The following is a 60,948-nucleotide window of genomic DNA, read 5'->3' on the forward strand; positions in this document are numbered from 1 at the left end:
CTCTGTCCCATGGGACATTTGAAAGTCATGTGGGATTCAGGCCAAAGCTTTGTTCTGTGGAACTTTCAGGGATTCTAGCCCCCACCCCTGCTCACCAAATATTCACAGTGCCCCCATCATCATGACAACCAAAAATGTCTCACAGAAATGTAAATGCCCCTAGGGATACTGCTGCCCTTCTGGAAAACCTCTGGTTGGTCCAATCAGAAATGATTTGTTGGGGGAATTCCCTGGTGGTCCAGTGGTTAGGACTTGTTGCTCTCACTGCCAGGGGCCCAAGTTTGATCCCTGGTCAGGGAACTAAGATGCCACATGCCGCACAATGAGGCCAAACAAACAGAACAGAACAAAATAAAACAAAAACAGGAGGCAGAAAGACGGTAGGCTGGTCCTGCGCCCACTGAGACAGAATGAGTCCTCTCTCCCTGACTTTTTCCGGGACACTCAGATTTGTCCAACTCTTCCTACCATACAGAATCCCTTTCCTGCTACTATCTCAATGGACCTTGCCTCCTGTGGGTTACTTGGCTTTTTAAAAACTAACTTGTAGGAGTTTCCCTGGTGGCACAGTGGTTGAGAGTCAGCCTGCCAGTGCAGGGGACACGGGTTCGTGCCCCGGTCCGGGAAGATCCCACATGCCGTGGAATGGCTGGGCCCGTGAGCCATGACCGCTGAGCCTGCGTGTCCAGAGCCTGTGATCCACAGCGGGAGAGGCCACAACAGTGAGAGGCCCGCGTACTGCAAAAACAAAAAAAACCAAAACTCATTTGTAATATATTATAGATACTATTCCTCTTTTTATTTACATTGTTGACATGTTTTCCAATTGTCACTTTACTTTTAACTTCATATGAGGTATTTTTTGCTTCATATAAGTGTTTAACTTTTATGTAATCAAATCTGGAAATCCATTTCCTTGTGTACATCAGGACTGTGAGGCTGGATGAACTGGAGGTTTTCATGAGCTGACAGGAAGGAGGCCTGCTGGGATGAGGAAACCATGCTACAGAAAGGCCAGCTCACCAGCCTGTGACACAGGCAAATGTCCAGAGGCCTAGACCAAACCTCCCCTCCACTCCTCTCCCCAGGAGGTGCAGCCATTTTCAGGGCCTGGGATGCGGAGTTCTTCCTGAATCCTACCAGTAATACTTCGGGAGCGATGAATGACTGACAGTTCTGTCTGGGGAAGGCTGAGGGGTCCCTGAAGGTCATCTCCTGGCTTTGGGAGTGGGCGTGCAGGGCAACAGTGGAGCCAAGTGGAGGCCACCGAGGGCTGGGAGGCAGAGGAGGTGGGGTGAGTTTCAGTGCTGCAGCTAACTGGCTGTGTGGCCTTGGAGCAGCCCCTGCCCCTCTCTGGGCTCAGCTTCCTCTTCTGTCCAAGAAGGGGGTTGACCACCATGGTCTCAAGGTTTCCTTTCACTGCAGATATTCCACCACTGCTTCTCCATGTACCCCTCCCTTGAAAGAGCCTCACTGTGGGAGCTGCCTCGTCCTGCCCCTGCTCACACTCCTCATCTTGGGCAGGAGGGGGCCTTTGTGTGAGGATGTCTAGGAGTATCCATAGCCCTAGAAATTTGCTCCTGGCCCAAGATGTGACTTCCCTGGTGCCCTGGCTTCAGCCCTGGAGGTACAGAATGGAGGCAGGTCCTACAGGGCTCCCACTGGGCATCCCTTCCCCCCCACATATCAAACCTATTAACACGAATGCACACTGAATATAATTTACTCTATGAGGTACGTGGCAATTGGCTTATAGGCACCAGTTCCGTTCTGTAGATATCTGATTAAACATTTGTTCATTTGGTTGTTGCAGTTTTCTTTTAAAAAGCAACACTTTTGTTTTCATGCCCCTTATATTTTTGTAGCCACAGAAAAGCTGACAAGCTGAACCCTGTGCCTGTTGCCAGGCTGGAGACCCCTAGCCCTGTGCTTGCTCCCAGCCCCCAGCCCCCCAGCCTCCCAGCCTGGCCCAGGCCCCCTCCATCACTCCTCAGTCTTCTGCAGTTCTCCCTGCTTCCAGTCTCTGTCTCTCCAACTCGCCCTACTCAACACAGCCAAAGTGATCTTAATTTCTTTTCTTTCTGAAAAATATTTATTTATTTGGCTGCACCGGGTCTTAGTTGTGGCACGCGGGCTCTTTTAGTTGCAGTACGTGGGATCTAGTTCCCTGACCAGGGGTCAAACCCGGGGCCCCCTGCATTGCCAGTGTAAGTCTTAACCACTGGGCCACCAGGGAAGTCCCTCTTTTTCTTTTTTTAATTACAAATACAATTTTCAATTTAATAATTTTTGTTTAGTTTATTTTTCAGAAAGGTGATTCATTCACATGGCTCAAAATTCAATCCGAACAAAATATACACAGTGAAGTTTTCCCTCCCACCCCTGTGCCCAGCCACCAGTCCTATCCCCAGAGGAAACTACTGTCTATCACTGTTGTATATCTTCTGAAAAATTCTGTGAATACTCAGGAGTGTATGCATACATATTCTTTATTTTTGCTGCCCCCCCCCCTTTTTTTTACACAAATGACAGCAGGATACTTTTCTAAGTGCACCTCCAACTGGACCTTTGTGTGGCTTCCTAGTGTTCCGCATCGCAAAGCCCAAACTCTCTAGGCTAGGACTAAAGGCACTCCGCAACCAGCCCCTCTTCTGACCGCTCCCCAGCGTCCTTGCTCACCTCCAGGCCTGTGCACACCTCTGCCTCCGCTCGGAGCACCCTTATACTGCTCCTGGCTCCTCCTGCTCTTCTTCAGGCCTCAGCTTCCCTGGCTCTGCACGCTGCTCTGGCAGTGTCCCTCCTACCTATGTGCGCATTCAGCGCCCGCCACGGGCCACTGCCGCTCTCTGCTTCCTTGTGTCTCCCCCGCCAGGCTGTGCGATGTTCGGGGACAAGAGCCTGTACCTTACGCATCTGGAATCCCCAGATCCGGACCCGGTGCCTGGCACAGAGAGGGAGCTCCCTCCGCAAATGTCGCCCAGTGGGTTCGGAACGGGCTGACAGGCGGGGATCGCTTTGCTACAACGGCACCTCGTGGTAGGACTCGGAAGTGCAGCAGGAAGGGGACACTGGGGCTAGGGGCGGGGTCTCCATGACTCCAGATGTCCCCTGGGGTCCGAGTCGGAGACGGTCTCCCGCCCATCCACTCTAGACCCCACCTTGCCCAACGGCGCCCAACCTAGGTAGAGCCCAGTGGGCGGGTGACACGCCCGCCTTTCCATCACCGGGACTGCCCTCGGCTAAGGAGATTTGCCTACCCCATGATCATTGGCTTTGGGCACTTAGAGAGACAGAGAGAGAGAGACAGAGAAAGAGAGAGAGAGAGAGAGAGAGAGAGAGAGAGAGAGAGAGAGAGAGAGAGAGGGAGGGAGGGAGGGAGGGAGGGAGGGAGGGAGGGAGGGAGGAGTGTGTGTGTGTGTGTGTGTGTGTGTGTGTGTGTGTGTGTGATGCACTTGTGCGTTTCAGGACATAGTTAGCATGTACCCTGAGCCGATACTTAACACCACTCCTATAAGACCAAATTTTATCAGTAACAATCATGAAATGAATAACAATAAATAAACGGCAGGCAGCCAAAATTTTCTTTTACTGAATTTTGTATATAAACTTATGCCATTTCAAAAACAAATAAAATTAAAAATACAATAATCATTATAGTACAAAAAGGGGAAAAATGGATACATACTTTTAAATTACATTATTTTTAAAAGGGGGGAATATATATCTACATATTGGTCTATCTCAGTAATGAATACAATTACATTAGAATTAAATCAGAATAAAAGACTAACTAGTTAAAAAGAAGAAACTTAATTTATAAACAAACTGTTCAAATTCAGTAAAATATTTCCTGTGTAATCTAAAATGTACACTTTCCTAACAAAACTATTATGGCCTCACAACTCACACTCTAATTCACTGTTTTAAATGTTAAATACAAATAAAACTAAGCAATTCAAGTCCTGTTTCTACAATTTCACCATCACAGAGCTAGGGCTAGGCGACACAAACTGCACCTGAAAACACTCAGTTGATTCCAAACACCAGAACTGGATAAGGGGCCAGCTGCATGGAGCTGCAAGTTATTGGGATTAACTTCCATGGAGAACACAGGGTTAATTAAAGGATAAGTAATAAAAAATGTGCTGACTTGAAGCCTACATATTTATTATTAAAGCCAACAGGTTAAGACACAAAAGGACACATGTTATATGATTCCACTTATATGAGAAACCTAGAATAGGTAATTCATAGAAACGGAAAGTAGAAAAAGGTTACCAGGGGCTGGGGAAGGGGGATTGGAAGTTATTGTGTAATGGGTACAAGGTTTCTGACTGGGATGATGAAAGAGTTCTGGAAATAGTGGTGATGGTTATACAACATTGTGAATGCGCTCAACGCCATTGAACTGTATGCTTAAAAGTGGTTAAAATAGTCACAATAAAAAATAGAAAAAATGATTATTTTTATGTTATGTATATTTTACCACAATAAAAATCATCTGAAAACAACCCAACAGGTTAGAATTAACAAAATAATTTGGGGAGGGGGAGAGGAATATCTTATCACTGACGTGGTTAAAGGCCAGTGCAAGGCGGTGGGGTGGGGGGGGAAGCAGACTGAAGGCGTGTTTTACTACGGTTCTCAAGTTCTCTACAGACAAGGTACTTGCCTGACCCCAGGCTGGATCCCTTGGGACAACTTTGTTGTATTTATCTTCGTGGGTCCAAGGTGTGTTTGTCCCTCTTTTGTGTCTGAGTCTGTGAAGTGTTTGTCTTTGGGTTTCTAATGTGTGTGTGTGTGTGTGTCTCTCTCTTTATGTCTTTTTGTGTGTATATTTGCGTGTCTGTCTACAGTGACATGATCAGGCACCCATCACAGTGCCTATGATGAGGATCCAACCACTGTTATCTGCTGTGTTTGTGGGTTCTCGTCTTTGTGTCTCCATGGTTCTGATGGTGGTGGGGTTTTGGTGTCTCTGTGTACAAGTTTCTATGTGTGTGTATGGTGTGTGGGGTAGGTACATGGTGACTGTCTCCATCTCTACTCCTCCTCTCTGGCCTGTGTGTGGGGTGCCACAGTGGATGGGCTCATAGGGAGGGCTGCTGCTGCCCCCAAATTTCTGGCTTAGGGTTCCCCCAGAGCTGCACTGGTGGGAGAGGGCACCCCATAGCCTGGCTTTCCCAAAAGCCACACCAAAAAGTCTCTGACATTTTGCCTGAGACGGTCTTCCTAGTGACTCCCAGTCCTTCCAAAGTCCAAGCTAGCCCTGCACTTGCTCATCCACGGACCCCCAAATTGGGCAGTAAGGAGTGGACAGCAAACAACCCTGGCAGTGGGCAAACCCTCTTGAGGTCACCTCGGTCCACCCCTTTCACAGAGCTAGGGGCATGAGTCCTTAGGGCAAGTGGCCCAGGAGCCACATGGGACTCCAATCCTGGGTCTGGAGACCAGATGCATGCCCCTCCCCTGGGCCCATCAGTCACCCCTCTGGGCCTGAGTTCCACTACCTTCAAAGTAGGCACAGTAACTCCAGCTGGAATCTCTCCCTCCTTCCAAACACAGCCCTAAGCAGGCTTCATTGCAAGCCCCTTTCAAGGCTAACAGGATGAGCCTTGTGAAAGGTCTTCAGAGCAGTTGATGAATAGGTAGGGGGTGGATGGGGGCCAGAGGCAGTGAGCCAGGCAGGCTGGGAATCCTGTAGCTTCAGAGTCAGGAGGGAGCGGACCTGACTCACAAAGCGTGGGGGACACACTTCCCTTTCCAACTCTGAGGTTCCCAAGCGGGGGGTAGCGGGAAGCCTCTGCTTCCTGAACAAAGGTTAGTCCCCCTTGCCGCTGATGCTCTTTTGGGAGCCTTGGCTTTGGCCAGCAGGGAAGAAAGGCTCCTTCTCTCTGGGTCGTGGCAGGCCTGGCACAGGGCTGCCTGGGAAACAGAGTCCAGTGTCTGGCTCCAATGGGCATTCAGAAGCTCAGGGCCTGGCAGGCTCTGCCAGCTACCAGAAAAAAGGGGCATTGTCCCTTCCTCACCGGAGCCAACGGGTCTTTCCTCCCCTGCTCTTGGGGGCCCAGTGGACTCCCTGCTCCCAGGGTATGCTGGAACCCAGGGGTGCCCACCGTCAGGCACCAAGACCCAGTTCTGAGGGAAGAGGGCTTGGAGTATGGGCTGGGACTCCTTCTGGTTCTCATTCAAGTGCTCGAGTGTGGGGAGAAAGAGTTCTGGATTCAGAACCACCCTCTGAGCTACAAGATGGCCTGACTTGGGGCTGAGGGTGTGTGGGCACCAAGCAGCCGGGACACAGGGCCTCTCAGATGCTTCTGGGGTCCCAGTTTCCATCTGTGTGGTCTGGCACAGCTCTGAAATTCTCCCTACAGACTCCCAAGCTAGCAAGAAGCTACCGAAATCCTTCACGAATCCAGAGCTTTGAGAAGGGCAGCTCTACCTGCACTCCTGAGTTTAGGAAACCTGCGCGCAGATCAGGGAGATGCGGAAGCATCAACCGGACAGCTTGTGTGGATCCCGTGCCCACGGTGGAGACAGCTTTACTGGAAGCTCTGCCTTCGGGGAGTAAGAAAAGCTGATGAAGAATGACACTTCCATCCTTTCATCCACTAAAAAACAGGTGGCGGGACTTCCCTGGCGGTCCACTGGTTAAGACTCCACGCTTCCAATGCAGGGGGTGCAGGTTTGATCCCTGGTCGAGGAACTAAGATCCCACAAGCCGCGCAGCGCAGCAAAACCAACCAACCAACCAACCAACCAACAAAAGTAGGTGTGTGGACTGGACCCTGGAACAAAGGACATTAGTGGAAAAACTGGTGAAATCCAAATAAGTCTGGAGTTTATATCATCGTATTGTAGAAACGTTAACTTCCTAGTTTTGAAAAATGTACCATGGTTGTATAACACGTTAATGTTTGGGGAATCTGGATGAAGGGTATACGGAACTCTGTACTACCTGCAATTTTTCTGTAAGTCTAAAGTTATTCCAAAATAAAAAAGGTTACTTTAAAAAAGGCCAGATGGATACTATAGAAGGAGCCCTTATTGTGCACCACTTTCGCCCCAACATACAACGGTTGTTACTAAGAATGCTGGAAGCCTTAGTCTGAACGCTACTTTTGGATACAACTTATTTAGAATTAATGATCATTCCGCATTCAAACAGGGCCTAAGAAATATAGTTGCCATTTATAGAGCATATCCTATGTGTCGGGGCCTGATACCCATCACCTCATATAATGCACACGCCACCCTACAAGCGTAATTTCTGTACAATCACTGTTTAGAGATGGAGAAACTGTGGTTCAGTGGGTTATAAAGCCCGTTGAGATCACAGAGCCAGAGCTGCAGAGCCCAGGCATGCTGACTCCCGTATCCCATGGTCCCAGGTCCCCAGGGTGAGATTCCTATCTGATAACGCAGTTGGCTAAGGACATGGCTCTTGTGATGTGATTGGCCTGCGGGGGGGGGGGGACGGCTCAGAAGAGGAGCTGTTTCTAAGCCTCCTGGAGCTTCCCCTGGTTTGCAAACCAGCAACCTCTCAGGGGATCCATCTCTCATCAGAGGCTGAAGGCCTTTCTGAAGCCCACTCTCATCCGTCACGAGTTCCTGCTGCTGTCCTGGAAGGCAGAATTTTAGCTCCCCCCCTCGCTCCTGGTGGGGACTCTTCTTGTACTTTCCGGGCCCCTTGGCCAGTGTGTGTGTGTGTAGGGGGGCGGGTTCCCTCTGCTTTCATTAAGTCTCAGCACAGCTGCCCAGGCTGTGGGTGACTGGGACCCAGCAGGCCCCCGTGATGGGGCGGCAAGTGAGAGCTGGCTTCCTGGGGCCTCCCCGGGTGTTGAGCAGCGTGGTCACTTCCGAAGGCCCCTTTGTTCGCCCCTTTATCCAGAAGAGTGGCTGCGATTGTATGGGTACAAATAGCCTGCGGGCCCTGACTTCCCACCCCTGCCTGTGGCTCAGCAGGGAGAGGGTTTCCCAGGCTCCCCTGCGTAAGCCGGAGACTCAGACCTTCTACTTCTGGGTCCCAGACCTGTTCATTCATCTAGCCTGCACTGGCTCCCCTGCCCCCGGGGCCCGGCTATTCACACTGGCCACCATCTCCCTGTCCCTCCTGTGCTCACATCGGGACACACACCGCAAGCAGTTCCCGCGCTAAACGCTGGGGGAGACTCCAGGAAGATGCAGCTTGCTCCGTTCACCTGCCGCAAAGTGTTTTTGGAAGGTTTGCTGACTTGCAGGCAGCTGAGGATGCACTGGGTGTGGGCCTCCCCAAGAAGCAGCTGGAAAGTGGGGTAGGGTGGGGAAGCGGGCCGGAGGCCTGTCTGTGGGGACTTGCACCCACCATGAGCACATGCATGGCTGCCCTGTGCCAGAGGAAGAACAGAGTAAAGAAAGGAAGAGGGGGCTTCCCTGGTGGCGCAGTGGTTGAGAGTCCGCCTGCTGATGCAGGGGACGCGGGTTCGTGCCCTGGTCCGGGAAGATCTCACATGCCGCGGAGCGGCTGTGCCCGTGAGCCATGGCCGCTGAGCCTGCGCGTCCGGAGCCTGTGCTCCGCAGCGGGAGAGGCCACAACAGAGAGAGGCCCGCGTACCGCAAAAAAAAAAAAAAAAAGAAAGGAAGAGGAAGGCAGGACATCTTAATCTCCTCCTTTAAGCACTGGTATGCCGAGCCCTGGCCTCACATAATGGTGCTCAGTGCCTCCAGTAGTACCCCTTCCTATAGACAACTAAGCCTGAGAGAAGGAAGTGACTTTCTCAAGGACTCACAGCTCAAAAGTGAAATTTAAGGCCATGGGTCTCTGATCCTTAAGGCCATGCTTTTTACTACAATTCAGGAGAGAGAGCAGGAATGCCAACCAGGGGTCAAACTACACGGCCATGGCCAAAGAGCCTGCTCTGGGGCTGGCTGCTTTGGCCCCATCTGTCCAGAGTACCCAGCCTCAGCGATCCCCTGGGAGTGGCCACCTTTACCTAGTGGGAAGGTTCTGGTCCTTCCAGGAAAGAGCCAGAAAAGCCTTTTACCCTGGTTTGATCTCTTGCCTCTCTGTCTGCCCCTCGCCTCCAAAGAAGAGAAGGGGTACTGCCCCCGGGCGCATGAGCACACCCTGGGCGTGCTCGCGGGGGAAATAATGGCTCGTCTATAGGCCAATGGCTCTCACCTGACCTGTTTTCCTCTAGGTCAGGGGAGGCAGTGACTCAAGGTCTAGGTGGTCTGTCCCTGGAATCCAGAAGGGCAGCCCCAGGGACCAGACTCTGGACATCAGCCCTCTAGGAAGAGCCTACCATGCCCCACCTCCCACAATCCAGAAGTCCTTCAGGCATCCCGGTAGCTAACTCATTCCTGGTCTCCTCTGCACAGATGGGAGCAGCCCAGCTGAAACTTCCTTCTCATTCCTCCTCCTCTTCTTCTCCTCCCTCCCTCCCTCCCTCCTCCCCCTCCCCCCTCCTTCCTCTGCCCTCCCTTCTCCTCTCCCATCTTTCTTTCCTTCTTCCTGCTTCTCATCTCTTTCTTCCTCTCCCTTTCCTTTTCCTCTTCCTCATCCCCTCTCTCCTACACTTTTCTTCTCCTCCTTCTCTCCCTCCTCCACTCTCTCCTACTTCCAAACGTCTCCAGGGGCCCAGGATTTGAAGCTCATAAATGATATAGTCAGCACAGCCTTCTTCTCATTAACCCAGAGTGCCCACAAACCATATAGCTCACACCAGAAGGAGGCCTTGGGTTTCTTCTCCTCCAAGCCCCTCATTTCACAGATGGCCCAGAGACGGGATGCAATTTGCCCAAGGTCACAAAGCCCAGGGCACTAACGTACTATGTGGCCACTTGTCCATGGGAATAAAAAGAATCATAGCACCTTTTATTGAGCACCTACTAAATTTTAGGTCTTGTGCTAGGCTTTTGTACCTATTGCATGATAGCAACCCTTTAGAATAGGTATCACTATTTCCTTTTATTTTGCACCAGGGAGCTGAAACACTGAAAAGTCCAATTACTTGTCCAAGGTCACACAGCGAGGAAGTGGAAGAGCAGAGATTCAAGCCACGTCTGCTCAGACTCTGACCGTGAGGTCTGCTAGGATCACCTGCTCCAGCTCTCTCCTGCTTAGGACCCATTGGTCACTGACTCTCTCAGAGATTGCTTGAGACCAAGCAGAGGCCTCTGTGTTATGCTAGACTGTCCTCTGCCAGCCCAGTCCTGCAGCCCCATCACACACCTTGCTCCTGCCGGAGGTGCTGCCATCAGTTCCACCCAGCTACTCTGTCCTGCTTGCTCAGAACTTGCAAATGAGGGCAGAGGAGCATCCTGGGAGAATGGGGGTAGGGGGCTCAGAGCATCTCCCCTTCCATCTATCTGCCCACCCAGGAGCCCTCCCTCTGAGATGTCACATGAATTCGGCATTGCAGAAGCCCAGGGCAGAAGAGGGAGTGCAGCCACAGCTGTAGGAAAGAGGCGAGGAGGGAGGCAGGCAGCCAGAGACATCCCCAACCTCTGGCTGCCCCTTGGAGCAGAAGGGGGCCTGTCAGACGTGGGAGGACAAGGACCTAACCCCTGCAGAGGGAAGGCACTAAGCTCAGGCCTCTTGCCAGCCCTAGAGGGCCTGACCCCAGCTGAGCCAGTTTGGGGCAAAGCAGCAGGTTTGCAGGGGAAGCGGGAGTTGCTTGGTCCAGCAACCAGGTTCTTGCCCTTCACATGGTGTCCCCTGCATTCATAGGTCACAGGACGCCTGGGGGTGGGGAATTAAGGGATCCAGGCAGCAGGGAGCCCCTGTTGCTGGCCTGCTGAGCATCCCAGACTAAATGGGTACAAACCTCAGGGCCTGAGAGGAGGAAGAAAACTGGTTCATTTGACAGATGAGGAAACTGAGGTCCAGATAAGGGAAGGGACTTTTGTGGGTTCAAACATTAGACTATAGCCAGTCAGGGCTCTTGACTGTTGGTGGAAAGGATTCAGGGAGGGCCACCAGGGGATCCCTTCCTTGTCCCATACAGGGTCTCCAGCCCAAGAGAGCTCAGAGTCTAGAGGATGCTATCGGGAGACTGGGGGCAACTTCTTCCTGGGACAAGGGCTTGGGTCCAGAATGCTCATGGGGGTTCCCTGCAGCACCAGAGCTAACCTACATGGTATCTCCATTTGAATTAGAAAAGAAGACCCATTTCCCTAACACACCCAGACTTTCTGCACCCCAGAGCTGGGTGACCCTGGTAAACTGGCCCCTCTCCACCCCCTGTCTTCTCTTCTAACCATCACCTCTCTCCACTGCATTTCCTCTCTCTCCTTCTACCCTCCCATTCTCTGAGCTCAGCTGTGCCCCTATCCCCATCGCCCCCAGAAGTCCAAACTCCCCAGCAGGGCTCACACAGGCCTTTTAGGAGCCGGCCTCTCCATCCTTCCACGCGTCCCCTGCTGTAGCTGCACTGAGCTGCTGCAGGGCCCTGAGCAGACCTGCCTCGGCATCTGCTGTTTCTTCTGGCCAGAACTTGGTTCTTCCTTCTTTGCCTGGACTGCTCCTGGGCATGCACCAAGGCTTAGAGGCCCCAGTGGCTGAGTTAGCTGCCCCTCCATCGGCTTCCCCTTACACGGGCCTTGCCTCACTGCACCCTCACATGATGTGCTGTCTCTCCCCCAGGGGACACAAGGCTTCGGGAGTGGGGGCGAGGCCCATGTGTCCCCTCCCAGCTGCATCCCCGGGTCTAGGCCCATAATACAAATTGCTACTATCTAATGAGTGTAATGAGCGTATCCTGTGTGCAAGATATAGTGGAAAATGCATTACACACAACACTTCAGCGACTCTTCACCATGACCCTTTGGGTTCTATTACTGATAATTAATAATAAATGCTATTATTAAGCCCATTCCACAGGTGAAGAAACCGAGACCCAGGGAGGTTAGGCACTTTCCTGCCAAGTCTTCTATCACACGCTCCACCTCTGAGAAAATGTGAGGTAAATGAACTGGGTCTGCGTGGAGAGGCAGGGGGGATCTGGGATGCTTCTCTCACCAGAGTGTGGCACCAGGTCCCCGATTCCATCAGGGACTAAGTCCCAGTCCAACGGGCTCCAGGACCTGCTCAAACTAGCGCTGGGTCCTAGCCTCAGCCTTGCCAAGAGATGTGTGAGTCTCATTCCCTGAGCTTCTGGGCTGCTCCTGTGAAATGGACATTGTGGTCCTGCCCTGGCTCCCCAGCATGCTGGTTTGAGGGGCTCTGACAAGATCCTGGATGTGAACGTGCTTTGAAAATGGGAAAGCTTCACACAAACAGAAAGCAGTGTTTGGTATTAAGAAAAGCTACTGGCCTCTCTTTGGCTCCTGCCGCACCCTTGTCCAGGGTCTGGAGCTCCCCAGACTGCTGGGGACAGGGGTGCTTGGGCTGTCTGGGGGTCATCAGTTCCTTCTCCTTGCTGGATCCGGATGCTCCTCTATGACTTTGTGGGAGTGGGTTGGCAGCCTACCAGGAGATGTAGGACAACGGGTTCTAGGCCCTGGGAGGCCCCTTGCAGCTGTGTGCCCTAGAGCAGGGAGCATCAGTTTCCCCAGGTGTAAGATAAACTGTTTTAGGGTTTGTCATGAAGACCAAGTGGGGAAGTGGGTTTAAAATCCAGCCTGCACTCAATCCCCAAGCTGTATGCCCTGCAGGCGCTGCCCAGAGGGGGTGCCTTTTCCTAATTTTCACACAAGACTTGTCTGGGCTGGCAGCTGAGCTGGGGTGCAGGCCCTATCAGGAGAGAGGCAGCCTGGCGTCTGAAACCCTCCAGGACTCCCTGGGGTTAGAGCACTTTTCCAGGCATGGATATTCAGCAGGTCTCTGAGGCAGGCATGAATCTGCGTCCCCAGTTGCCCATGAGGAACCTGGGTAGGTGATGTGTGTGGAGGTGCTGCTGGTAGGCCCCGGGCCCTGGTGGGGAACCTGACAGTTAAAGGGACAGACACTCTCCCTCTCCTGGGTGGTGGTGGGGTCTGAGGATGGAGGAGGCAGGGGCCAGGGTAGAGTCACCATGAAACCAGTTTGGATATTTTGAATTCAAACCCATATTGTGAGTCTGTGCCCCAACCTTCCCCCAGAAATCCCTGGGATTATCATTCAATCCGATTTAGCGGCCTGCCCTCTGGGGGCCTAAATGTTAGAACAGTGAGGCTGATGGACACACACACACACACACACACTCAGACACACACACCCAGAGGCACTTAATCAGTCTGGCAGGAGGGACAGTTTATAGAAGTGATTTCATTTATTTTACTCTCAATATCAAGGAGGCTTTGCAGGGAATAAACCTTTCCTCTAGGTAGGCTGGTAAACTCTGACTTGTTTGCAAGCTTATTTTAAACCTATGGTATCATAGGAATAAGGCTAGTTTGGGACCTTGTTCCAGCTCACACTTATTCTTGACTCATCTGAGTTATTAATTTTGATGGCACTGGTACCATCATGCACACGATCATCTTGATTTGGGTTTCTTGCATTCCTGTGACTGGTCCTGCGCTGGTGGAGCCCCTTTGTTTCTGGGGCTGTTTTCTGGGATTCAGGAGCTGCCAGTCACAGCTCAGGAGGAGGCTTGGATCTGCAGGTCCAGAACTCAGGGTCAGGCAGCACTGCCCTCCTTAGAAGTGGGATGGTGCCGTGGCTTCAAGGTGACCAGGGCAGGGAAGATGTCCACATCCCTTGCCACGAGAGCCTCCGGGGCCACAGGGCAGGGGTGGGGAGTAGGGGTGGAGGCTTGGTCTCTTGATCTTTTAGCCCCCTGAGGCTCAGTAAATTAATCCGCTAAAGAGGTTGGGTTGTTTTTTATCTCACTCTCAACACCCACCCCCACCCCCGAGTCTCCTTTATACACCCTGGGGGCTGAGAGAACAGACAGGACTAAAACCCACAGAAGGGTCAGAGGGGAAGGCCTGGCAATTAACCTCACATCCTGAGCAGGGTGGGGTCAGGGGTCATTGAGGTGGGGGGAGGGGCTGACCACCAGCTGCCATGCCCAAGAGGAGGCCTCCAGGGGCCCCCACAGGCGGGATTCCAGCCAGGCCCGAGCTGGAGAGAGAAGGACAGGAGGTTCCAGCTCTCAACCACCCCCTGCACCCTCCACCAGGCCTCCAGGAAGCGTCTTTCTCACTTCGCTCCCACACCACACAGGGCCCATCCTGCTGCCCGCCAGGCCTCTTCCTGGGCTGGGACCCTGCACCCAACCCCATCTTGGAGAGGCAGCTGATTCTCCCCCACCGCCCCTCCCCCCTCTACTTTCGGAGGAGAATAACCTGTGATAATTTTTTCTTCTTCTTTCTGGCAACTAATGGACTCCTTAAATAGCAAAAATTGCGGCCTGTAATTAAGATCTTGCTTTTTAAATGATTAATCATTGTAACCCCTTTGAGCAGCATCCTACTTTCCACTCTTCTCACATTGAAATGCAGATCATTGGCAAGGGAGGGAGGTGCTCCCAAGCCACTGAGGAGCAATTAAACCTTCCCAGCTGTCACTCGTCCCGTCTGCCTCCCGGCCTGTCCAGACGCCTTGGAGAGCACGTGGGGCCCTGCTCTGAGTGCCGCACTTGCCAGTGGCCTGGCTGGGGCCTCCGGGAGGGTCTGCCTCCAAGCCTGACCCTGGGTGGCAGCGCAAGTGCTCTTGGAAACTCCCGGGAAAGCAGATAACGTTTGCTGAGCACTTTTTAAAAATATATATTTATTTATTTATTTATTTGGCTGTGCCGGGTCTTAGTTGTGGCATGCGGGATCTTCATCGCCACGTGCGAGATTTTTTTTTTTTTTTAGTTGTGGCATGCATAATCCTTAGTTGCGGCATATGGGGTCTTTAGTTGCGGCATGAGAACTCTTAGTTGTGGCACATGGGGTCTATTTCCCTGACCAGGGATCGAACCTAGGCCCCCTGCATTGGGAGCACGGAGTCTTAGCCACAGGACCACAAAGGAAGTCCCTGCTGAGCACTTCTAATGTGTCCAGCTCTTTAGTAACAAGATCTCATTCAATGTTCACAATAGCCACCTAAGAGAGATGTGAAGGTGGCCCAGAAAACGCTTTGCATTTCTACAAATCACCACCATTTATCAGCCCAAGAAGTGTTTTCCAAGCCTTTCCTCCCTTTGATACATACATGGACTGACCACATGATTTGGCGATGGTACCTCATTAGCGCTAGGAGACTTGGAAGCCCCACGTCCATACCTGTCATCTTACTCAAGAGATTGCTGGGGCCCAGAGGTTAAGGGAAGTGGCCAAGATCACATATCACACATACAGCACTTAGGAGGATGCCAGGCCCACGGTAGATGCTCATGGATTTGTTCAATGAGTAAACATGGGCAGATGTACTTCTTTCTGTAGGGCTCTGCTGCTGTGTTTTCCAGAACCGACCTGTGTATGTGTGTGTGGTGTTGGTGGTTGGTGGGGGCGTCCCCTCCTTTGTAATGGTTTCAGAGGAAGAGGCAGGGGAGAAAAACAGCAGATACAAGCGTGAGCAGGGCTGCCATGTGTGGTCACGCACTATCCCTGCATGAGAGCACCGGCTGGGAAGGCTGACAGGCCAGTGCCCTGCTGGCCAAGCCACGATGGGTGCGTCTAACTACACAGTGATCCATCCTCACTAAGATCCTATCAGCCACATACTGTGGGTAGGGGGTGACACCCACCCCATGAAGGACAAGATATAGCAAAATGACAAAGGCATGTAAGCTTTGGCCCAGCGGTCTCCCTTCTGGGAATTTGTCCTATAGATACGCTCACACTTGTGAGAAATGACTTATGAGCAAGGTTATTTGCTGCAGTGACATCTGTAAAAGCAAAAGGTTGAAACAAGGCAAATGAGCCTCAAGAGAGGACTGATTAATGTCATCCTATGAAGCTGTGTAAAATGAGGGAAAAATCAGAATACAAGTTTGTATGGGCTTGTTTATGTATAAAGAAACTCTGGAAGGATACAAAAAAATGAATAACAGTTATTACCTTTTTAGGGAGTCATGAGAACAGGGCAGATGGGAGACAGGACATGAAGGAGACTTCTCACAGCAAATGTTTTTAGTTTTATACTAGGTGAAAATATCAGCTTTTGCAAAAAATTAAATACGAATGATCTGAAATGCTCTTGGTGGTGTGGTACAGGCTCATACAAATGTCACCACCCCTGTGGGTTCTCTTAGGTGCCCGCTTTTGTGGGAGGTGTAGGTCAGGTGAAACCACCTGTGGCCTGTCTGCAGGGGCAGCCGGGGGTGGAGGTGGTACAGACCTGCAGCTCCCTTTCCTTCCTCAGGGATACCCCCAGCTTCCTTGGCCTCTTACTCAGCTGGTCTCATGTTGGGACTCACCCCATAATCCAGGTATGGGCCCACCTTTGTCTTGCACTTAGGAACATCAGAGTGGTTCAAGGCTTCTGCTCCAGCCGTACGTGACCATGGCACAGGCACACGTACAACCACATACACACAGCCAAACAACATGTGCTTGCATGCGCACAGGCACACCTGGGCACATAGGCCTTGCTTGGGCCAATATGCAGGTCATAGATGCCCCCTCAGCCACAGTCAGGACCAAGGCACTGAGGAGTGGTGAGTGGGAACTTAGAGGGAGGACTGGAAGAACCGAGAGAACTCGGCTCATCCATCCCAGGCTATCACCTCCCACGGCCTAGACCCAAGTGGGGAATGAGGCTCCATATCCCTTGGGACTGTGAGAAGTAGTGAGCCTTTGAGCTCAGGGGTCAGACCACACGGATACAAAGCCCAGCCCTGCTGCTTGCTCCTGGTGTGCCAAGTGCTTTTCTAGGATGTGTCATCAACATTGGCAGGTCTGCAAACTGAGGCACAGAGAAGTTGACTGGCTTGCTAAGGTCCCACAGCTGGCAAGTGGCAGAGCCAGGATCACACCCGTCAGGGTGGCCCAGCAGCTATGCTCGTCCCCACAGTGCCGAGGGGGCCACCTCTCAGCTTTGAGGGGCTTTTTGGGGTGTTTGTGCATGAAAAACACAAGAGGTGCTCAGTAAGCAGGAGAGTCATTATTATGGCCGTTTCTGCTCTGTACTCCTATAAGAGGCAGCTCACAGGCTTTCACTCAGGACATGACACATGGTGGCCAAAGGGTCAGTTGTCTAGTCCTGCTGGGCAAGTGTCAGGACAGGTGTCCCAGGAAGCATGGGGGTCCTCAGGAAATGCCTTTGCTGCCCAAGACCCCCAGGGATGAGGTCTCCTTGGGCGAGGGCACTTCACGGACCACCACCATCTGGGAAGGGACAGCCTGGCTCACTATGCCCAGAATCATTGCTCTGTCCCAGGTCTTCACACCCCACCATGGCTATGTCACCTCCTCTCAAGGAAGTTCTGAGTGGCACAACCCCTTCAGTCACTCTGAAAGTGCAAGACCAGGAATATGAGCCCTGGGCTGTCCTACTGTGTCAGGTAGGATTGTTTCTGCTGCAAGTAACTGACAGCCTGATGGACAGGACAGGGGCTTAAACAAATGAAGGCCTATTCATCTCACACAGTAAGAGGGTGGTGATCCGCGGGTTGGCCCGGTGGCTCAGTGACATCAGGGTTCAGCATCTCTGGTCACCCTGGCACTTGAACCTTAGGCTCTCCTAATCCTGTCCCCTCAACAGTGCCTCACACTAGCCCATCAGGAGAAAGGATCAGTGAACACTAATCCCACCCAGTAGATGTTAGAGGCACTGGGCCACCTTGGCATCGACAGAGGCCTGGGAAGGGGGCCTGGCTGATACAGGGGGACTGTGTAGTTCCCAGATTGCCCCCCTCCCTGGCCTGGCCTGGGGAGAAAGGAAGGGAGGTGAGTTGTTCCTTTGTCTTCCCACCCCTACCCCACCCCGCATTCCAGGACACTTCCCAGAGCTGGGTCAGGCCAGCCCAGCCTGTTCCCATCCTCCCTGGGCATGATGAATGCCAGGGCCGCTTATAGAGTCACAATCGCCAAATTAGGTTGCCAAAGCATCCCAGGCCTGGCCTGGAAACACCTCCCCAGCTGAAAGGACGCATGTCTGGACCGAGCAGACGTCTTTATTCAGCCGTAATTGACGTTTCACAGACGTCTGTAACTCGTCTGGAGAGACACAAAGCGCCCCCATGCTCAGCCCAGGCAGCCTTTTTATGTCGCCCCCTTTCATCTGGCAGTCAAAAGTGTATGAGCCGCCTGGGCCGTCCTAACCTGGTCCTGGGGCCAGGACAAAGGCAGGCACTGCACACAGAGGCCGCCTGGTGGGCCTTTACCTCCTGGAGTGCGTTATGCTAATCCAGCGCCAGTCCGGACCCCTCCTGCATATCGATGGGCAGCTGTCAGCCTGGCTGGGACAGCCACTGGGGATCCAGAGAGGCCCCACTCACCCAGAGGAGGGGTGGCCCTGGCCAGTCAGGTCTGAGAGAGTGGGTCTGCTTGGACCCAGACTCAGGCAGCTGAGGCAAAGGGGGAAGGGACGTTGGTGCTCAGCAGGGGTTCTTAGCCTGGCATCCCTGCCCCCCAGGGGGAGGGGCATGTGAACCTCTCAAATGGTAGGCAAATCTATGCACAGGTCCTTTTCTCTAGGGAGAGGGTCCATAGCTTTCATCAGATGCTGCAAAAGGTGAGTCTTACTGCTGGGCTCATCCAATCTCCCGTTTTACAGATGGAAAAGCTGAGGCCCAGAGCTGGCATGCTTTGCCCAATGTCACATGATAAGTTGGTGGTAGCACTTGGGCCCCTACTCTTGCCCAGAGAACTCTCTGCTGTCACAGGCAACACATTCCTGAGCTTACAGAGGCAGGCAGGTAACTGAGGAGTTATCCAGGTTCAAGGAGAAGGGGCCAGCAGGACAGAGGAGTGTGCAATGGTCTGCCAGGGACACTGCTGCTCAGCCATAGCCCAGCGTTGCCAGGTCCTCAAGAGGAAACTTAGATTTTGGGGCTTCCCTGGCTGCACAGTGGTTAAGAATCCACCTGCCAATGCAGGGGACAAGGGTTCGAGCCCTGGTCCAGGAAGATCCCACATGCTGCGGAGCAACTAAGCCCGTGTGCCACAACTACTGAGCCTGCACTCTAGAGCCTGCGAGTCACAACTACTGAAGCCCGCATGCACTAGGGTCCACTCGCCGCAATTACCGAGGCTGGATGCTACAACTACTGAAGCCCGCGCGCCTAGAGCCCGTGCTCTGCAACAAGAGAAGCCACGGTAGGGCTTCCCTGGTGGCGCAGTGGTTGGGAGTCCGCCTGCAGATGCAGGGGATGCGGGTTTGCGCCCCGGTCCGGGAGGATCCCACATGCCGCGGAGCGGCTGGGCCTGTGAGCCATGGCTGCTGAGCCTGCGCATCTGGAGCCCATGCTCCGCAACGGGAGGGGCCACAACAGTGAGAGGCCCGTGTACCGCAAAAAAAAAAAAAAAAGAGAAGCCACCGCGATGAGAAGCCCACGCACCACAACGAAAACTAGGTCCCACTCACCGCAACTAGAGAAAGCCTGCACACAGCAGCAAAGGCCCAAAGCAGACAAAAAAAAAAAAAAAAGAAAAGAAACTTAGATTAAAAAAAAAATGTGCTACCATTTTATGTAGCTACCAAAAAATGTGTTACCAAAATAGATAGCTAGTGGGAAGCAGCCGCATAGCACAGGGAGATCAGCTTGGTGCTTTGTGACCACCTAGAAGGGTGGGATAGGGATGGTGGAAGGGAGACGCAAGAAGGAGGAGAGATGGGGATGTATGTATATGTATAGCTGATTCACTTTGTTATACAGCAGAAACTAACACACCATTGTAAAGCAATTATACTCCAATAAAGATGTTAAAAAATGTGAAATTTGCCAATTAAAAAATGTACATTCATATTTTAGAGCCACTGGGGGGCAGGGTGGTGATGGGATACATGGCCCTCAGGCTGCTGCATTTGAGACCTTTGCTTCTGACCTCACTGAGATCCCCCATCCTCAGTTCCCAAGACTGCAGGCAAGGGAGGCTTGAATGTGCCACCAGTGCAGATTCTCCCTGTGCACAGGTCCCCCCGGCCCAGAAGTCAAAAGCAGTCTGTAATGCGGGCTGGTGTCCAGAAACCCACTCTACTTGTCCTTGGTGCCCTGGTGCATGTCTGCAGCCCTCTGACTGGGTGGCTTCTGCTTTCAGTTGTCAGCCCCAGCTGAGACGTCCCATCTCCAATGACTGCAATTCCTCGCCTTTCCTGAGCCCCGCTGTTTTCCCCACTGGAGGCAGAAGTGACAGGTTAATGGCAGTCTGTGCTGGTCTCTGCGGGGTGCCCTGACCTTCCCTTTGGGCTTGGCATGATCCCACAACACAGATCATCCTCCAGAGGGGGCAATGGGGAGGGGGAGGACCGAGAGGGAGAGAGACAGAGAGAGAGAGACAGCCACAGAGAGAGAAGAGCAGGGAGGCGAGGGAGCAGAGAAGGAAAGAGAAAAAGGAGAAGAAGAGAGAGAAAGAGAGGGAGAATCAGGCAGATACACAGAGAGAAACAGCAAGGAAATCAGAGAGAGATACAAGAGAGATAGGGGATGTTGGTGGAGACAGAGGAGAGAGATGGGGAGAGACACAGGGGACAAGCCTGACACAGGTGGAGAGAGTCAGAGAGAGACCTACAGACAGACATGGAAAGAGACCGCGGAAGAGAGGAGGAGAGAAGGGCAGGAGAGGAGAGAAGGTAGGGGACACCCTCCCCCCCAGGTGCCCCCAGGTCCCCTTCCCCAGGCTTCCCTTGTCAGGACTGTCTCCGCAGTTCCCAGAGGCTCTGAGGGGCAAGAATCAGAGCCCTCCGAGATGATTCCCTCTTTGCTCTGAACCCTGGGGCCGTGCGCACCTGCATTTGAAGCTCAGGGGAAGCCGGCACTACCTCTACGCTGGTAAGTGACAGACTCCAGTCCAGGGCCGACATGTTCTGAGGGCTCTGAAAGGCAGAAGGGCAGCTCTCGCTGGACTCCAGGGAGGTGCTGCAGATGGGGAGCCCCACCCACCTGTCAAAGGAGTTGACATTTATTTGGGAAGGATGAGACCAAAAATTTCAAATTCTTAAAAAATTCCTTTTGAAAATGTTATTAAGCTTTTAAGATGATAAAGAGAAAACACTTGCCGTGACAACATAGGAGGAGATCAAGCGAAGAGTAAAAATTCTCCTCCCCTGCAACATCTCCAAGCACATTCTAGGGGACAGGATTCAAATCCGGAGCCCTCTAAGCCAGATTCACAAGTGGTCCCCTTAGCCTTCCCTCCCCTTGGCCCATGGGACTGGGGCTACTGGGGTTGGCAATCGTGCCAGCTCTGCCTGCAGGACCTCTTGATGGCATCTCTTAGGAACATACAGAAGGGTCAGGTCTTTAGTGAGGCAGCTTTTCACAAGTACCCATGTATGTAAGTGCACAAGCATGTGCAAGCACACACGTGCACGCACGAGCACACACGTGCATGTGCACACACAACCCATCTTCCGGGTGTGGCTCCTGGTGTGTCCGAGGGGTCAGCTAGGTGACCTTTCATTACAATCCTTGGTAATAGTCAACCAGAAAGGTTAGAACACATATCGGGTACTGGTGTACTGCTCATAACCGTGGTCTTTGGGACACTTGACCTGTGTGCCTTGGTGCTCAGTGACTCAAGTGGGGAAATTCCAGGCACAAGAGGACAAACAGTGCTGGGCCGACAGGGGAGAGGTTTGAGGGGAAAGATGAGCAGATGGGCCAGACCCATCCCTTTGTGTCTTTAATGACAGATATCTTCTTCTATCAAGCATTTACAGTGATGTTTATCTCATGTGCATTTAATTATGTGTATAGACACTCAAAATATTTTTAATTAAAAATACTGAATACATTTGAAAATGTACTCTTTCTTGTATCCTACATATTAGTACATCCACTTATACATGTATATTACTGTTCAGAGTTGTATATACAAAACCATGTATACTGACTTGCTGGACAAATTTTAAAGGCTCACTAGGGGTAATACATTTTTTCAAATAATTAATTAATTTATTTATTTATGGCTGCTTCGGGTCTTAGTTGCAGCATGTGGGCTTCTCTCTAGCTGTGGTGTGTGAACTCAGTGGCTGCGGTGCACGGGCTCTCTAGTTGTGGCGCACGGGCTTAGTTGCAGAGCGTGGGCTTAGTTGTCCCGGCTTAGTTGCCCCGAAGCATGTAGGATCTTAGTTCCTTGACCAGGGATAGGACCCATGTCCCCTGCATTGGAAGGTGAACTCTTTTTTTTTTTTTGGCTGCACTGGGTCTTCGTTGCTACATGTGGGCTTTCTCTAGTTGCGGCGAGGCGGGGATACTCTTCGTTACTGTGCATGGGCTTCTCATTGCAGTGGCCTCTCTTGTAGAGCACGGGCTCTAGGCGCACAGACTTCAGTAGTTGAGGCACACGGCCTTAGTTGCTCCGCAGCATGTGGGATGGAATCTTCCCAGACCAGGGCTCAAACCCGTGTTCCCTGTATTGGCAGGCAGATTCTAAACCACTGCGCCACCAGGGAAGTCCCGGAAGGTGGATTCTTAACCATGGGACCACCAGTGAAGTCCCCCACTAGGGGTAATTTTGACTATACTGGATGTTGACTTTAAGTAATGACTCTAACCCCACAAAAGATAAGACTCCACTGTGCCTATTCCCTCCTCTCTGCCAAGCCCCCCATTATGCCCTGGGGGAGACAGAAATAAAGGTCCCACCTTGTGGGATATTGTATCCTATTGGGGGTAGACGTATAGGCACATGATGAGAATATACTGTGAGGTGTGTTATAGGGGAGGTGTGTCCATGGGGAAATGGCATCCAGGAAGGCTTTGTAGAGCAGAGGACACTGGAGGAAATTCTCAGAGGAGGAGTAGGAGAGGTTATGGGCACTAATAGTTTCAGCCTTGCTCCTGATGTCTGGGAGACAGCCTGGGTTCAAAGCCTGGCCCTGACACATACTAGCTGTGGGACCTCGGGCTAGTTACCTCATCTCGCTGGACCTAACGGCAGATGCTGTTGGTCACCCACCAGCCGGCATTTCTTTGTCCTTGCACGACTCTAACTTTGACCCTGGCTCAGGGAAGGGGAACCGAGCTCCAGCCCCAGTCCCAGCCTCCGGGGGAGGGTTCCAGAAGATTTAAGACCTTGTCCCCTTGTCAGTGATTGGTTTAGGCATTGAAACATATTGCACCATTGGCACAACTGCCTAACAAACCACCTTGACACTTCAAACAACAACAATCATTTCCTTTTTTATTTATTTTTGGCTATGTTGGGTCTTTGTTGCTGTGTGGGCTTTCTCTAGTTGCGGCGAGTGGGGGCTACTCTTTGTTGCAGTGCATGGGCTTCTCATTGCAGTGGCTTCTCTTGCTGCAGAGCACGGGATCTAGGTGAGTGGGCTCAGTAGTTGTGGTTTGCAGGCCCTAGAGCGCAGGCTCAGTAGTTGTGGCGCATGGGCTTAGTTGCTCCGCAGCATGTGGGATCTTCCCAGACTAGGGCTCGAACCCGTGTCCCCTGCATTGGCAAGCGGATTCTTAACTTCCGTGCCACCAGGGAAGTCCCAACAATCATTTCTTTTGCTCAATACATCTGTGATTGGGGCAGGAATTAGTGCGATGGCTCATCTAGGTTTCACATGGTATCAACTGGGCAGTCTGAGTGGAGCTAGAGGATCAATCACACGGCTGGAAGTTGGGGCTGGCTGTGGGCCGGTCACTCAGCCTAGCCTGCGGGCCAAGGGCCTCCATTCCTCCTTGCTTGGACTTCTTCAGACATGGACGCTGGGTTCCCAGAACAAGCGTCCCAAGACGCAGGAAAGAGAAGCTGTCATTTTTTAAGGTCTGGGCCTGGAAGCTGGCACAGTGTCATTTTGTCCTGTTCTATTGGGCAAGCAGTCACCAAGCTCAGATTCAAGGGGAGGGCACAGACCTCACCTCTTGATGAGAAGAATATGGAAGAATTGGGGGTGGGGGCATGTTTTAAAATTGCTGTAGCCAGTGAAACATGGGGAGAAGTCTGTTGTGGGGTGATTTCTAAGAAAGGTTTCTTTGCTCCCCAAAAGAGACATAGGCTTAACTGAATCACAACTGAGAGGCCAACATAAGAAATGAGACTCTCCCAAGAAGAATAGGATGATCATACACTTGACCCTTTACGATTATATTCTTAGTTTCATAAAATTCAGGGAAAGGAGACCATTATAATAATATCTCCTGCAGTTGTTATATTTGGGATCATAACAAAGCATGCCTAAATTACATATAATTATGTGAATTATACTTAAAATCCTGTAGAATTTCAATATTTGATGGGAAAACTCAATACTGTCAAGATGTCAATCCTTCCTAAATTAAAGTATAAATACAATGCAATACCACTGAGATTGGAATTTAGAAACATTCTAAAGTTCATCTGGAAAAGCGAATGTGAAAAATTAACCAAGAAAATTTTGAGAGAGAAGAAGTGTTCTCACAGGACACAAAAACACATATAATGGGATGTATCATAGCATAAGTTTTAATAACAAGAAATTGGAGACAACTTGAATGTCCACCCCCAGGGGAATAGTTAAATAAATTAGAGAGTATGACTCAAGCTTGAGCATGCATCAGGATGACCTGAAGACTGTCAGGTCCTGCTCGCAGAGTTTCTGTAGGCTGGGGGAGGGAAGCCTCAAGAATTTTGCGTTTCAAACAGGCTCCCAGGTGATGGTGATGCCGCTGGTCCAGATCACACTTTGAGAACCCCTGAATTAGAGACTCTCTCTACTAGAGAATACACTGAAATTGATCTAAGGACAAGGTGTGTGTGAGCCGCAAAAGATAAAGAATAACATCAATTTTCCCTCCCAAAACACAAAAACTAAACTTAATCAAATTATGTGGGTGTATAATTTCACTTAAAAAGATGACTGAAGGGAAAAAAGACAGGTAAGGAAAAGGTAGATGGTTGCTCTTCTTGCCCTGGACGTTGCTGCGTCTGCATGCGATGCTGCAGCCACCTTTATACTGGCCTGACGTTGGAGCCAATAGCAAGGAGGGAGGAGCCATGAGAATCACAGGAAAGCATGCCCGCAGCCTGGTGTATCCCTGGAACTCTTGTTATGTGAATTAATAAGTCTTCATATGGCTTAAGGCCATTTTTTGTTGGGGTCTTCTTTTACTCACAGCCCAAACTGCGTAACTGATATAGTAATGATTGAATAAGATCATATAAGTGAGTGCTTACTTGGGCACTTGACACATAGCCCTCTTCCATCCAGCCACCTTTTACTGCACTTATTCTGGAAAAGCTTTCTGGGCTGGGCCATAATAGGAAATATTGTGAGGAAGCTGGCAGATTCCCTGACCTCCAGGAGCTCAGAGTGGATAAGGGGAGCCAAGGGAAGCAAAAGAAGGAATTTAATGGTTCATGCAATTGGGAAATCCAGGAATGGGCTGGCTTCAGGTGTGGCAGAGTCCTGTTACTCAAATGATGTCAATTGGTCTCTTTTTCAATGTGGCTCAGGTCTCCCCTTTGTGAGCTACTTGCATTCTGTCCTGCTGTGGAGCACTTCCTCTATGCAGTGGGAGGAGAGCATGGATTTTGTCAACCATAAGGCTTACATCCTACCATCTGAGCAAGCCTAGAGGAAAGAGAAGCCTCCTCTTTTCCCTGCCTCCATATATAAAATCCCAGGGAAGGAGTCTGACTGGCTTAGCCTGTGCCATGTGCCCCTATCTGGCCAAAAATTGTGGTCGGGGGATGGTATACCATGCTTGGCCTAACATGTGTATTGTGTGGGTGTTTACATATATCATTTATGTCATATATGTGTATATATTGTATATATATATATATTTTAATCTATTGTGTCTTTTTTAAGATTTTATTTTTGGCTGCTTTGGGTCTTTTATTTAATTAATTAATTAATTTATTTATTTATTTATTTTTGACTGTGTTGGGTCTTTGTTGCTGTGCGTGGGCTTTCTCTAGCTGCTGAGAGCAGGGGCTACTCTTTGTTGTGTTGCACTGGCTTCTCATTGCGGTGGCTTCTCTTGTTGTGGAGCATGGGCTCTAGGCGCACGGGCTTCAGTAGTTGTGGCTCGTGGGCTCTAGAGCACAGGCTCAGCAGTTGTGGCGCACGGGCTTCATTGCTCTGCGGCATGTGGGATCTTCCCGGACCAGGGCTCGAACCCGTGTCCCCTGCATTGGCAGGTGGATTCTTATCCACTGCGCCACCATGGAAGTCCCTAATCTATTGTTGTATAACAATATTACCACAAATGCAGCAGTGTGAGACAACATATATTATCTCACAGCTTTTGTGGGTCAGGAATCCTGGCATGGCTTAGCTGGGTCTTCTGCAAGCCTGCAATCAAGGTGCAGGCCAGGACTGAGGCCTCATCTGGAGGCTCAGCTGGGGAAGGGTCCACTTCCAAATTCATGCAGCACTTGGCCAAATTCAGTTCCTTGCACATACAGGACTGAGGGCTCATTTTCTTGCTGGCTGTCACCTGTCCTCAGTTTCTAGAGGCCATTTTCAGGTGGGCTGCAACATGGCCACCTGCTTTATCAAAACCAACAAGAGAGTGAGAGAATTAGTAAGATGGGTGCTACAATCTTTTTTTTTTTTTTTTGGCCACGCCATGTGGCACGTGGGCTCTTAGTTACCTGACCAAGGATTGGACTGGTGCCCCCTGCAGTGGAAGCTCAGAGTCTTAACCACTGGACCGCCAGGGAAGTTCCCGGGTACTACAGTCTTACGTGATGTAATCACATCATCATATACATGTAATCACATACATCCCATCACCTTTGCTGTATCCTGTTGTTTAGACATAAGTCACAGGTCCTGCCCAATCTCAAGGAGATGGGATTCTGCATGGGCATGAATACCAAGAAGTGGGTGTCATGGGGGCCACCTCAAGAGTTTGTCTCCATAGAGTATATATACATACAGGTATATGTTTACTGAATAGTTTATTACATATATAGTTGTTCTCTGCTTGCTATTCTCCACCTCATTCTCCCAGTGTAGCCAAAATTCATTCATTCACTTATTCATTCACTTAACAAGTACTGATCAATCCCCTGCAATGTGCCAGGCTCAGCCCTAGGAAGATGGATTCCTGTTCTCATAGGACTTATATCTACTGGGGGAACTGAGAGTTAACTAATCACACAACGAAATATATCATCACAGACTCTGTAAATGCTATGAAGAAAAGTTCAGGGTACAGTAAAGGCATATAACTAGGGGTCCTGTCCTGGTCTAGGGCTCAGGAAAAGTTCCTCTGAGAAATATTTCCTGAAATTTAAGGATGAGTAGAAAATGCAGTGCACAGGGAGTCAGTGCAATGGGGCAGGGTGTGTAGAACACTCTAGGCAAAGGGCATGGCCTATGCAAAAGCCCTGAGGCAGAACTGTATGACTAATTCCTAGAACTCAGTGAATTCCCTGAGGCTGGCATCCCGAACAGCAAGGGGGACTGGAGAATACTGTTCCTGATCCTGTCACTCCTGGTGCTTAAAACTCTTCAATGACTTGTTCTCAGAACCCTTAGTATAATATCTAAACTTGCCCTTGGGTAGACTCCTGTCTTCCCCTCTGGCTGCATGCCTGACCACTCCTGAGCCAGATGTTCTGTCACCTCCCAGAAGCTGGTTTCTCCACCCCCAGCCCTTTGCTTGAATAATTCCTATTTGTCCTTCAGGACACAGATTAGACATCATGGCCTCTGGAAAGCTGGGTTAAATATTCTCCTGTTTGTCTCTGCAAACCCATGGGTTCCATGCAGGTTTTGTCAGGAGGGAGGCGAGTGAGGATGGGTCATCGTTCCATGGTCTCCTCTCCTCCCTCCCTCACAGGGTCACTTGGAGCTGGCTATGGCCATTGACAGATATCACTGATCTGCTTGAGACAGCCCTCTCCACATAACCCTCCCCCATCCAGGATCCTCAAACCCTCCCTTCCTTTGTCTCTTCCAGTGACCTAAGAGTGGTAACAGCCTAGCTGTGACTAAAAGTGTGTGATTAAAAGCTGGACCTCTGGGGCCATAGTTTGAATGCCAGCTTTGCTACATACTTAGGCTGTGTGACTTTGGGCAAGTTACTCAACCTCTCTGTGCTTCAGTTTCTTCATGAGTTAAAATGAGGATAATAACTGTACTCCCTTCATAGAATTGTTATGAAGATTAAATGAATTGGGACTTCTCTGGTGGTCCAGTGGTAAAGAATCCGCCTTCCAATGCAGGGGATGCAGGTTTGATCCCTGGTCAGGGAACTAAGATCCCAAATGTCGCAGGGCAATTAGGCCCATGAGCCACAACTACTGAGCTCGAGCACCTCAACGAGAGAGCCTGCATGCTGCAAACTATAGAGCCCACATGCTCTGGAGCCTGCGCGCCACAACAAAAGATCCCGTATGCTGCAACTAAGACCTAACACAGCCAAAAATAAAAATAAAATAAATAAATCTTTAAAAAAAAAAGATTAAATGAATTAATATATGTAAAGTACCTAGAACTGTGCCTGGCACAGAGTAGGTGCTTTGTGTTGTTGTTATTGGTCTTTAGTCCTCTCCTGGCCTGACCAGTTACTGTATCATTGCTTTTAGACTTGCCTCCTGAATAGGGCTGTGGAACCTGAAGTCGGAGTGCCCGGGGCTTCCCTGCACCCCTGTCTTCCAGCACCTGGCCTAGTAGAGGTCAAATGGCAACTGCCCAGTGAATTGGATTTGATCTAAGAAGATTTCTGGCCATCATCTCATTCAGGGATAAACATAGACTCTGGCCTTTCCTCCCAGTTGGGGAGAGAGGGGTGCCAAGCTGTACCTGCAGACCCTCCCTTGGATCTCTCTCCCTGCCCCAACCCCCAGTGCCACCCTGCACCCCAGCCTCTTGACAGCTCCGGGTAGGGCAGATCCTAACAGCCCTGAATGGAACAGTGAGGAGGCACCTGGTGGGTAGGGGGTGGGGGGTAGGGGTGGGCAACAGCCCTGTGAGCATCTGTGGGGGGAGGGGGCTCCTCACTTTCAGAGGGACACCAACAAGCCAGGTGGGTCCAGTGGGGAGTGGCCAGAGTGGACATGGCCCCATCATCTGAGATGCAGAGGTGTTAGGTTGCCACACCTAAGGGAGATGGGAGGGGTCCTCACATGCTGAAGGGGGGCCTGAGGAAGGGAGGGTAGCCCAGAGGGCAGGGGAATGCAGCCAGTGCAGCCCCGGACAGGGAAATTACTTGTATCTGGACTGTTGACAGTCACTATTCTTAATGTCCACCATGGCTCCCAAGCAATGCATCCAGTGTCTGACCATCTTTGTGGCCGTAGCTCTGTGCTGACTGTAGAGGGTGACCGCAGCTCACACCAGTGTGCTCGTGCTAAGGGCCCCATGACCATGCCCTTCTGAAACAGGAGGGAAGGAGGCAGGGCACAACATTTGAAGGAATGACATAGCCCAAGGACATGACATAAACTGATGAAAACCAAGTGGGTCCAAGATGGCGGACAAGTCGGCTTCCAGTAGACCTTGAGCCTCAGTATACACTCACTGAAACACATCAGCAAGCTAAATGACACACCCACAGGCGCCATGACATTTCCAAGACTGACCATAAGTATCAAAAAGTGGGCGGTGGCCCAATTCTTGGAAATCCACCCCCTTTGTGAAATAGTTGGAATCCTCCTCCCACTCATTAGCCTATGAAATTACCCACCCCTATAAAAACTGACAACCCCAAACCCTGGTGCCTTTCTCACTTTCTGAGATGGCCCACACTCTGTCTGTGGAGTGTGTTTCTCTCTAAATAAATCCACTTCTTACTTATCACTTTGTCTCTCACTGAATTTCTTCTGCGATGAGACATCAAGAATCTAAGCTTCATTAAGTCCTGAAACCAGGTGTGTGATCACAGTTGAAAGACTGTGGGTTTTGGCCGGGTTCGAGTCCCAGCTGCGGGGGTTCAAGTCCCAATCTGAGGTGCACGGTTTCACTTCCTGGGTCATCTTAGTTCTCTGCATCCTCCATGCCTCAAACAGAACCCGGCTGACTGTCAGTTCTTGTTTGCTGCTTGAAGGAAGGAATGAACGCCTGTGGTGGGCCCGGGGCAGAAGGGAAAAAGGGATCAGATAGACCTGGGTTCAAATTTCTGCTCTTGGGGCTTCCCTGGTGGTGCAGTGGTTAAGAATCTGCCTGCCAATGCAGGGGACATGGGTTCAAGCCCTGATCTGGGCAGATCCCACATGCCACGGAGCAACTAAGCCCATGCACCACAACTACTGAGCCTGCACTCTAGAGCCCACGCACCACAACTACTGAGCCCAGGTGCCACAACTACTGAAGCCTGCGCGCCTAGAGCCCGTGCTCCACAACAAGAGAAGCCACTGCAATGAGAAACCCATGCACCATGACGAAGAGTAGTCCCCGCTTGCCGCCACTAGAGAAAGCCCGCACGCACAAACGAAGACCCAACACAGCCAGAAATAAATTAAAAAATAAATTAATTAAAAAAATTTCTGCTCTTCACCTACTGGCTGTGTGACCTTGGGCAAATCATTTAGCTTATCTGAGCCTCAGTTTCTTTGTGAAATGGGAAGCCCAGGGCCTACGTCCCTGGATTGCTCTCAGGCTCAATGAGCTGCTGTGTACAAAGTAGTGACACAGTGGCTGGCGCCTGCATAAAGGCTCAGTAAACTGATAAGAACTTTTTCTGAGTCTCTACACATCCCAACGTGTCCGCTTGCTGTGACTCAACTTACCCTTTCAGGATTCCATCTCTCCGGCACCTCCCAGATTCTATCCAGCTCCCAAACCACTCAAGTCTCAGCCTGGCCCTCAAAGGATCAGGCATAAAGACAGAAAGCTGCCCATCTTCACCCTGAAGGAAACTGGAGGCCAATTCTTCTGTCCTCTATGGGGTCCTTGCCTCCTTCCCCATCCTTCATCTTGACTGGCCAAAAAGGACATCCCAGAGCACAACCCAAGCTGGAAGTTTCTGGAATTCATGGGAAAAAGCCCCACACTAGTTAGGGGAGAGTTCCCAAGGCCTGGGTGCCCCACACTCCCAGCCTGTCTGCTCCCTCGAAAAGGGTCCCGGTACCTCCTATTTTCCCAGCCAGGAGGCCTGCCAGTTCCCACATTACCACATGAATGGGCCACAAGGCGCCCTGTCCACTCGAGCAAACAATTTGGCTAGCAAATTGACATAATTAGGAGAGACAGAGAGGGAAGAAAGCCGCCCGGCTCCCACAGCAGCCCGCGGGCAGCTCCTGCCGAGCTCCTCCTGGGCTTTGTGGGCCTGGTGCTCAGGGCTGATTAGAAACCTTGTGGCCTTTTCAAGAGCCCTAAGTGATTGGCCCCCTTAATCTGATTACAACTTGCAGAGCCCCTCCAGCCGCCTCTGAAGGGCCGTTCTCAAGCATCCTGCTCGATGGTGCACACACGAGTACACACACACACACACACACACACACACACACACACTTAGCACCCACTCAGGCCTGCTGGTGGAGGCGCTGCCTCTTTCCTCATCATGGCTCACCTCTTTAGTCAGGGACCTCTGAGGACCTCTGAGCTGTCCTAGTCGCCGCCTTCAGGCCCCATTCCCCTCAAGACAGGCCCTAAACCTGACACACAAGGGGACTGACACTGCCCCTAACACACTGGGTCACCTATCTTTTAATTTTTTTAATTTCTTAATACAATTTTAAAAGTTACTTTCCATTTACAGTTATTACAAAACATTGGCTATACTCCCCACGTCGTACAATACATCCTTGAGTCTATCTTACACCCAACAGTTTGTACTTCCCTCTCGCCCACCCCCAATTGCCCTCCCCCCACCCCAACTGGTAACCACTAGCTTGTTCTTTATATCTTGGGTCACCTATCTTTAGAGTGTCCCACTCGGATACACTGCCCAGGCCAGGGGCACACGCGTACACTCACACCCCATGGGCATGCCTCCCCACCACCCATCCCTCCTCAGAGCGGCCACTCTGACCATCCAGGACAAGGTACCCGACCCCACCAAGGGCAGCCCTCTCTCCACAGCAGCTGTATTTCCGGGGCTTCTCGGGCTGCAGCTCCCAGGGGATTAGGCCCAGCAGGCAGCCTGGACACAGCTCAGGCACAGGCTGCTTGGGCCACCCCCCCTGGGAACTCAGCTCGCAGGGCTACCGTCAATGGCCTCAGCTCTCCACATCCACTTTCTAGCTCTTAATCCCCGGAGCTGAGCCACAATGGCCCCTTTTCCCATACTTGCTCCTGGTCCACACAGGCCCCAGCCTGGCCTCCCACCCCAATCGGAGCCCTCCTGGACGGCAGCACAGGATGAGGGTGGGGCGGGGGACAAACCTGGCGCAAGGCGGAAGGGGACAGAAGAGGAGGCTCTGGCCTTGTTAACTAACCACCCCTTCCCCAAGAGATGCAAGACAGGCATGTACGTATGGGTGGGTGACATGCGTAGGGCCCTCAGGGATGAGCCCCAGGCTGCTGCACCCCATCTTTCAGGCCATTCAACCTGGAGGCTCTGAGAAAGGGTTCTCCACTTAAGAACCCCACTCTTTTCTCACACCGTCCTGAAGACCCTCATCTCCTGGCTGGGCCAGGAACCAGAGAGTGGGAAACATGGGGTCCAGGTTGGGACATTGAAATCAGAGGGACCTGGGCTCCAGTGTCACTTTAGCACCACCCTTAATAACACTGTGACCATGGACGGGTTACTTATCCTCTCTGGACCTCAGTATCCCCACCTGTGAGATGCTGGGAGCTGCTGGGAGGTTAAATAACAGGGCCTGTAAGGTCAGCACAGTGCCCAGCACATAGTCAGCACTCAACACATGGCTGCTGTCATCATTTGTGAGTCAAAACAGGAGGGGACTTGGGGTACAGCCACCAAACAACAGATGTGGGGATAGTCTCTGGGTGTGCCCCTGCAGCCCTGCAGGAATCTGGGCTCTGCAGGGTCCTGCGAAAACCGTCGTCACAGCTGTGCCCTCCAGGATAAGCCTCCCAGTATAAGCCTCCCAGTTGCCAACATTTTAAAGACCTCATCCCCAATCACGTGACCCAGAGCTAGTTTGGGCAACAGGGGTCGGTCCAGACTCAGGTCTCTCCCTGCTGAGGCCTGGGCTTGGGCTCCCAGGGCAACCTCTATATTACCCTGAGGCAACTGCCGGACCCTTGTGTTCGGTGCCCTCCCTGCACAGCCACCAGAACCCAGGTCGTGTCATCAGGGGAAGGGGCCCCCCCAGAGCCCCCAAAGCCTGGTCCTTGTCTGGGCCTACTACTGGGCGAGACTGCCAGCGGGACCTCAGGGCCGTCAGGCTTCGGGGATCTCCTCCACCCGTACCTCTCCGGCGCCGCCGCCCCTCCCAGGCCCTCCGTGGGCGTGCCGGGCTGGGCTGGCTGGGCTGGGCCAGCTCTGCAGGGGGAGGGAGGCTGGGGTGAGGATCAGCTGAAATCAAAGCCGCCGCTCCCCTCCCCGCCACGCCGCACCCCTGCCGAGCCGCCGCGCACCTCCTTCTTTGTCACAATGTTTTTCAATCCGGTGAAGCAAACTGTCCAATTAGAGCCGGGGCCTCCGGCTTCCATCTTTGCCGACGTTTAATTAACACGCTCCTCTTGGCAGCTGCTGACAAGTTCCAGAAACAGGTTGTAAAGGGTTTTTGTCTTTACCCAGCATGGAAAATGAGGGGTGTTACATCTCGGGAACATGAATAGGTTGCATTTCAGCTCCTCCTCCCCGCCGCCTCCTCCCGCTCCTCTGGCAAGCGGAATGAAGGCCTGAGTGCGTATGTACGTGTGAATTGCGAGGCGGACGGGGAGGGCGATTTGGAGGCAGGAGAGACCTTCTCCTCCCTCTCCCCTCACCCCTTCTTCCTGGAGTCTTTGCTCCACAAAGGATCTGGATTCTGCTTCTTATTCTCCAGCTGGCACACTTTTGCCTCACCTCCTTTTTAGCCATACCAAACCTTGCCATGCTGATTCCCATCCCTGGGTCTCTGCCCAGGCTGTCCCTTTGCCATCCTTCTGGTAAACTCCTATTCAGCCTCCAAAACCCTGCACAGGTGGCCCACTCTGGTAAGCCACCTGGGCATTGAATGCCTGCCAGAGTTTTGGGTGGATTCTGGATGTCAGTTTAATCCCCCAGCTACACTGTGAGCCCCCTGAAGGCAGGAACCCTGTGTGGTGGCAGGCCTTAATAAGTGATGGAAGATCTGAATTACTGCAACATTCTCCCAATGTGGAGGGAAAGCAGGACTGGCATGGCAGGGAGGAAGGCAGGAAGGGTTGGGGGAAGGGAATTGGCCACAAAAGCCCTATCTCTCTACTCTCTCACCTGCCTGAGTGCCCTTGAAAGGGAGCCGGGTCACATGGAGGGCACAGTGGGCATGGTAGTTTCACAAAATGGGTGTTTCTGGGGTGGCTGATGTGAAGTAAGGAGGGGCCTTGGGGAAAGATCCCAGTACAAAAGCTGAGCCCTGCTGGGGGAGGGTGGGGGCGGGCTCCAGGCTGGGCAGACTCCAGCACCCTGAATTCTTCCTCTTCAGCCTGGGATGATTTTCCTTGCAGTGTGAGCGGCAGCTTGGGGTGGGAGGTCAGGACTGAGGCAGGAGGTTTCTTGGGTCTTTTTCTCCCTCAAGCTGGCCCTGTTGGAGCATTAATACCCATTCTACAAAGAACACCAAGAACGTTTTATTCACGGAGGCTACCATCTGCATGGCACAGAGAGGCCTGGAGGTTTCAGGGGGCATGGGAGATACTGGCTGAGGGGCAGGAAGGGAGTGGAAGAGCCCAGCAGTCGGTGGTTGGCAGCTACGTTGTCTCATAGGAGGGCTCAGGTCCACCTCCAGCCCCCAGCCCCACTCCTGCCTGCTTTTCTCAGGCTGTGGCCACCAAGACCCCTGGTGGCAGGCTTCCTGCAGCCAGAACCTGGCTTGGATGCCCACTTTGTCTATAGCTCCTCCTCCATTCTCAGGCAGGTCCCCTGGGATGAAGGCGGAGGGAGAGATGGAAGCACCCTGGACCGGGCCAGCAGGTGGAGTGCCGCTCGCCTTGCTCTTTTGTTCCCAGCTTGATCAGCACTGGCTCCTTGGGGGAACGCTGGAACAGTCTGTGGAGGCTGCAGGGAGAGAGCCAACAGCAGCGGGCCACTGTCATGTTCTGCAGTAGCCCCTCGGGCACCTTTTCCTTTTCTGAACGAGATGGGCCGCATTAGAAGCAACCGGTGACAGCCTCTCTTTTCTCTTTCCTTAAACCCCAGCATCCTCTCCTGCCACATCACTCAGCCTGTGTCCCAGACACAGCTCTTTCCAAACTCTGGTCTTTGAAGAGGTCAGATAACTACGATAAGAGCAATGATAGCGACCTGGAGAGACCCCAGTTCCTCCACTTGCGCTGTGTGGCTTTGAAGATCCTGAACATCTCTGAGCCTTAATTTCCTCATCTATTAAAAAGAGGGAAGTAACTGCACCTGTCTGTAGAGATCTCTGAAGGGTCAGATGCAAAAGACATGAGAAAGGGCTTGGTGCATTCCACAGAGGGAGCAAGGAAATGTTAGTTGATGGAAAAAAAGGAAGGAGAGAGAGATAAGGAAGGAAGGAAGGGTCTCGCCTGAGTTGATCTACTGAACAGAGCCAGACCTGTCATCTCCACTTTTATAAATGAGGAAAGTGAGGCTCAGTCTCTGGGGTGAAGAGTTCCTCAAAGTCACTCTTCCAGTCCAGGGTGCTTTCCACAAATTACCGTGTCTGTCCAGTAGGCACATAGTCTGACTCTGAGTGCCTCTCCCACCAACCCCAGCATGCCGCTGTGGGTGGGTGGGTAGGGGGGTGTGGGAGCTCACATCCTCATTTCTTGATGCTTTCTTTTTGCCCCTTTGCTGGTGGCATCTGATTCCCAGAGTTGGGCCCCCACTGACAAGCCAAGCCCATGCTCACCTGCTTCTCACTTGCCCTGGGAGTTTAAGGTTCTGAGGGCTTGAGGGTGGGGTCCTCAGAACGGAAGACAATACTCTTCTGGTCCTTGGGCATCTGCAGAGAGAGGAGGCAGCTCCGAGGGCCCTGCCCCAGGCCGGGCAGGTGTACCTGGTGGAACTAGAACAGCCTGGGCAAGTCAGGAGCAGCAAATAGTGTGTGGCGGGCGCCACCTTGTGATCACCGTGCAGTTTGCATGCCGCAAAGCAGGGCAGTCTTTCACACAGGTATCTGGCTTCTAGTTCACTTAGCCACTGTCCAGGGTGCTAGGGCACTGCAAGGCCAAGGCACAGTCCTTGACCCACTAGAGCAATGGGAAGGCATTCAAATGAAGTGCACAGTGACAGTAAGAGTTGTAAATGCACGCAAGAGACTGATAACCCAGCCTGGGGGGATTCCATTGTGCTGAACACACATTTTGAAAGAGGCGTAGCAGTGTGCCAAGTGAGAGGCAGCACGGCAAGCTCCCTGAAGCGCGGACAGGTCCAAAAGTGAGGTAGGGGGAGATGCAGGGGAAGCCAGAAGTGGACTGGTAGGTGCAGTAGGGGTGGGGCAGATCAGCCCAACCTTGGCCTCAAGGCTCAGATTTGATCCTAAAGACTCCCTCATCTGTTGTCCTGGGGAATATCTGTCTCACTTCTGTCCTCTGGGAAGCCACCTTATCTCCCAGGTAGACTACCCAGAGGCCAGGGGCCATGGGAATGGCTTGATGGTGGCTTACTTCCATCGACACGGAATTATATTACTTGAAACTGAGCACTGCTGAAGAGTATACAGCACGGAGAAGGTGTGAACTTAGAATAAATTATAAAGATCAAAACGGAACCAAGAGGGAATTCCCTGGTGGTCCAGTGGTTAGGACTTGGAGCTTCCACTGCTGCGGCCGCCCCAGTTCAATCCCTGGTTGGGAAACTAGGATCCCACAAGCTGTGCAATGGCCAAAAAAAAAAAAGAAAAGAAAAAAAATAAAACAAGAGAGAACTTCTACATATGGGAATTGATAATGTTTTTTAGTTTATTTCATCAGCATTAAATCTGTGTGGTTTCTAATTGTGGTGTCTGAAATAGTTTAAGTTCTGACTTCAAATATAGAGTGAAAATAATTACACTGCTAAAAAAATAAAGTTTATTCAGAATGTAATAACACAAAACACTTCTTATGATAGAGAGATAAAGAACAAGAGCAGGATACCAAATCGAGTATAATATCATCTCAGCTATGTATGAAAAATCAATGCTGATTTTAAAAAAAGGGCTGGAAGGAAATATATCGAGACTATTAATAGTGCTTGAATGAGGGTGATGGGATTTCTTTCTATTTTTCTCTATTTCCAGATTTTCTTTAATGAGCTTCTATTCATGTTATAATTTAAAAAATAATTTAAAGAGAGTGAATTGAAAAGGCTTATTAGTTATGTACATAAAATTGGATTACCCTGAAAACTTCTGGTATGATTTTAAAAATACAGAGCCAACTAATCATAAGAGATGCAAATCAAAACCACAATGAGCTATCACCTCACACCTGTCAGAATGGCTATCATCAGAAAGTCTACAAATAACAAACGTTGGTGAGGATGTGAGAAAAGGGAACCCTTGGACACTGTTGGTGGGAATGAAAATTGGTGCAGCCACTATGGAGAACAGTATGGAAGTTCCTCAAAAAACTAAAAATAGAACTGCTATATGATCCAGCAATTCCACTGCTGGATACATATCTGAAGAAAATGGAAACATTAATTTGAAAAGATATATGCACCCCAATGTGCATAGCAGCATTATTTACAATAGCCAAGATATGGAAGCAACCTAAGTGTTCAACAACAGATAAGCAGATAAAGAAGAAGACGTGGTATATAGAGAGAATGGAATATTACTCGGCCATAAAAAAGAATGAATTTCTGCCATTTGTAACAACATAGATGGACCTGGAGGGTGTTATGCTTAGTGAAATAAATCAGAGAAAGACAAATACTGTACGTTATCACTTATATGTGGAACCTAAAACATGAAATGAACGAATGAATATAACAGAACAGAAACAGACTCACAGATACAGAGAACAAACTAGTGGTTACCAGTGGGGAGAGGGAAGGGAGGAGGGGCCAGATGGGGTAGGGGATTAAGAGGTACAAACCACCATGTATAAAATAAGCTACAAGGATATAGTATACAGCACAGGGAAATATAACTATTATTTTATAATAACTTTAAATAGAGTATAATCTATTAGAATATTGAATCACTATGCTGTACATCTGAAACTAATATAATACTGTAATTCAACCATACTTCAGTAATAAAATAATACAAAGCCAAATGAAGGACCATGATGGGCAGACCCTTGTCTCAGGGGCCACAGACACAGGCTAGGTCCTTGCCCTTGTCAGGAGGGGGAAGTGCAGGAGGCAAGAAGGGCCCTCTATGTCATCCTCCATCACCTAATGCAGGTAAATACCTCTAATAATGATTCGTGGGGAGGAAGGCCATCCTGATGTCACAGAAAGCCCAGACTGTGGCATGTTTTTTGTTTTTTGTTTTTTGCTGTACGTGGGCCTCTCACTGTTGTGGCCTCTCCCGTTGCGGAGCACAGGCTCCGGACGCGCAGGCTCAGCGGCCATGGCTCACGGGCCCAGCCGCTCTGCGGCATGTGGGACCTTCCCAGACCGGGGCACGAACCGGTGTCCTCTGCATCGGCAGGCGGACTCTCAACCACTGCGCCACCAGGGAAGCCCTGTGGCATGTTTTTAAAGAAACTGAGTTCTGTGACATTCTACTACTTTCAGCTTCTAGAACAATGTTTCTCAAGTTGGATTTTTGTACTGACACTTCTCTGGATGCTGGGAGAAGTGTTAGTATAAGACCACCTGGGAGCTTGTTCCCATGCAGAGTCCCAGGCCCTACTGAAATGGAATTTCTGGGCTAGCCTCTGGGAAACTGAGTTTTTCCAGGTGGTTCTTATGGATACAGAGGCTAAGCACTGCACTGTGATTCTGAACCCAGGCTGTATATTAGATTCACCTGGGAGGTTTTAAGTACTGAAAAATTCTAATGCCCAGGCCCTTCACAAGACCAATTAACTCCAAGTCTCTGGAGGCTGAGACCTGAGCTTGGAAAGCTTTTAAAGCTCTCCAGGTGATTCCAATGTGCATGTAAGGACCCAAACCCACTGGTCTTGGGCAGTGGTTCACAGATGAGTTTTTCATCAGAGTCAGGTGGAGGGCTTGTAAACAGTGCTGGGCCCCACCTCTTGAGCTGTGAAATCAGGAGCTTTGGGTGGGACTTGAGAATTTATATTTCTCACGAGTTCCCAGGTGGTGCTTCTGCTCTGGGGAGCACAGGGGACTAGGCTTTGGGAATTACTCTAGAATGCTCTAGAATGAAGCCTTCAACCCCCAGGAGACACAGCCTCCTGGATAAAGGAGCAGGATGACACAGGCTCTGTCCCCCAACCCTCAGCTTCCTGCTTCCCAGGCCCCAGCCCAGCTGATGTGGTCCAGGGAGAGGGGAAGGCAGCCACCCTTGTGTGAGGGGACAAGTCAGTAAAACTCACCTCCCAGTAGATTGCATCCTCAAAGCAGTTCTCATCAGCGGCTTGTCCCCAGAATGGCAATTTCAAAATGACCCCTAAAGGAAGTTGGAGGTCAGGGATAACTTCTCTACCTACCCAGCCCTTTCCCTTGACGGAAAAATCCCCTCAGTCTCACCGCTATAAGTGCAGAGACAAAGGGTTTCTGGGAGCCTCAGCTGACCTCTGGCACACACTCTTAGGTCCCCCAACCACAGGCCCCACCTTCTCTGGCCCAGCCAGTCCCACTCACCTACGATGATGCCGCCCACCAGGGCCATGGCCAGCGACACAAAGAGACCAGCAGCCTGGAACTTGCCCTGTGTGCTTGCGTTCCAGCTCAGTGTGGAACTTCCAAAGCCAAAGGCAAAGGCAAGCCTGGGGTGGAAAGAGGGGGCAGGTCAGGGCCCCACGGAGAGGCCAAGTCACCGCCTGCTGCCACCCCACACATGAGTGGACACCAAGGCTCAATAACCCCTGGGCCTCAGCCTTCCTGTCTACAAAATGGGGGCACTGGAAAGACCAGATGATCTCTAAGATCCTTATGGAAGGACAGAGGTTGAGGAGAGAAGGCCCATGAAATAGTGGTCCAGACTGGGCAAGAAAGGGGATAGAGACACAGTCTTGGACCCGAAAGGAACAGTAGGAAGGAGGAATGGAGAAGGAAGGAGGGAGCTCAACCTCCCTCTACCTCCTCCATTCTTACCCTTCCTGCCCATACAGCTCAGTGTTGGCAGAGGCTGCCGTCACAGCACCCACAATGCCACCTATGATGCCGGGCATGCCATGCAGGTTGTGAATGCCACACGTGTCCTGGATGCGCAGCCGGGACTCCAGGAATGGCTGGAAAGGGGAGATAGGTGCTGCTCAGGCAGGGGGCTGTGGCACGATGTGGGGAGGCCAGGATTCTGGAGGCTCCAAATACAGAGAGACCCCGGATTCCCCAGTCCCCCACCCCCTCCCTAGGGACCGCCCCCCACTGTCAGGAACACAGAGACCCCAGCATTCTCCAGCCCCCAGCCCCTGGCCTGGGGCCCTCACCGTCAGGTACACAAAACCCAGGGTGGAGATGATGCCGCAGATGAAGCCGATGATGAGGGAGCCGTAAGGCATGAGCATCATCTCGGCGGCGGTGCCCACGGCCACCCCTCCCGCGAGCGTGGCGTTCTGGATGTGCACCTGAGCAGGGCAGGCAGAGCGGGCAGGAACTCAGTCCTCTCCCAGAGTAGCGTCCTGGAGGAGCTGACCCATAGCCCAAGTTGACCTCCTATGCGTGGGTGCCACCTGGGAGCCAGGGCTGGCTCAGAGTGCATCTCAGCAAGCTAGGAGACTGCGGAGAGCTCCAGCCTGGGCCCAGGCTTCGGACAGCCACCCCTGTGTTCTCTGCACATGTGCCACCCACACCAGCGCTCTGGGCTTTTTCCGTGTGCACAAATCAGTGTTCTTGTGTCCATGCCAATGAGTTCCATCAGCACATCTGCATGTTCCCTTTGTATCTGGCTGCCACACATCCCTGTGTGCCCAGATTTGCATGTCTGATGTTCTCTACGTGCCCATGTGCCAATGTCAAGCACCCCTGGGGTCTATTCATTCACACGCACCCATGTCAGACTCTGTGAGCCTACACCAGCACCAGCTGACTCTCTGAGCGCCTACCTGCGCCATGGACTGTGTCGCTGGCTTGTGGGGATGTTGTTTCCTCTCCACAACAAGCCCAAGAGGTAAGTACAGTTATCTTTTGACGTTTGCAGATGAGGAAATTGAGGCACAGGGGGGTTAATGGACTTGCTGAAGACCACACAGCTAGCAAGGGGCAGAAAGGTGTCTCGATCCAGGTCTTCGTGGAGCCACAGCCCCTGACCTTGACCCTATTCCATGTCCCTCCCTGCATGTGCCCACGTCAGCGTGTCTGATTCTTTTCCCCCTGCTTCCTGAGTCCCCACCTCTCTGTGCAGTGATCAGCCAGTGCATCCAGGGGCTCGAGGCTGTGTCCCGGAATAACGGGTACTCCTGGCAGTGTCTCGACACACATGTGCCCATGTCTAGAAGCTAGTGTCAGAATGGCAAATAGAGAGGTGGTTGTCTTTTTACAGAAAAATCTACCAACACCCATGGGGTTTGGCCCCTCCCGCTAATGACAGAAACACATGTCCCAGTGGCGTGATATGAAGGACACTGGGCAACACCACATTCCCACAAACCTCCCAAATGCATCGAAGGGATTCCCCCCTTTAGTATGTGGGATAGGGCAGGTGAAAGCAGTGCTAGAAAGGCTGAGGGCCAGTGTCTGGAGGATCAGAAGTTGGCAGAGGGGAGGTGCTCAGTCCAGAAGAGCTGTCAGCACCCAGGCTGTGGGGAGGAGAACGAGAGGAGCCAGTTCATCCAGAGCAGCCGGCATAATAGAACATCCAAGAATGTGGTTCTGGACTCTGCCTAAAGCCAGCTATGTCATCTGGACAAATCATTTCTCCCGGAGCTTCCGTTTCTTCATCTGCAAGATGGGTGCGATAACCCTTATGCTGCCTGCTTCACAGCGCTGTCGGCGGGGCATGGTGATCAGTGCCCACTGGGCACAGGCAGTTGTGGCCGCAGCTCCCCCCAAGGCTCCCCACTGCTCCCCCGTCCCACGCTCACCATATCCAGCTTGCCCTTCTTATGCAGGACGCTGGACAGCGCCACCGCAGTGAGCACACAGGCTGCCAAGGAGCAGTAGGTGTTGATGACAGCTCGGTGCTGGGCGTCTCCGTGATTGGACACAGCTGAGTTGAAGCTGGGCCAGTACATCCACAGGAAGAGGGTGCCTGGCCAGACCAGACAGGGCCGGTGGGCCCGGGAGAAGAGGTGTTAGATGGGCCCAACGGAGCTCAGGCAGACGTCCTGTCCTTTAGCTACAGAGATGTCAGATGACTCACACGCCCCAGCTATTTCCCACCCCTGCAGCTTTATTCATGCTGGGATCTTCTTAGAAGGCCCTCCCTGCCTTACTTACTACCTAACTCCCACTGAGCCTTCCACTCTGCTCCAGGAAGTCTACCTTGACCCCATAACTGGGCAAAATGCCTCCCACTGGCTTCCACAGCACCTTGAGGGAGAATCCTTTTCTCCACTGTAGGGAGATTATCTGGTGGCATGGCCATCTCTCTACTACACTGTGAGGCGCTCCTTGGAGGCAGGGCTGGGTTTTAAGAGACCAGAGAGGGTGGCTGATACGTATTCTCTGGAATGAATGGACGCTGGAAATAGGAATGTACACCTTGCCTAGCCTAGGGATGGAGTGAACAGTTCCTGGTTACCACTGTGTCTGCCCTGGGACATCCTAGGGAACACACAGGATGACTGACCAACTTCTTCCAGCCCCATGGGGGAAAGGGACAAGTATCTGGGATCCTGGAAGTATCTATAGGCGACCTCTCTCTGCACTTCCTCCAAAGGGAGCCGGCAGCCACCTCACAGAGCGCATGGGGATCAGCTGTGAACATGGCAGCCTGAACTGCTCATGGTGACCTTCACCCGTCACAGTGGTCCTCACCCGACATGGCAGCCCTCAGTCATCAAGGCGGCCCTCAATCATTATGGAAGCTCTCACCGATCATGGCAAAGAGGTCCGAGTGGTACACAGAACTTGGCCTGTCCTTGCTCTGATATAGGTTGGGTCGGTAGAGGATCCAGGTCACTGTGAGCCCAAAGTAGGCGCCGAATGTGTGGATGGTCATGGAGCCCCCTGCATCCTTCACCTGGGGTACAAGGGGCCTGTAAGACTCTGACACCTCCTCTCTCTCCCTCCTCAGAGCGCTCTCCCACCTCCCCCTACCCACAGACAGAAGTTCAGCTGTCTTTTGACTCCACAGGCTACAGGAGGGAGCCTAGGGCCCCTTATAGACCAATCAACTGGGAAGGGGAGAAAGTGGGGATCCCCTGTACAGCTATACTTCAATAAAAAAATTAAGAGGGGGATCCATGAACCCAGGCTGTAGGCCTGTCAGCAAAATGCCAGGGCATCCTCACCCAACAGATGAGGTTTATGGCCAGATGGGGAACCCAGGCCTGGAAAGGACTTGCTCAGTCACACAGCTGGAAGAGGTAAAGCCAAGCTAGGACCCAGGGCAGCGCCCTATCTAGTCTGTCACCCACTAGTTTCCAGCTTATCTTAATTTCTGGGACCTCGCCGCTGCCCTCTGGGGTCTCCCCTCTCCACATTTCCTCCTACACACCACTCCTGGCCCAACACCACCCCATCCGGACTGCCATTACCTGTCTCCCCTGCATTCTATCATGCTCCTTGCCCTCCAACCTCCCAGCCAACCTCCCACCGTCCGCCCCATCCCCTCTCCTCTCCCCTGTCCCCCAGAGTCAGAGCAGGCAGATTTGGTGCCCTCCCCGTCTGTCCATTCCTGGGCCTCCTGCCCTACCCGACTCAGCCCACTGCACCTCTGGACCTTAAGTCTCAAGTTCCTCCTTTACAAAGTGGGGCAGGTCCTAGTGACTTAGCAGAGCTGTCTTGAGGATGAAACTAGACAACTTGTGTAAAGCACTTGGCAAGCATGTGGCACTCCACAGGGGTGGATGATTGACCGATTTAGTCTTCCTCCCTGCCCCCAACCTCCCCTCTCTTCATCTTCCTCTTCTTCCCCACTCAGGAAATCTCCATCAGAATCACAGACTCGCTTCTTCGCTTTAGATGGGAAACCCAACCTTGTGTCCAAGGTCACAGAGCTAGCTGTTGAATAGTTGACAGAGCTGAGTTTCCTGACTCCCAGCCTGGTGGGTGCCTCTACTAGCTATGTGACCTTTGGGGAGCCCCTTACCCTCTCTGAGTGTCAGTCTTCTCATCTGTAACATGGGGGTAATAATTGTGTCTATCTCAGAGATGAGAATTAAATGAGATAACCCACGTGAAGCATTCAGAGCAGGGCCCAGGCAAGGCAAGTGCTCCTTAACTGTCAGCAGTCATTATTGTGTTTAAACTTGGCTCAAAGAGAGGCCAAAAGACTGTCATGGATTGAAAGAATTTCTGCAGCAGATCAGGGAGGGGTTTTGAGGGCGAAAGGAGCCTTCTCTGCCTCTAAATTCACACCCAGGATACTACTTCTCAGCCAATTTCAGATCTCATCTGTTGACCCCACTGTGTACCCCCTCACCTAGCCTCACTTCTTTCTCTCTACCCACCCCAACCGGTCTCCAAGGTCTATTTGTTCACCTTCCTTATAACTCTTGTATCATCCACTTTCTTCTCCTTGTACTAACCCGGTCCCATTATCTCTCACCAGCGTGACTAAAACAGCCTCCTAACTGGACCCTTTGCCTCCAACTGTTCTCTTCACCACAGCCAAAGTGACATTTCCATTACATGTGTCTGACCATGTCACTCTCCTGCCTGAAACCTTCCATAACTCCCGACTGCCCTCATGGTAAAGTGGAGACTCTTTGGGACTTCCCTGGTGGTCCAGTGGTTAAGACTCTGCGCTTCCAATGCAGGGGACTCGGGTTCGATCCCTGGTTGGGGAACTAAGATCTCACATGCCGCATGGTGCAGGCAAAAACAAACAAACAAAAAAGTTGAGACTCTTTAACACAGCCTCTTAAAGTCTGAAGATCCATGTTCGTCTCCCTACCCCGTTTCCTCTGCCTCAAATGCCCTTGCTCATTCCTTTGCCTGGTTATCTCCTACTTGACTTCTAGATTTGATATCTCTTCCTCCAGGAAGCCTCCCTGACCTGCCAGGTGCTGGTTCAGGCCTTCCTCCCCTCCCTCCAGGCCACCTAGCCCTGGAGCTCAATCCTTGTCTCACTGCATGGTCACTGTCTATTTGCTTCCTGGCCCCCTCACTAGACTGTGAGCTCCTTCGGATCGAAACATGAGTCCTGCTCACCTCTGTATCCTAGTGCCTGGAGCATTGCCTGACATGCAGTTAGACTCCAAAATTCATTCCCTCGACAAATATTTCTTGAGAACTTATTAGGCATTGGGTCAGGTGCCAGGAATAGAGACTGTCCAGATAAGATAAGGTTTCCCATCCTTATCATATAAGGATACATGCTATGAACAAGATAAATTAAGGCAATGAGAGAGAGAGTGACTGGGAAGAGGTAAGGTAGAAGGCAACACTGGGTAGGAGAATCTGGGAGGGCCTCTCTGAATAGGTGAGATTCCAGTTTAGACCACAAAAAAAGGACTGGGGTGGGGGGATGAGCATTCCAGGTAAAGGGAACAGCAAGTACAAAGGCCCTGAGGTGGAACCAAGCTTGGTGTGTTGGAAGAGCAGACAGCAGGGTATGGCCAGAGCACAGAAAGATGGGGAGACAGTAGATGATAAGCTTGGAGAAAAGGCTGGGACCAGAACATTTAGGGCCTTATAACAAGTTTGGATTTTATTTGAAGTGAAAATTTAAAAACCAGTGTTTTAATCCGGGGAATGGTCTTATATGCATTATTAACAGGTCACCATGGCTGCTGGTGGAGATTAGCCTGAGGTGGTGGGTGGGGCAAGGATGAAGCCAGCGAGGGACTTACTTCCCTGGCCATCCAGTAGTTAAAACTCTGCACCTCCACTGCAGGGGGCGTGGGTTCAATCCCTGGTAGGGGAACTAAGGTCCCACATGCCTGGCGCGGCCAAAAAAAAAAAAAAAAAAGGATGAAGACAGGGAGATGAGTCAGGAGGAAGGGATATGGTGGCTTGGACTAGTCTGGTGGCTGAAAAAAAATGACAAAATGAATGATTGAATGTAGGGGGGCCTGAAAACAAAAACCCTGGCAGCGGGACTTCCCTGGTGGCCCAGTGGTTAAGACTCTGTGCTTCCACTGCAGGGGGCATGGGTTCGATCCCTGGTTGGGGAACTAAGATCCTGTGTGCACAGCATGGCCGAAAAAAAAAGGAAAGAAAAAGAATGGAAATCATGTGCTCACAATAGTGGAACAAAAAAGATTAGGGTCCTGGATCCCAGATGATACTGAGGAACCACTATACAAGCCCTGATCTCCCTGCTTCTGAGAAATAAACTTTTGTATTAAAAAACAAAAAAACCCCCAAAATCCTGGGGGTTTTCAGGCAGAGTCCAAATATAGAGGAGCTGGGGGCTAAGAAATGGATGGGGTCCCTGAATAATCCCTACACCTGCAAATATACCAAAGAGGTGTCTGAGCAAGAGTCAGCAGCCTAAGGTGCCCCTTACCTGGGCCAGTGAATTGGCCAACTCCAGGGGGCATCATTCCTGCCATAGAGGTCCATGTGAATGGCACCTCTGGAGTTGTGCAACCTGTGAAGCTATACATATCCACCTTGGCCACTCCCCTGGGAACTTTTCTTACTGATGTGCCCCTTCAATGTACTGTGCCTTTTTCTTGGCAGAGAAATGTGTGGGAATATGTGTGTGGAAGAGGATGTGCAGGAACATCCCATTCTTTCCATCTGATATACAGGAAAGAGAAAGAAGAGAGGAAATCAACATGTGAGGAACCACTTCTCTGCCTAGCTGGTGGACTGATGTACCAGGTGGACTATCATTCCTGCCCAATAAATGTCATTACTCCCGCTTTACAGATGAGGAAACTGAGATTCAGAAGGGTAAGTGACTTGCCAAGCTTGAATTGAATTCAGCTGGCATGTCTCCCCAGCTCTCTCTTTCTCTGTCCCCCTCCTGCCCCCACCCAAGTGTCCCTTCCACCCCCATCCCTGTTCTGACCCCTGCTCACCTCTAGCAGGCTGAGGAGAATGAACTCATTCACTGAGAAGAGGGTCACTTGGAAGAGAGTCATGATGAGGAGCTGGACAGGGCTGACTTTGCCCAGAACTGCCCCAAAGGCGACACAGACAGAGCCCACGCAGAAGTCCGCATTGATGAGGCTGTGGGGAGACAGGTCAGGGGAGGGGCTGAGGCCACAGCAAGAAGTGGCACTCCAAGCCCTGGGGTTGAACCTAGACTTTGGTCACTTGTGGGTTTGGGCTTGCGGTTTAAACTTTCTGAGCCTCAGTTTCATCATCTGTGGTAATGGGCACATAGCATCTTAGAGCTACTCTAAGAATTGAAAGAGGGCTTCCCTGGTGGCGCAGTGGTTGAGAGTCCACCTGCCGATGCAGGGGACACGGGTTCGTGCCCCGGTCCGGGAAGATCCCACATGCCATGGAGCGGCTGGGCCCGTGAGCCATGGCCACTGAGCCTGCGCGTCTGGAGTCTGTGCTCCGCAACGGGAGAGGCCACAACAGTGAGAGGCCCACGTACAGCAAAAAAAAAAAAAAAAAAAAGAATTGAAAGAAATAGCATGTGAAGTATCCAGCACAGCAGTGGTACATACTAGATGCCACACCCTTCCTTTGCGGGCCCCATCTCAGGCCCCCACCCCTCCTTGCAGGCAGCTTGCGTTTAAGGCATCCAAGTGGTCTGGCTGCTGTTGTTGAATGTGGCCCATATTTGGGGCCTTGCCCTGCCCTCCATATTCTACCTGCCCTTCCAGAACCTCTTCTCACCTGCCTCCTCTTCAGGAAGCCTTCCCCAATTCCTCTAACCAGATGTGGTCTCTGCCTCCGAATCCTTATCTCTCACTGTGCACACACCTCTCCTGCTGGCTACCAGGGCCTTGCTTGGGTTTGAGTTATCGTGACCTCCTCCTCACCTTACTTGGGAGAGAGGATATGTGTCCAGGAAAGAGAGAGGGGCCTTCCTGCAGGCAGTAGGGAGCCGGAGGCTGGGTGGAGGGAGGGGGCAGAAAGGCCAACAGAGAGAATGGAGGCAGCGGGGCACATAGGCGCTCCTTAAGTGTGGACCCTGAAAGCCCAGCCAGCCAGCAGAGGCGGACATCATGTGGTCAGAGGAGACCCTGTTTCCATCCGTGTGTCCGCTTTGCCTAACCCAGGCCTCTGTGGGCCCTGCCAGCAGCAACGCTGTCCTGGATTCAAAGGTAGACTCTCAGCGTGGCTCTCCGAGTCATGAGCGTTGTTAATTGGGGTTCGTGTAAGTACAGCAAGGGCTACTACTTCCTTAAGGCAGTCACATCCAGGGGAGTGCCCCTCCCCCACGTTCAGGTGTGTGTCTGTGTGTGTGTGTGTGTGTGTGTGTGTGTGAATCAGGAGGTGAGAAGTAAGAAGCCAGCTGATTGTAGGGTCAGTGCGTGGAGTGGGGGCAGGGCACTGTTCCCTCAGGGTCCCTCCCCAGACAAAAGATGTTCACTGGAATGTACGCTTCACTATGAGCCTTGTTCACTGCTGAGTCCCCAGGGCCTGGCTGCATGAACAATGACAGCTGCTAAGTGCCAGGCACCTAAATGCCTGCTCAGTACTGCTCAGGCCCTCCTGTACCACACCCGAACCAATGATGGGAAATGGAGGCTTAGAGAGGCCGAGTTATTTGCCCCAATTCCCATAACTGCAGCCAGAAGACCATCTGACAGAGGTGACCACTAGGAAGGAGTGAGAGGGAGAGTACCAAAGCCCACACCTGGGCCATCAGCTCCCAGGAGATGGAGATCTGGATTTCACCTCTCAGGCAGAACCTGCAGAGGGGAACTACCCTGGAGTGACAGGTACGATCTGGAGGACTCGGCAGCAGGGACAGGACAGAAGCCAGGAGAAGGGTCCACAGGTCAGGTCTGGGGGCGACATGCTCATCTCAGCCCTGGGCACCAGAGATCAGCTCTGGCTCAGTTGGTGAAAATCATTTCCCTGAAAACCAATTGGCCAAAACTCAAGTTGTCAAATGACTAACTTGTTAAATAACTGGTTCAAAAAACTTAACTCACAAAAGTTTACAATAATTCCCTTTGAACATTTTAAAAAGCATTTAGCCATAGCTATTTTGCTGTGGTGGCCAATTAAATATATTACAGATATTTTTTATGCTTTGGGTCTATGGCTTTGGAAATGAGAATTTCTTGTGTATCTTAAACAGTAGAGTGATATGCATGTCACGGATTTTATATACAAAAAGACTGACTTCTTGGTTCCGAAACATTTCCTATCTAGTCGACTATTTTTCCTGTTTCTCTTAATTCATGGAGTCACTAACTGGCTTAAGTGAATTAATATTTTGCAAATATTTGGCATATGTTTAAAATTTCAGGCACCTGGCTTATGATACCTGGTTGGTGCCCTATATGTGACAGCAGGGATTTGCACTTTAAACGTGGTTTATAACAATTTGCCTCTAAACCCTTTCTGTGGACTTGGTTTTCTGATTTTCTCCCATGCAACACAAATTGCTATAGGTTTCACAAGTTGCCATGGCCTAGAGAGTTTGATAAATGACACATTCAGTGAAGTGACTGCTTGGCAACTTGGTTTTTGGCAAGTTGGCAAATTTATTGTATAACCTGGTGGTGGTGTTGGGGGGAGGGATACACTGAGGCTCCTAGGAGGTCTCCTCAGACAGAGGGAGGAGCTGAATTACCTGATATGAGGGGGTGGGGGTATTCACCAGACCAAGAGATTATCACAGAGAAAAGTGATGTGGACAGAGGTGAGAAGAGATGGGGATAAGGTGCCCCCTGGAGGCTGAGGCAGGGAGGGGCTTCAGTCTTCGGTCTCCACACCTGCCTCAGCTCTTTCCTATGCCTGTTCCGTGGGTGGGGATACGGGCAAGTCAGGGAGAGGGCAAGGCAGGGAGAAGCACCCCATTCCGTCCACAATGAACCTTAGGAGGCTGGTTCAGGCAGCCCCACACTCCTTCCCCTCCTCTGCCACCCGCAACACCGCCCCCTCCATGGGTTCCATGGGCTGAGGTTTCTCAGGGCAATTTTGATGTTTGATGTGTCAAAGGGGAGGGTCTGGCTCTGGCCCCTGGAGAGAAGAAGCCTGGCCTTGTGTCCCTGCAGCCTGCGTCTTAGGAGGAGGGAAAGCCTCCAACAGCACTTGGACACCATTAGAACTCCCACCTTGGGGACTCGTTGATCAGGAAGTGAGTGAGCGAGTGTGTGTGGTGTATGTCGCAGGGCCCCGGGTACCCTGGATGGACGATGAGGACCCAGCTCACAGCCCCAAGCGCCGGGCTCCGCCCCTGGACCCTCCCCTCACCCGGGGCCCCGCCCACTGTGCCCGCCCCGCCGCCGGCGCCGCGCTTACTTCTCCACGCCCAAGAGAATGTAGCGTCCGTCAAAGGAGTGGAACCATCCCTGCATGAGCAGCGCCCACTGGATGCCGAAGGCCGCCAGCAGGAAGTTGAAGCCCACGGCGCTGTAGCCGTAGCGCTGCAGGAAGGTCATGAGGAAGCCGAAGCCCACGAAGATCATCACGTGCACGTCCTGGAAGCCTGCGGGGAAAGCGCAGCCGAGGGTCTTGGCGGCCCGGCGAAGACCCGCCGTAGCCCTGGGTCTGGGTCAGCTCCGCCTGACATAGAGCCTGTGTCTTCCCTGCCGCTGGCCGGGGCGGGCCGCCCCCGAAGCCGGTCCCGCCATGCCCGCATCTGGATCCTGAGGCTAGGCGCAGTAATGAATGGCTCTACTGCAAGTAGAGGAGCCATTACTACCCCCATCAAGTCATAAGATACAAACTACTATGTATAAAACAGATAAACAAGGTCCTACTGTATAGCAAAGGGAACTATTCAATACTTCTATTCAATATATTGAATAGAAACGATTGAAACTATATTGAAACTATTCAATATATTCAATAGCCTGTAATAAACCGTAAAGGAAAGAAAATGAAAAAGAATGGACTTCCCTGGTGGTGCAGTGGTTAAGAATCCACCTGCCAATGCAGGGGACATGGGTTCAGTCCCTGATCCAGGAAGATCCCACATGCTTGTGGCAACTAAGCCTGTGAGCCACAAGTATTGAGCCTGCACACCACAACTATTGAGCCCACGTGGTGCGACTATTGAAGCCCGCGTGCCTAGAGCCCGTGCTCTGCACCACCACAATGAGAAGCCCAAGCACCGCAATGAAGAGTAGCCCCTACTCTACACAACTCGAGAGAGCCTGAGCGCAGCAACGAAGACCCAACGCAGCCATAAATAAATAAATAAACTTATTTTTAAAAAATTTATTTAAAAAAAGAAAAAATATATTTTTATATATGTATAACTGAATCACTTTGCTGTACACCAGAAACTAACCTAACATTGTAAATCGACTATACTTCAATTAAAAACAAAAAGACCTTCTGGAGTGGACTGGTCTAGGGGAACAGAGGTGGGCCCCCCGACTTTAGACCACTTAGACCACTGGGTTTTAAGGCCAAGAAATGCCTGAGGTCCCCCTCGGGAGATGACAGCTCCCCCTCACCACTCTCACCAAGGGTGGGCATGGGCAGCTAGGCATTTCAAACTGGGGCCAGGCTGTAGATTACACCCAGGGTCTAGGGCCTTGCCCCCTCAACTCCATTCTTCTACTATGGAGAAGTTAGTCTTATCTAGCCTAGGAGTCCCTTGACTGGCCATGCTCCTCAGTTGATCACCCCCAGAAGCAGCGCCACATCCCACCCCCACTCCCAGCAAGCACACCTTCCAGCATCACTGAGACCTGAATTAGATGTCTCTGGAAAGTCACTTAACATACTTGATTCTCAGCACCTTCTGCAATGCTTACTCAGAGATGTTGCAGAGATTAAATGCAGATGTGTACGTAAAGCACCTAGCACAGTGTCTATCCCATAATAGATGCTCCAAATGGGCATGTCATTATTTATTGCTACTTGATTATCATTTATTGTTACTTAGGTATAGTCTAATTCTCAGTTCTGGCCCAACCCTTCTACCAATTCACAGTGTGGCCTCGACAAGCTACTTCCAGGACTTCCTTGGCGGTCCAGTGGTTAAGACTTTGCGCTTCCACTGCAGGGGGCGTGGGTTCGATCCCTGGTCAGGGAACTAAGATCCCGCATGGTGCAGCAAAAAAGAAAGGAAGGAAGGAAGATAGGAAGGGAGAAAGAAAGAAAGGAAGGGAGAAAGAAAGAAAAGACAAGCCACTTCCCCTCTCAGAGCCTCAGTTTTCTCAGTGATAAAACTAAAGGGATGGATTAGAATGATCTCAAGTGTCCTCCTAGGGCTAACATTGCATGGTTCTAGATTCCCAGAAAATAACAGAAGGCAAAGAGCTTTGAGAAGCAAAGACAGCTACAAAAGTATAAGCCACTAAAAGGAACTACCACAGGTGTCACAGGACACAGGGGCCAGATGGAAGCGCTCTCATTGGCCAATTCTGGGACAATTTGAGCACCAAAATAATTAGGTTACCATAACAAATTAAAACCATAAAAAAACAGGAACTCAGAATAGGTAAATAAATAAATGAGATAGCAGGGAGGGCTCTTGCTTACAGCAGTATGCTGCCAGCCTGACAGTTAAATGTGGAATGAGCGCTGAAGTTGGAAAATCATAATTTTCACAGCAAAGATTCCATCAGTGGATGCTGAAATCCAGGGACAAATTTTTATGAAGAGCAGGACATTTGCCTTGTCTTAAAAGGGTCTCCCTATAGACTGCTTATGAGTTGCAAGGGAGGGGAAAAAGCACCCAGTAATTATACGGCAGAGAAATTGGGCAACTTCTTGACTGGGTGATCAAAATGAACATCACCAGTGAGGGACAGATGGACAATGTGCTCCTTTAGGGAGATACTCTGAAAAGGACATATCACCTCTGTGGTGCTCTGGCTGAGAATGCATAATCCCACTCTAACCGTGAGGAAACATCAGACAAAAAATGAGCAACATGTTATTAGAAAGGGGTGAGGCTGTATTCTTGAAAAAAATCGATATCGTAAAAGATAAAGAAAGGCTGCCCATTTTGAGCATCTATTATGGGACAGACCCTGTGCTAGGTGCTTTACATGCACAGGAATGGTCCAGATTAAAGAGGCTAAAGAGGGAGAGGGAAGGGTAAGCTGGGATGAAGTGAGAGAGTAGCATTGCCATATATACACTACCAAATGCAAAATAGATAGCTAGTGGGAAGCAGCTGCATAGCACAGGGAGACCAACTCAGTGTTTTGAGACCACCTAGAGGGGTGGGATAGAGAGGGTGGGAGAGAGGCACAAGAGGGAGGGGATACGGAGATATATGTATACGTATAGCTGATTCACTTTGTTATTCAGCAAAAACTAACACAACATTGTAAAGCAATTATACTCCAATAAAGATGTTAAAAAAAAAAAAGAGGCTAAAGAGACAGGTCAAATAAATTCAACACCTAACACTAGACTGGATCCTGGACTTGGCTGGGGTGGGGGGTGGGTGCAGGTGCAGGAGAGTGCTACAAAGGTTGTTACTGAGCCAACTGACAAAATTATATAGGGACAGTATATTAAAGTACTGTGCAATGTAAATTTATGAAATTGATCACTGTGGTTATAGAAGAGAATACCTCTATTCTTAGGAAACATTGTGGAGTAATTAAGGCTACAAGACCATGATGTGTACAACTGACTCTCAAGTAGTTCAGGGAAAAAGTAAGTGTGTGTATGTGCTTGTGTTTATGTGGGAAAAGAGAGAGAGAGAGAGAGAGAGAAGAGCAGATAGCTTAATCGGAGTTAAAGAGTATACAGTGTTCTTTGTACTATTTTTGTCTTAGCAACTTTTTGTAAATTTGGAATGATTTCCAAATTAAAACATTTTTTGAATAAAAGTGAACTGCAGAGCCCACCAGACCTGGCCTACCCGCCTGCCTCCTCATTCTTCCTTTCCTCAGTCCTCCCCTCCCTCCTGTGGCCCCGCGTCACTGGCCTCCCTTGTGCTCGGTCCCACTCCGGGTCTTTGCCCGTGGTGGTCCCTCCACCTGGGATGCTGTTCCCACAGAATGGCCAAGCAACTTCTCTTCCTGCAGATCTTGGCAAAATGTCACCTCATCACAGAGGCCTTCCTGACCCCTGAGTTTAAACTTGGTTCTTTCCCTCACAGCACCCTCTTCTTTCTATTCTAGTTCTTATTACAATTTGTAGTTAGGTTTGTTTGTCTAGCCCACCAGGCTATAAAGCTCCAGGAAGGCAAGGCCAAGCCTGTTTTGTTCGCTCTGGTATTCTCCATTGTCTATGAGAGTGCCCAGGTAGATGCCCCATAAAAATCCAGGAATGAATGAATGAATGAATGAATGGTTACTGTCATGATCTCAGCAGCACCCAGATATGCCAGCCTAGGGCCCAGGTGGGATTTCATCATCAGAGGAGGCTGCAGGCCTTCTACCGTCCAAAGTCTCCTACCCACTGGGCGGATAGGCCCTGGTGCCCACACAGCCTGGCAATGCTTATGCTTGCCAGCCCCCATCTGCCCTCATCTGTCTCCCCTGCAGGCTTCCCTGAGGCCCAGGCCACAGCCATAGACCCCTTGGCTAGCAGCTACCTGGACGAGGCTGAGAGAGGAGGCCCTGGCACATTGCTGGGTAAGGGTTGAGGGCATAGCAGATGATGCAAGAGAGCTGTGGGTGTCGTCCCAGTACGGTGCTCTGAGCTTTGCGCTTCTTGTGCAGACCTACACAAACAAACAGCAGCTCAGCTTAGGTTCACAATGTGTGCAGCTGATTTCATGTATTATCATGTTTCATGGTTTATCACGTTTCTAACTGTTGTGGAGGAAGCTGAGCTAATGTATGTGAAGCACCATACACGGTGTTATGGTTATTCTTGGGAAGAACTGATGGGTGACAGACTGGAAAGAGAGGGAGAAGACACATTCAGACCACAATTACAAAAGCAGGGAGGGGACGTGGCAGGAGGGCAGAGCTGTGGGTAAACACAAGGAAGGAGGAGGAGGTTGCGGGGGTGGGAGGGAGGTGCTGGGACTAGCGCTGGTTGTGGGAGTCTGAGATGACCCCAGGGGTGGCGGTGAGTGTCGGGCAGGGTAATGTGGGAGGAATGGATCCTGGCCTTGGGACTTGGAGCTGGGGTCTGAGATCAGGCGGACCTGCAGACAGAGCTGGCAGCTGGAATGTGGGAATGGTGAGTGGGAGCCAGAAGCTGAGGATCTGCTAGCTTGCCTTGAAGCTAACAGACCAGACAGGGAAGCTGCTGGCAAGGAGGTGGGGGGAACCCCTGGAAAAAGGTAGCATCACAGAAGGTGGGGGCCATTCAAGGAGCGGGGTGTCAGCTGTTTGGCAGAGGAAGCATGCGGGCAGGGGCAGGGCCGAAGAGCACTGGAGGCGGCCTTCCTGGGGGGTGATGTGCAGTTTCAGGGCTGCCTTCGTTCTCCCTGTGGAGCAGAAGAGAGGCCTCAGCCTCCCAGGGCTTCTCCCTAACTGTCCCCACCTGGCCAGTTCTCTGTCCTTCTCTGTGACTCCCTGGCTGTCCTGACCTGTCTCTGACCCTCTCTGCAGGTGTCTCTTTCTCCTCCCCCCACCTCAGGCACACAGATGCCAGCTTCTCTCTCCTTGGGCATCTTCCCTATCCATTCTCTTGCTCATCTCTCTTTATCTCCCAAAGTCCTCATTAGAAGTACCACTTTATTAACTTATATTTCATAAAGTTTGATGCTACTGAAAATGCTTTTAATAATAATGGTCTGGGGACTTCCCAGGAGGTCCAGTGGTTAAGACTTTGCCTTCCAATGCAGGGGGTGTGGGTTCGATCCCTGGTTGGGGAGCTAAGATCCCACATGCCTTGTGGCCAAAAAATCAAAACATAAAACGGAAGCAATATTGTAACAAATTCAATAAAGACTTTAAAAATGGTCCACATCAAAAAAAAAAAAAATCTTAAAAAAAAAAAAATAGTGTGAAGGTCCGGAGTGCATGAACTTCAGCAGGGACATACCTCTCTGATCTGCAGTTTCTTTTTCTGTAAAGTGGGGGATAGTAACAGAGCTCAGAGGTGTGTGGTGCACATTAAATTGGTCATCCAACCAAAGCCCTGGGCATAGGCCTGGCCCTTTAGCCGTTGTGCAATCATATTAGCTACTGTAATACTTCTCTTTTTCTCTTTCAAGACTGACTAGGTGCTTTGCATTGCGTTGGCGACTTGCTGGAGGACAGAGTAAGTTGTTAAGACACCTCCCCTCTCCCCCCTCCTTCCCCAGCCTGGAGTGACTCAAGCAGCCCAGCCCAGAACCTGCTCTCCACTGGGAGGTCCCTGATAGGGCGAGTCTGGCACCTGGCGTCCAGCTCTGAGAGCTGCCACAAGGGGGCATCAGTACACAGCTGTTCTGCACCCGCTGCCTTGCTCACTCTTCCTTATGGGTCCCTAATGAAGCTGGCCTGAAGCTGGCCAAGTCTCAAAAATCTCTGAAGCCTGAGGACAAAGCTTCCCATGCTGACGGGCTATGGCAGCTCTCCCTCCTCTGCTGCCTCAGCACAGCAGGAGTGGTGCCCTGCAGCAGCCTGGGTACCAGCCCTTCCCATGCTCTATAAGGCCAGCCCAGCCTAACCTGTTGCCTTTGAAACCTACCAGCCAGCCCCTCAATTCCCCAAGGCTCTGTGCGCACCTCCCCCATGCCTCAGAGCCGACCACAGAACCACCCCATCACTGCAAAACCTCCTGGGGAGGTGGCTGGGGAGTAGCAATGCGGCAGGGACTGGGGGAAGCTGGTTGGCTGTGCAGTGGGAGGGCTTGGCCTCGCCCCGGCCTGTGCCACTGACCAGCTGGGCAAGTCTCTAACCTCCATCACCAGCACCATAAAATAGAAACAAATACACTCCCTGCCTGACAGAGCATGCAAAAAGCACTTGTAAGTGGGGAGAGCACAAAGGAATTTAAATGCTATAATAGTTCAAACTAATATTGGAAGAGACATTCCTCGGCCACATCTCTAAAGGGATGCTGAGCCTGCACTTAAACACCTTCAGCAACAGAGCACTCACTCCCTTCTGAGTAAGCTCGATACCAGCATTTACTGTCCTCTGTTTTCATGCTATGAGACGTGCCCTCCCAGCCACCCGTCATCTTCAGTCTTCCAGGAGAGCCTGTGCATTAAAGAACATTCCCACTTCACAGATGAGCATACTGAGGCTCAGCATGGTTAAGGAGGTGGCTTACTCCATTTAGTGATGGACCCAGATCTGTTTAATTCCAAAGTCAACCACCAGGTTACACTGCCCTCTGCTTGTGGGAACATTGGTCTTTTATTAAATGGAGTTGAATCTGAGGTTCAGGTTCCCAGGAGCACAGGTCAAGCCTTGTTGCCTCGGTTTCATGAAACAGTCCTTCAGGTTTGAAACTGTGGCACCCTCTACCTTGGGTGATCTCCCTTCTCCCTTAGTTTTCCCAGGAGGCTTCAAGAGCCGAGGCTCTGATGGCTCCTCCTCAGGCCAACCTCCCCCAGACACTGCCTGGAGACCCCCAGGCCCCAGAGCACCAGCCCAGGAGGAAGTTCATGTTCAGCAGCCGGTGCCTGCAGCACGGCCTTTGAGGCCACTGCCAGGGCAGGTCCCCAGCTGGTTCTGTGCCTGCCGCCAAGGGGCCCACGCTTGGGGAGTTGTCCTCAGGCACTCCCGGGCCCCAGCCTGAGCCAGCTGGAGCGGTACTCCTCTGGAAACCGAGATGCCCAGTGTACTCCACTAATCCCTTGGGCGAGAATGAGGCCCACACAGGTGTTGACAGCCTGGAACCAAGAATCCTGAAAGTACCACAAGGGCTGCCCTCACTCCCCGCCCCTGGGAATTGCCTTCAGGCCCAGGAATCCAGGCACAGGGCCCCACCTGGGCTCCAACTCCTAACCATGGCCACTGGGAGCAAGAGGGGCAGGAAGAGAGGGGAAAGGTGAGACTAGGGGGAGGAGGGCAGTGTAGCAGGGTGGGCTTAGGTCCCCGGAGCTCCTACTCTGGCTCACTAGTTTCCTAGCTGAGTGACTTTTGCAAGATACTTCCCCTCTCTGGCCTTAGTCTCCTCACCTGTAAAATGAGAGTCATAACATTGCCTTCCTCATGCGGTGGCGGTGATGACTTATGGAGAGATTGCATGTTGGTTTGAGTTGCTGCCACTACTTCCTGCCCTTGCCAAGGAATCCTGAGGCTGAGATTCTTTCCCTACACTCCTCTCCTCTCTGTCACTTCCTGCTCAGATGACAAAGAGCGCTCCGGCCGTGGCAGGAGAAACTCAAGGCCCTCATTGATGGCTGGGACTACCTCATCCCGCTTAGCGACCTCCCTCCCAGTCTTTTCACAAACTTAAGCCGCTCAGCCCACATCCCCGCACGCTCTTTCCATGGACCCCTTAACTGCCCTGCTTTCCCCTCCTCACCATCCCACTGCTCTCCAGGAAGCTGTCACAGATCTCTTCTGCACAGAGCACCCCTTGCTGAGGCCTGCGGTGTCGGGGTATACCTCTCTGACCAGAGTGGCCATAAGCCCTGGTTTGCTGAGACAGTCATGGTTTATGCCTGTGTCCTGGCAAATTACTACTAGCACAAATTTCCTACCTCTTCACTCTCCAAAGTGTCATTTGGTTGATAAATTATACGGCCACCCTATAGATAAGTGATCACTGAGTGAATAAAAGTAGAGCATGCATGCAAGGAAGTGGGTGGGTGTGGAGAGAGTGGGGATAGGAGCTGGGGAGATGTGAGGATTGTACCCCCTACTGGCGTGGTTCTGTAGATCCTATTAGAGGATCTTGAGACCTTCCACTGCACAGACACATGGGGGACCTATAAACGCCCATGGGAGGCCTTGGCCCTGACGCTTTACCAAGCGGCTGGCTCTGTGGCCAACAGAGAAGCAAGAGCTGGAGGGAAGGAGTGAAACAGGCAAAGGAGGGTCTCAAGCTTGCCTGCCTCACCATTTGCTGGGTCAGTCCCCCGCCAAGAAGCACAGAAGTGGGCAATGTGAAAGGTGGATTTGGAGTCTAAACTCCAAGGCTACAGCTGTCAAGATCTCTTAAAACATGGCCCTGAGTGGAGCCCAGTAGAGGCTGTGGTGTCACCAACGCTGGGCACCCTCTTCTCTCACCTCCCTTCTTTTAGGCACCATATTTCTGTTAACGAAGCCTGTGATTTTGCTGGCTTTTTGGGAGGCACTTAATGTGGCTGGCTCCCACGGGGCCTACAGTCTCCTCCACCTCTACTTCTTTTCATGCAGGCTGCCATCCTGAATGTGTGTACTTATTTAACTGGATCTGAGTACAATGGGTAGAATCCCATTACTGAGGGTGTATAAGCCATGGAGGGAAGACCAGTTTATGTAGGTGACTGTTCCAAAACCAACAGTCCATGACTATGTGAGCACCAACAGTTAGAAAGATTGTCTTTGGCTGCTGGCAGATGGTGTGGAAAACTAGAAAGCACAAGGGCATGAAAAGAGTCCTGGGCTGGGAGTCTGGAGGTTGGGCCGACCCGAGTGACCTTGGGCCAGTTCTTCTAACTCCTGAATCCTAGGGCCTCTGTGTTTAGTGCTCTTCTAGCAATTGCTGCATTATGAAGTGAGGATTCCATGCCCAGCACCAGGCCAGAGCTTTATGTGCAAGGTCTCAACCCACTCCTGGGAGGTAGGATCTATTATTATCGTCACTGGACAGATGAGGAAATTGAGTTTCTGCATTGTTGACATTTGCCTAAGGCCACCCACCTGGTTAATGGCAGAGCCATGATAGAGGTGAGGTCTGGTGATTCCAGGGCCATGCTCTTAACCACAGCACCACAGATGCGAGAGAATTCAGGGGTGCTCTTTCTCCCTCTCCAAGCTAAAAGGTGGTAGGTGCCGTGGTCCCCCACACCTCTCCCAGCAGCAGGGCTGGTAGGCCAATGAGCCACCCCTGCAGCCCTCGACATTGGAACTACCCCCTTAACATGGAGAGCATGGGTACAGCTGGACAAGGGAACCAGAGTCACCCACTGGTTGGTGACCAAGATGAGACTCAGGTCTTTGGAAGATATCAGGAAGGGCTCTCTGACAGGGAGGCTGGAGGTCTCTGACGGCACCTGGAAGGAGTGAGCTCTCCCCGGTGAGTTTTCAGGGGGTGAAAGGAATTTGTGTACATCGGGCCACTTCCCAAGCTTGATCTCCAGACACTGGGAAGTCCCCCTGGTGGGGAGCCTAAGAGGGGCGGGGCAGGGGGGCCTGTGGGCAGCATTTCCTCCTCCGCTCCCGCCTGCCTGCCCGATGTTCCTGAGCAGCAGGCTGCGGAGGTGAGGCCGGGCGGGGCCCTCAGCCCGGTGGGGACAGCTCGGATATGCCGCAGCTGGGCCTGCAAGGTGGTGGGACTTACTCGGGTACCGATAGTAGAATTCGTTGTCCAAGTCGCTGGAAATGTTCCTGGACATCCTCTCCTCGATCCAGTGGGCGTCGGCATCCAGGTCATAGCGCACGAACACGCCGAAGAGGACCACCAGGGCCACCTGCAGGAGCAGGCAGATGACCGGCAGCCGCCAGCGGAGATTGGTGTTCCAGGCCATGCTGCAGGGGGCGCCTGGCCGGGACAGGCAGCAGGCAGTTCGGACGCTCGGAGGCGAGAGAGGCTTTTAAGACTTGGGCAGGGGCGGGGCGGCCGAGTCCGGTTGCGGAACAGCTGATCCGGGGGCCGCCCGCGCGCTCGCCCAACCGGGGAGGGGACCCGCGGCCCGCGGCTCGCCCTCCGCCCAAGGGCCCCCGCGCTGGGGTGGTGTTGACGGTGGCGGGAGTAGGGACCGAGAGGGCAGAGGGCAGGGATT

General features: G+C 51.6%; 1 protein-coding gene across 1 annotated transcript; it reads right to left on the reverse strand.

The window, feature by feature from the left end:
• Window positions 1-33,233: 33,233 nt before the first annotated feature.
• On the reverse strand, window positions 33,234-60,693 carry RHCG (Rh family C glycoprotein; the record flags this gene model as incomplete). The annotated part of the gene is made up of 10 exons (XM_082850696.1): window positions 33,234-33,335; window positions 39,443-39,516; window positions 39,711-39,835; window positions 40,164-40,300; window positions 40,499-40,636; window positions 42,092-42,258; window positions 43,044-43,191; window positions 47,147-47,297; window positions 50,505-50,691; window positions 60,507-60,693. The coding sequence occupies 10 exons, from the start codon at window positions 60,691-60,693 to the stop codon at window positions 33,234-33,236; spliced, it is 1,416 nt and encodes a 471-aa protein (XP_082706822.1).
• Between the last annotated feature and the right edge of the window lie 255 nt (window positions 60,694-60,948).

The sequence above is a fragment of the Leucopleurus acutus genome, assembly GCF_964270905.1.
Source record: "Leucopleurus acutus genome assembly, chromosome: 1".
Classification (NCBI taxonomy): domain Eukaryota; kingdom Metazoa; phylum Chordata; class Mammalia; order Artiodactyla; family Delphinidae; genus Leucopleurus; species Leucopleurus acutus.